Source organism: Hyperolius riggenbachi, chromosome 1, assembly GCF_040937935.1.
Source record: "Hyperolius riggenbachi isolate aHypRig1 chromosome 1, aHypRig1.pri, whole genome shotgun sequence".
In the NCBI taxonomy this organism is placed as follows: Eukaryota; Metazoa; Chordata; class Amphibia; order Anura; family Hyperoliidae; genus Hyperolius; species Hyperolius riggenbachi.
In genome coordinates, this window is record NC_090646.1 from 474,910,314 (window position 1) to 474,982,402 (window position 72,089).

Here is a 72,089-nt window from a genome sequence, read left to right on the forward strand (position 1 = left end):
CGAAAATTCATTGTATGCGGATGCTTATGCCCTTATGCGGAAAAATTTCCACAATAATCCGCATGGAAATTCAGTCTATGCGGACGTTTATACGGAAAAATGTCCGCAATAATGCACAAGAAACTTCTCTGAATGCGGACGCTAATGCCCTTATGCGGAAAATGTCCGCAATAATACGCAAGTAACGCGAAAATGACTGGTATTAGGCGAAAATGAACGCGAAAAAAATTAGATGGAAAATTTGCCTGTCTAAACGAAATGAAGTGAAAATTCGGTAACAATTTGTCGAAACAAATTTTTGCATTTTCGCTCATCACCGGCATGTAGCAGGGCGACCGCTTTGCGGTATTGGTTTACTGCCAGGTAACAGCTTGCTGCTGCCTGGTAACAGCTTGCTGCTGCCTGGTAACTGCTTACTGCTGCCTGGTAACTGCTTACTGCTGCCTGGTAACTGCTTACTGCTGCCTGGTATCTGCTCACTGCTGCCTGGTAACTGCTTACTGCTGCCTGGTAACTGCTTACTGCTGCCTGGTAACTGCTTACTGCTGCCTGGTAACTGCTTACTGCTGCCTGGTAACTGCTTACTGCTGCCTGGTATCTGCTCACTGCTGCCTGGTAACTGCTTGCTGAGCACATAGCTCAACAGTCCGTGGAAAAGAGGCCTTAAACTTGGTGTTTGAGCATGCATTAATTTTCTCATGCAAAGTACTTCTTCTTACTTGAAGGTTGAGGCACGCCCTGGGGGCAGGGCGCTACTTCTTCTTCTTGCTCGAAGGTTGAGGCACTTACTCTATTATATATATATAGATTATTTTACTCACTTCAGGTTCCCTTTAGGGATTTTGAAACGCATGCCGCAATGCATGTCGGGAGATGTAATCCGTTGTTTTAAGCACAGCGCTGTACTTGCACTCATGGACTATATCTCCCAGCATGCATTGCAGCCTGTGCGAAACACCACCAGGAGCTTCAAAATTCTCTAGATGCTGCCAGTTGGTTGGAGATGATGGAAAATCCTGTACATTCCTTGGGCCAGAGGAGCAGCACCCCATAGGTATGTAATGATGCTCACCCAACACCGCACCCCCAATAGCACACAGCATTATGAACCTCCCTTATGGGGAAATTAATTTGAAAAAAAAATGGTGCTCAGGTTGCTTTAAAGAACAAAGTATGTGATGCCAACATACTGTGTCATAGTCTGAAATCCCATATAAACTCTAGCAATTCTGTAACTACATGCTCAACATGAAGGGACAGTTTAAAGGAAACCAGAGCTCCTGCAAGTAAAAAGATTTATACATAAGCTCAGAACGCTCCCACGCCACTGTCCTCCGCTGTCTGCAGCTCCGGTACCGGGTCCCGTCACTTCAGCCAATTAGGGCCAGTCTGATGTAAGAGAATTGCGCTCTTTGCGTATCTCTCCAGCAGCTGCTGGAGAGATACGTAGAGGGCGCACTTCTCCTGTAAGTATTCAATTTCACCCCCTTACCCACTGCATCTTCACTTTATACCAGAGTTTTTCGGCTCTAACACACTTATATTTCATTTTTGTTTTAACGAAGGTCATTAATACCTACACACTTATATTTCCTTACAGTTTTAATGAAGATCATTTTACTAAAATAGCATCAAACTTGCTGGCAGACAATGGAGTCATCAGAAAAGACAAACTGCAGTGCAACTAAAGGATTCATTATATCTGGCTTTATGGTTAATCCCGAGAATCAGTTCCTGCTTTTCCTGCTCTTCTTTTTTCTATACTTGGTTACAGTAACATCTAACATTACCATTGTTGTATTGGTGTGCACTGACCCTCAACTGCATTTTCCAATGTACTTTTTCATTGGTAATTTGTCCCTTCTTGAAACTGCATATATCTCCTCCACATTGCCAAATCTAATGTTTGGAATTATAACTGGAAACAAGCGCATTTCATTTACTGCATGTATTGTTCAGCTTTATAGCTTTAGCTGCTTAGGAGCCACTGAAGTTGTTCTTCTGACTTTGATGGCTTATGATCGCTTTATGGCCATATGCTACCCTTTGAGATATGCGTTACTAATGAGTCCAACAATTTGCAAAAGACTTGCAGCTGTATCCTGGTTCACGGGAATCTTTGTGGCCATGGTTGCTATATGTTTAGTAGCATTCTCATGTTTTTGTGGTCCAGATATAATAGAACACTTTCTATGTGAATCCACACCTCTATTAAAACTTTCCTGCTCAGATGTGTCTACGGCTAAATTTGTTTTATCTATTTCTACGACTTTATTCGTTTTTTTCTCTATTTTCCTCACTATAACATCTTACAGTTGTATAGTATACACTGTTGTAAAAATACCTGCTACAAGCAGAAGAAAAAAAGCTTTTTCTACGTGTGCTTCCCACTTCATCACAGTTTTCTTTTTTTACACCTCACTCTGTATGATGTATGTTTCTCCATCTGCTTCCAGTGTGAGTAGGAACACGGCGTCTGCTATAGTGTATGGGATCATAACTCCATTGCTAAACCCCTTTATATACAGCCTCCGTAATCAAGACATGAAGAATGCTTTCCGAAAAATGATAGAGAAGTCTAGGAATAATTCATTTCTGTAGCATCTGTTAACATTTGGAAATCTACAGATCTATGTCTATGAATGTTTACAAGGACCTACCCTAGGAAAGCAGGATAAGAAATAGTGACACAAAAGCATGAGGATTAAAATCTATAGTTGTGTTCTAAATAAGCCATAGGTGAAAGATTTAGAAAAGCAGAGGGATAGGTGCATAGATTGTTATTTCTTTTCACCGATCTGCTGGTGATATCATTGCTCCCCCTTTCCTTCCTTTTTTTGAATGTCTCTTGATGTTGACTCCATGTCCCTGTTATATTCAGTTTGAAATAATTACTACATCTAGTAAATGCAAAAAGTCTTCCATGACAAATAAAGAACTGGACTTGCTGTTAAAGGTCAAAGAATAAGCATAAATTGGCATAAAAGCAGGGCCGGCTCTCTCATGAAGCAAGGTGATACATTTGCATGAGGCATAGAGATTACAGGGGCAGCATGTTTGCACTGTGTTTACACTAACAGCATTCAGTCAGAGTAGGAGGAAAAACGAGAGGAGAGAGAGGTGAATTGGTCATTGGGGAAAAGCAGCTTGTTGTGCTGTATGAGGATTCTGACAAAAGGGAGGAGGTGGCACTGCTGTCCTGACTAAGGAGGAATGGAGTGGCTGAGGGTGAGCAGTTTGTTTGTCACAGACTCACAGCCAGCCAGTGTGCTATTGTGTGGAGCTGCAGCATGTCACATGAGAACATTAAATGAAGCAGAGTAAACTATACTATATTGTGTGATGGGGAGGGGTGGGAGGGGTGGGAGGGGTGGGAGGGGGGCTCTGGGTGCCTATATTAGAGGTGGGGAGGGTGACTCTGGCTGCACTATATAGTGTGCGGGGGAGAGAGGAGAAAGGGCGCTCTGACTATATTGTGTGATAGGGAGGAGGGCTCTGGCTGCCTACACTGGGGGGGGGGGGAGGATGGGTGGGTGGATCTGGCTACACTATACAGTATGTGGGGGTGGGGAGGGAGGGGGCTCTGACTGCACTATATTGTGGGGGAGGAGGGAAGAGGGCTGTGGCTTCCTATGTTGGAGATGGAGAGGGGGGCTCTGGCTACATTATATTGTGTGTGGGAGTGGGGAAAGAGGGTGGCTCTGGCTGAACTATATTGTGTGATGGGGAGGGAGGGAGGGGGCTCTGGCTGCCCTATATTGTGTGTGGTGGGTTTGGGGAGAGAGGGGGCTCTAGCTGCACTATATTGGTATGGAAAGGGGGGGCTCTGGATGCACTGTATTGTGTGATGGAGAGGGGGGCTCTGGCTGCCTACACTGAGGGTGGGGAGGGAGGGGTGCTCTGGCTACACTATATAGTGTGTGTGGTAGGGAGGGAGGGGGGCTCTGGCTACACTATATAGTGTGTGGGGTGGGGAGGTGGGCTCTGACTAGGGATGATTGGAAAGGTTCCGTCAGAACGAAATTCCGTAGCCATTACATTCTGGCGGTATTTTGCGGAATTCCACGGAATTCTGCGTTCCGGCGGTACAATTTCAGTAATCTCATTTGAAACCTCGTTTTTGAAACATCGTAGGCCATGGGACCCAGTGGCTGTTCCACCGGTCATTTTTTTTTCTTTGGAGCAGCACGAGTTGTCGTAGGCCATGGGATCTAGAGGTGGTTCCACAGCAGTCATTACAATTTTTGTTTGGAGCAGCAAGAGTTGTCGTAGGCCATGGGACCTAGAGGTGGTTCCATGGCAGTCATTACAATTTTTGTTTGGAGCAGCAAGAGTTGTCGTAGGCCATGGGACCTAGAGGTGGTTCCACGGCAGTCATTATAATTTTTTTTTTAAGCAGCAGGAGTAGTCGTTGGCCAAAAGCAAAGGGTTAGTGATATTGCGTCGGATTGCTGCAAAAACAGAATTTTTTGAATCTTAAAATGCAAAAATATGCGATGGTAGTGATAGGCAGCAGAGTTTGAGAGGGAGAGAAAAAACAGCACATTGTAATTTAGTCTAATCATCATCTTGAATCAGTGAGAGGGGCCTTGCAATTATCACTGATCCATGACTCGTTCATTTTTATGAACGTTAGTATGTCCACATTGTCTGTGGAGAGATGGGTCCGTTGGTCGGTGACCACCCCACCTGCAGCACTAAATACTCGCTCAGAAAGAACACTGGCGACGGGGCATGCCAGAACCTCCAGTGCATACTGAGAGAGTTCAGGCCAGGTATCCAGTTGTTTTGTCCAATAGTCCATGGGGGTCATCATTACTCTCCATATTGTCTGGGGCACTGGTCGACCCCAAGTAATCATTCACCATACGGGCCAGCCACTGGCGGTGACCACTTTGTCTGCTGGTGGTTCTGCTGCTAGAAGGAGTATCTGGCATTGGCTGATAAAATTCCTTCAACATACTCAGCAGGTTCACAGATTAGCTATCGGTGCTGCTGCTGGGAGTGGGGCCACCAGACCTTTGCTGAGTATGATGAGGCTTGGTAGCTTAGGCCCGGGATACAGGTGCAGGAAATGCATCTTCTACCCAACGAAGAAGGGCATCCCAGATCTGGCTCATCCTGGCATCTGCTTGTGAGGGGGGTATGAACTGCCGCATTTTCCCCTTGCATCGGGGATCTAAGATGGTGGCCACACACATGTCGAGCCTTGATTTTAGAGTTTTAATCCGGGGGTCCTTACAGAGGCACTGGCACATATGTGCAGCCATAGGGAAAGAGATGTCTGCCATTAATCACCTCTTCCTGGTTGTCAGAACTGTCGTCATGCTCCAGCTCCACATCAGAATCTTCTTCCCACCCCCGGACAATGGGCTCTTCCGCTTCCACAAGCTCTGCCTCCTCATCCAGGACTTGAGCATGCTCACTCACTCCCCCACTTGACTGACCACTGTTCAGTAGGGCTTCCTCCCCCTGTTCGAGCAGTTTGTCAAGAGCCTTGTCCGGCATGAAGGCAAGAGGGAGCACTTCTGATATGCTGCTGTGCTCCTCACTGACCAATTTTGTTGCCTGCTCAAACTGCTCCAACACTTTGCACACCTGTCCAATCAGTTGCCACTGGTCCCCAGTAATGTAGTCCAGTGGCCATGTTCTGGAGGAAGATGTCTGAGACAGGTATAGCCTGACCACCATTCGCTGCTCCCACAACCTCTCCAGCATGTGGAGGGTGGGGTTCCACCGCGCCGGACAATCGGAAATAAGCCTGTACTGCGGCAGGCTATGGCGGCGCTGCAGCAGTTTCAAGGCCGCAGTGGCGGTTGTGGAGCGATGGATGTGGGCTGACAGTTTTTGTACTGAAGCCACAGCATCCTTCAACCCATCAAAAGTGTGTAAACATTTCTGCACTACAAGGTTGAAGACGTGGGCCAAGCAAGGTAAGTGAGTGTAGTTACCTTGCGAAATGGTGGCCAGCATGTTGGCACCATTATCAGACACCACTACACCTGTCTCCAGTTTTCGGGGGGGTCAGCCACTGCCGAATCTGATCCTGTAAGGCGGAAAGGATTACAGAAATGGTTTGCCTGTTCTCTTCCATGGATTCCAGTTTCAGCACTGCTTGGCATCGATGGTGCTGCAGATGAGTGTAGGAGCAGGACCACTTGCTGGGAGGCTCAGCAACAGCAGACTGGCCTTGGAAAGAACAGGTAGCAGAGGGAAGTAGAACATGCCTCCCCTTCAACCCACGTGGCGGCACCACCAGCTGAGATGCCCCAGATCTTGCATCCTCCTCAGAAGCACCATGGAGGGTGACCCAATGGGTGGTAAAAGTTAGATACTTTCCCTGCCCATGCCTGCTGCTCCAGCCATCCATAATGAAGTGCACCTTGCCACCGACAGCGTGATCCATCGACCGGCCGACACACTCCACAATGTGCTAGTGAAGGTCAGGGATAGCATTTCTGGCAAAATAATGGCGGCTTGGGATCCACCATTGTGGAGCAACACTGTTCATCAGTCTACGGAAGGGGGCACAGTCCACAAACTGGTAGGGCAGCAGCTGTTGGCACAACAGCCTTGCCAGTAGTGCATTGCCAGTAGTGCATTCTTTTTCACAACAAATGGATCACTTGCAGGGAGCATCCGCTACCTCTGCAACATTTCTGGCACAGAGGCCTGACGCTGGAACACTGGTGATATTTCAGAGGAAACCAACAAGGGTGATGACAAGGTGCTTGCCGAGGTCTGGAGCCCTCTTCCAGCCTGGCATGCAGAGGGATTTGAAGTATACTGGGACTGAGCAGGTTGGATAGGGACAGGATGACTAGAAAAAGAAGAGAAGGGGGCCTGTTGCTGCTGCTTTTCCTCCACCCATCTTATTGTAATATTTTACATATTTGAACTCCCGTCTGTGGTGTGGTTGCGCAGATGGCTTATCAGCCCTGAAGTGTCGAACCCGCTGCACGATTTGCCTCTGCTCACCAATTTACGGCACACAGAGCAGACTGCCCTGGATTCATCCTCTGCAGGAACAGTCAAATAACTCCATGCAGGGGACGTGCGTGCACGTCCAGCAGTGGTGTGACCTGTTCTAGCACGTCGATGCTCAGCATTGGACTGGTGGGTACTGACAGATGGGAAAGCACTTGCAGGCTGCTGGCCACGTTGGATCAGCCGCCTCATCATCCAAAACATCATCCAGTTCAACCAAAGCACTGGAACCCATAAGTGACTCTTCTGGACCCTCCACCTGGCCACCAAACACCTCTGTAGTTGACTGGTGGTGATGGTGACTGGTGATACTGGATGAAGAAAACACAGTGGCCATTTCTGTCACCACAGAACCCACCACTTCTTGGGAGCTTTGTCCCATGGTCTCCTCCAATGCCTCCTCCCAATCCTTCTCCACATCTCTCTCATCGACGTAGGTGTGCTTTAGTTCTGGAGAAGAGTACTGGGAGGAAGCAACCTCGTCAAGAGAAGCAGCTGCGGTCGGGTTCTGGTCATGAGGAACCTGGCCACTACTGGTGCTGCTGCAACTAGCTTCAAGTCCCTCAGACTGGGTAGAGGGTTCCTGATCTAAATAATCGACAACTCTCTTCGCCAGCTGCTCTGTCAAAATGTTCCTGCCTGCGAACACAGGGAAGACATCTCTGACCAGGGGGGAACGCTTCACCCCAGGGCTCAGCGGTGGGGAAATTTTTTTGTGTGTCTGCCTCAGATGAGAGCAATGCCATCTGTACTCTCTGTCACCAAAAATTGAGCCGTGGAAAGACCAAGACTCGTGTAGGAAAAACTTCCTTACGAAGGCACATGATTACAAAGCACAAACTGCAATGGGATGACCACCTGAGAAAAAGCAGCACACAAAAGCCACACACCGCAGTGGAAGATACCAGGCTGCAATTTTTTCTCAAAAAAGGCGATACCTAAACTGTACTGTGATGTTGAAAGGCAAGTGTTGACATCTCTGGTACACAGTGTTGGGTCAAGGGTCCATCTGACCACGGATGCCTGGTCTGCAAAGCACGCTCAGTCCTGCCCGAAAACTAAGTCAGTCCCCACACACAGCATCTCTGCCTTCACACTGTGTGACTGCCTGCCCCAAGACTAAGTCAGTCCCCACACAACATCTCTGCCCACAGGCCACTTGATTGCCTTCTCCGCCACCACCAACAGAGTCCAGGACTCCAGGTGGATTCCTGAATTTTTAAGGCTGCTGCTAGCAGCGGCCGCTATACTAATTTTTCTGGTGCGTGTACATGCCTGCCTAATTTTTCTGGCTGCACTGCAGCTGCAACAACAAAACAAAAGGCATGTACATGTGCCAATTCCCCTTCGTGATCATTACCTTGCCACGGTGAAGGGGCCCCAAGATAATAAGGTTGTTGCTTCATTGTGGACAGACCAAATTTGATCAGCTGGACAGTCACTGTTGTTCTATAATTGAGCTACCAGAGCCCGGCAACCATATGGGCTTGAAAACCGTCACGGCATGCACTCTCGCCATGGTGCGCACCAGTCCAGCATGTCCGTCACTACACAAACAGCTGTTTGCGGTGCGTTACACAGTGAGTTTGGTGTGTCAGTGTGAAGCAGTACTCTAATTACACATGCAAGATGTTTTAAAGCACTTTAGGCCTGCAATTTAGCATTTAATGTGATTTCTGCCCTTAAAACACTGCTTTGCGTCAAATCCAGATTTTTCCCCAGGACTTTTGGCATCTATCCCACTCCGCCATGCCCCCCCTCCAGGTGTTAGACCCCTTGAAACATCTTTCCCAACACTATTGCAGTTCGTGAAAGTTCGTGAACCGAAAATCAGAGGTTCGGGACATCTCTAGCGGTAATGTGACCCAAAGGCAAAAAGGGTATCCTAGCTAGTGTCTGGTTACCTCTGAGTTCCTGACCAAAAAGGAAGCCGACCCCAGTCGGTGGTCCTCTCAAGCTCAGTCAGCTTTCAGGACCCTAAAGGAAGCCTTCTGCTCCGCACCCGTTCTCGTGCATCCTGATATCACCCGTCCCTTCATTGTGGAGGTGGACGCCTCGGAGGTTGGGGTAGGAGCGGTCCTTTCCCAGTATTCGGGAATCCCAGAAAAGTTGCATCCCTGTGCCTACCTGTCCAAGAGGTTTTCCAATGGAAACGGAACTACGATATTGGGAACAGGGAGCTATTGGGGATAAAGTGGGCATTCGAGGAATGGAGACAATGGCTAGAGGGGGCAGCTCATCCAGTCACCGTGTACACAGATCATAAGAATCTGGAGTACATCGAGTCAGCCAAAAGGCTGACCCCCAGACAGGCTCGGTGGGCACTGTTTTTCTCCCGATTCCAGTTCACCATCACCTACAAGCCGGGGCCCAAAAACGTGAAGGCAGATGCCTTGTCACGATCGTTTAGGCCCAATCCCACCGAAATTCGGGCCCCTGAGCCAATTGTACCTCCGCGATGTGTAGTTGCTACTATGTCTACCTCAGTGCCAGACACCGACTTAATGGATATTCTTTCTTCTTGTCAAGGTGATGCTCCTCCGGGAAAACCTGCCGGGCGGATGTACGTTCCCCCTCCGTGGAGGCTCAAGGTCCTACAACATTTCCATGAAGATAAATCAGCAGGTCATCCAGGAGAAAACAAGACACGTGAACTTCTGTCTCGCTGGGCATGGTGGCCATCGCTGAACCGAGACTCCAAGGCGTTTGTGAGTGAGTGTGCCACTTGTGCCCGCAGTAAGGCGTCTCGGGCCACACCTAGTGGCCTGCTACGGTCCTTACCTATTCCATCCAAGCCCTGGACTGACATATCCATGGACTTTATTGTGGACCTTCCTGCCTCCAAGGGATATACAGTTATCTGGGTCACCGTAGACCGGTTTAGCAAAATGTCTCATTTGGTTCCGTTAAATAAACTACCTCCAGCAAAAGAATTGGCTGAGCTTTTTATTTCTCATGTGTTCAGACTCCATGGGGTGCCTGAGAGAATTGTCTCCGACCGGGGAGTCCAGTTTGTCTCTCGGTTTTGGCGTGCATTTTGCTCCCGGCTGGGGGTCACATTATCTTTTTCATCGGGCTTCCACCCCGAAACCAATGGCCAGACCGAGAGGATAAACCAGTCTGTAGAGCAGTACTTACGATGCTATGTGGCTAGTAGCCAAGAGGAATGGGCGGCGTACCTTCCTTTCGCAGAATTCGCCCGGAACAACCAGGTGTGTTCCTCTACGGGCATGTCTCCATTTCAGGTAGTTACCGGACTGAATCCAAAGTTTTCTCCATGGCAGGGGCTCCGTCGAATCTACCTTCCGTCGAGAATTGGGTAACCCGTATGTCAGAAGTGTGGAAGCAGGTTCAGGTGAATTTGAATAAGGCTGTGGACAAACAAAAATGTTTCTTTGATAAACATCGGTCACCAGAACCAGAGTACTCTCCGGGGGATCTAGTCTGGGTGTCCACCAGGAACATTCCGTTGCGGCAGCCAACACCCAAGCTGGGTCCACGGTTCATTCCCTATTATTAGGAAATTGAATGAAGTGGCATATAAGGTTAAGTTACCTGACTCCCTCAGAGTCGGGAATTCGTTTCACGTATTGTTACTGAAACCAGCTAAAGAGTCCCAGACCTCCACGTCCCCACCACCTCCCGTGTCAGTACGAGGTGAGACTGAATACGAGGTGGAGAGAATTTTGGATCCAAGAAAGGTTAGGAACTCTCTGCAATACCTAATTGATTGGAAGGGATACGGACCGGAGGAGAGATGCTGGATTCCGGCGAAACAGGTGCATGCTCAGGATCTGATTCAGGAATTCCATACCAATTTCCCTGACAAACCAGGGTTGGAGTGCCCGGAGGGCGCTCCTCAGGGGGGGGGGGGGTAGTGTAATAATACTACCTGATCCCCGTGCCTGCGACGAGCCGGACGCTTCCGGCTTGCGTTCCACGGCGTCTCCTCCAGCGGCCGCTGGTGGGGGCGTGCGTTCCAGAGGACACACGGGACGTACGCGTCAGAGTACGCGTTCGGCCAATGCGGGCAGGCGTACCGGAAGTGACGCGACGGGACGTACGCGTCAAGGTACGCGTCCAGCCTATGCGAACAGGCGGCAGGCGTACCGGAAGTGACGCGTAGAGAGTCTATAAAAGCATTTCCGGTACGCGGCTGCACGCCTGTTATAGCGTGTAGTTTGCTGCATGTAGGCTAGAGTAGTTTGCTCTTGAAACAGTGTTCCTAGCTAGTGTCTGGTTACCTCTGAGTGCAGCATAGCTGCTAGTTCATCATCAGCTCCTGGCTGCTGTGACTCAGTCCCTGAGTACCTGATACCTGTATTGATACCTGTGTTTGACCCGGCTTGCATTAGACCATTCTCCTGTCTCATCCCTCAAATCAGTACTTGATACCTGTGTTTGACCCGGCTTGCATTAGACCATTCTCCTGTCTCATCCCTCAAATTAGTACTTGATACCTGTGTTTGACCCGGCTTGCATTAGACCATTCTCCTGTCTCATCCCTATCTGTGCCTGATTACCTGTGTATGACCCGGCTCGGCTATAGACCACCCGCCTGTCCTTCCCTCACTCTGTAGGGCAGGTGTTAGTGTATTGTGACGTCGGCAGGCCGTTACAGCAAGACTCGGATTCTACAAGTTTTACCAAATTTTTTGATTGCCCTAAAATTTCCATGGTACTCTGACTCCCACATAAAAAACTCTCTGATTGGTTCAATACTACCGAGTATTTCTGAATTACTAGTTTTGTTATTGACCTCAAATCTGAATTTTTAGGTTAATCACAAGACACATAAATACTCAGTAGTACTGGACCAATCAGAGAATGTGGAGGTTTACCATGGAAATCGGAATACCATGGAAATTTTGGGCCAATCACAAGACTCTTTAAAACTTGCTAGTATTTGGCCAACCAGAGTGCTAGATAATCTATCAAGGATTTCCGCATAATAGCAGACATCCGCAAAATAAATAATAATAAATATTCTGCAAAAACAATTTTTTAATTACATTATTTATTTATAAAATTCTGATTTCCGTGGAAAACTGCAGAATCAGTAATTGGCATTTACGGTAATTGGAATTTCTGGAGAATCGGAATTCAGCACTTCTTACCATCCCTAGTTGCGCTGACCAGCAAGGATGTGCGTCCTCTATCACTGACAGCACCAGCTCTCTTGCTGACATGCAGCTTCTGCTCCCCTAACATGAGTTAACACTGCCGCACTTGGACAATGTGTGCTCAAGTGTACTCCTTCCTAGATTTATTTCTATAATGGTGCTTAGGAGTGATGCATGCCTGTTCCCTAGGCGATGTGTCAAAATATAAACATGTAGTGCTGAAGAAAAGAAAATAACTACAGTCCCTCTGTTTATGCATGCGCCCTACTACATTAGCAATGGCACCCAGATGAGCTTAAATGTGAAGGTACAGTATAATCTTGTTATAGTAAACCCTCCAAGGGACCAGGAAAAGTGTTTTACTTTATCAGAAGTTTACTATATCAGAAATTGCCCTAGAAGATGGCCCAGCATGCCCTGGTACATTCTCGGCTGCAAAGGACCAACTCTGTGCTCCCATTGGAGGTGCAGTACAAGCATTTGGTGTACTACAAGGTTAAAGTGTACCTGAGACAAAAGAAGGGACAAGTTTTATACATACCTAGGGTTTCCTCCAGCCCCCTCCATGCAGATTGTACTCTTGCAGCCATCTAAAGCCTTCTGGATCCTCTGGTAGAAGCCCCGTTATGTTAGGCCAGTTGGCGCAGGCACAGTTCACCCGCACACTCCCCCGATGCGCTCCTGCAGCTGGGAGCATTCTGCACCTGCGCAGTAAGGGCTTGATTCAGAAAGCAGTGCTAACTGTTTAGCACGAGTGTGCTAAACAGTTAGCACATGAAGTGCCATTCGCGGACTTTTGCGCGCGCAAAGTGCCGTGAATCGCGCGATCACAGACTTTTGCCCGCGCAAATTGCGGCAATTTGCTCGCGCAAAAGTCAGCGAACGGCACTTCACGTGCTAACTGTTTAGCACACCCATTAGCAAACAGTTAGCACCGCTTTGTGAATCAAGCCCTAATACTGCACAGATGCAGAATGCTCCTGGCAATGGGAGCATGGCAGGGCGGGTGCATGCAGAGGGGCCACACATGTGCAGTACACATGACAGCCTAAAAATAACTGGGCTTCTACCAGAGGATCCAGAAGGCTTTGTAGGGATGAGAGGGAGCGATCTGCATGAAGGGGGCTGGAGGAAGCCCCAGGTATAAAACGTTTCCCTCCTTTTGTATCAGGTTTATTTCTAGTATACCTTAGGGTTGCATAGCAGGGCTGGATAAATTGCTGGTACAGTATCCAGGGCTCCTTACAAATTGCAGCAGTCACTAAATAGAGGCAGCCACTCACTTCTTGTCAGTTGCTCTGATACCTCCGCAGGTGGGACTTGTAGCACATGTCCTGCAAAATGTTCTGCTCACACTTGAGCCAATCATAAAACCTCTCTTCAAAATGCAGCCAATCATGATAAGCCACTTGTGAGTGGCTCATATACCTCCATGGGTGGGACTTAGCACTCTCCTCTCCACTCTCCTTAGGTTCGCAGCAAGTAGGCCCTCTCTGATCTGTGCTATAAGTGAAAGTAGCCTGAACTGCACTTCACATGCTACCAGGTGCATTATCGATAACAAGGGAATAGATACACGGGTGTGCGTAAAATCCTGTGAGACTTTCATAGCTGTTTGTAAAGTGGAAGTGATAACGCTACATCCTCTTTTGTTTACGTTCACATTATTCCTCATTTTCCCCAGGCTGCTTATTTGCGCAATACTGTATTATATCCAGCACCGGTGCCATTCTTCTTGTCTTACAAATGTTATCAGGCATTAACTCACTCATTAACCAGCCTTAACCACTTCAGCCTGCAGGAAGCATTTTTACCCTTTCAGCGCTACACCCTATATATTGTTTATCTTTTGCCACCAATTAGGCTTTCTTTGGGGGTACATTTTGCTAAGAATTATTTTATTCTTAATGCATTTTAAGGGGAAACATAAAAAAATTGAAAAAAGTCATAATTTCTAAGTTGTATGCCATTATATTTAAAACAAAATGTTCTAATCTACTGTGCATAAAACTCAGACATTTTATTTGCCCATTTGTCCAGGTTATTGCAATGTTTAAAATATTTCCCTAGTACAATTTATGGCGACAATATTTTATTGGAAATAAAGGTGCATTTTTTCAGTTTTGAATCCATCACTAATTACAAGCCCATATAGGCAAAAAATAACAGTAATATACCTTCACAACATACACATTAAAAAAAAGTTCAGTCCCTAAGGTAACTATCTATATACAGTATATTTTTTAACTGCCATTTTGAATTTTTATTTTTATTTGCATGTGTTTATGTTTTGCAGCTACGGGGGAGGTAGGAGGTTCAATAGGATTTTAATAAATATTAAATGTATTTATTTTTATTATTTTAACATTAATATTACTTTTTAGATGGCACTGTAAACTCTTCTGGAAGTTACCAGGAAGTGTATGATCTTTTTTTTGCTACAAAATACTTTCACTTTTATGAATCAACATGCCCCATGATTTGAGGCATGTTGATTCATTCACAGGGCTTTGGTTGGCTCGGGGGATCACTCATTCTCTTCTCCAATCAATCCCCTGTAATAGTCGCAGAGAGCGAGCTGTGCACGCATATGCTTGCGCACCCACCGCAACACCGCTGGACGGATATATCCATCCAGATTGTCATTAAGCCGCTCCTGCTTAACGGATATAACTTTGCAGTAAGGCGTAAGTGGTTAAGAGAGTCGCTGACCATGGGTTTCACACTGACATATCACACATGTTCTGCTCAGTTTTTACTATATCCAGAGTCAGTTTCACATAGGGGCCAAAAAACAAGTTTACTACAACAAAAATGTTATTATATCTGGATTTACTATACCATGTGTTGCTCCAATAGACTTATAATGGAGATCGGTTGGGACCTGGAGAGGTAGTCTGCTATATCCGAATGTTTACTATACCCGAGTTTATTATAACAACTTTATATTGTATTTATAGAGGCACATATCTCTACCTATTCATTGAGGAAAGGGGATACATATAGACACACACTTTATTTTAAAACCTTTTTTTTCTGAGTTTCAATGCACTTTAATCTGAGCTTTCAATATAATTAGCAGGAGTCAACTGACACAACATCCCCTTCTACTGTAGCCTAATAGCAGCCATCATTGCCTGTATCCATGACAGCAGAATTGAAGCAAGGCATCATTTCTTTTTCTGTTGTGCAGCCGAAAGGATGGTCATGGGCACTGAGGAGCTGGGATGGCAGGAGATAAACCAGTAGACTTAAAGGATGGATACTCCAGTACAAAGAGGATCCAGAGTAGAAGCACAAATATCTTGCCTCAGGTTTGCCATACTTCCGTACAATGTAGAAATAATTTGGTTGGCTTTGCACACACTTAAAATCACTAATATCTGACAGCACAAAATTAAATTAAGCTCATGGCCAATTTCACTTAAAGAGACACTGAAGCGAAAAAAAAAAATGATATAGTGAATTGGTTGTGTACTATGAATAATTACTAGAAGATTAGCAGCAAAGAAAATATTCTCATACTTTTATTTTCAGGTATATAGTGTTTTTTTCTAACATTGCATCATTCTATAATATGTGCAGATTACACAACATTCAGCATTCAAAATGAGTCTTTCAGAGCAGTCTGTGAAGTAATGACCTCTCCTCTAGCAGAGGAAAAGTAAATAGTTCAGGAACAGTTGAGATAATAAAAGTCAGATAACAGCCCTCTCCACGACTAACTTAGTCAGAGAGCTTAATGGCTTGTTTGCATAGAGATAACAACTGGAGTTTCTCAACTCTTCCTGTACTGGAAACAATTACACTGATGTATCTGATCTTAATGTTTTATTTCTTAGCTGTGCTACACATACAAATCATAATATCATCATTTTTTTTCGCTTCAGTGTCTCTTTAAAGTGGACCTGAACTCTTGCAAAGGACAGAAGAAAAACAGAGAAATGCACCCTGTATGTATTTAGACAGTTTAGCCCGTCTAATTCTCCCTCATCTGTCACTAAGGACAAGTTGTAATTTGATCCTTCAGCTATGTCTGCTTCCGTGAAAGCAGGAAATATACACAATGCAGATTTATTGCAGGATTTGTATCAGATGTAACAAAGAAATGTTTTATCCTTAAAGGTTATTATGCTTTTGCCTATCTTTTAGAGCAGAGAGGAAGTTCTGAGTTCAGGTCTGCTTTAAACTACCATGATAATGACAAGGATACCCCATCAGTTGCAGTAAAATGGTGAATGCTTGTTCTTACATATTTTAGTTGAAATATTTCCATTTTGATTTGTTTTGTATTTCTTACTCGAGACAAATTTATGAATTCCACTTCTGTAATCAAAATTTATGATGAGGATGTTAATAAATGTTTCCTAGCCTTCTGCAGAGCTTCTTTCACAGAATCATTTCTTAGACTGTATATCAAAGGATTTAACATTGGAGTCAAAAGACTGTATAACACAGAAACAACTTTGTTCTCCTCTGAAGTGTATCTGGATGGTGGATGAATGTATGTGAATAGACTTGAGCCAAAGAATAAAGCAACCACTGTGATATGAGCTGAGCACGTAGAGAAAGTTTTCCTTCTCCCCTCTGCTGAGTGCAGCTTTCGTATCGTAGCTGAAATGTATATGTAAGAGATGACAATAAGCAGAAATGGCCCAAGACCGACCCACACGCCACCCACTGTAAACAAAATCAGCTCATTAATGAAGGAAGACTGGCAGGAGAGTTGGAGAAGTGGTGGGATGTCACAAAATAAGTGGTTTATGTCATGAGAGTTACAGAAGGAAAGAGAGAATGTAAGTATTGTGTGAATGGAGGCATTGATTCCACCGCAGATCCAGGAAACTGCTGCAAGCAAAATGCAAACTTTTGTTTTCATAACGTTTTTGTAATGTAAAGGAGAACATATAGCGATGTAGCGATCATAAGCCATGGCCATTAGTAAAAAAGCCTCACTGCCTTCCAGGGAGACATAAAAATAGAGTTGTGCGATGCATGCTGTATAGGATATAGATCTATCTTCTGTGATGAGGATGGCCAACATTTTTGGGATAGTGACAGTAGTATATGCTATATCCAAGAATGCCAAATTTCCAAGAAAAAAGTACATGGGTGTGTGGAGTTGATGGTCAAGCAGAATCACCCAGAGGATGATACAATTGCTTAATGTGGTTGTGGAATATATAAATGCCAATAGAAGCTGTACAAGGCCTTTACAACACCAGAGGTCTGAAAATCCTAAAATTAGAAACCCAGTGACATTATATGACTCCATCAGGATAGTACCTAGAGCAAAATATCTTGAATTATGTTTTGTACACGCTGCTTTCACAACAATGCAATTTCGTAATAAGCGCTTGCATGTTTTTGTTTTCTTTGTATACAACTGAATTAACTAACAATAAAAGAGCTTCATTGGCCTCAGTGGGTATCTTATCAGATTCACATTCTAAAACCTTCAAAACTAGTAACAGACCAGCAATTTATTAGCAGTTCTCTTAGTAACAGAATATTGACCTACCTGTACACCTTCCACCAAGAGGATGCATAGTTGCTATTTACACATAATTTCAATGACTGCCTCACTGTAATCATTTCGCACACATAAAAAAAACTTTAGTTTTACTGTTTTCTCTCACAACTCTCTTAAGGGGAAAAAAAATAAATTGTCATCATTTTGTTTGTCTATATATGACTCTTTTATTTTAAAAGTTCCTGTAATAGTCATACACATTTGAAAATTACATTAAAATTCTGTTTGGTCAAATATTTCCTCCAGCTCTAACATTGTACAGCAAAGTGTCATACCTCAGCGAAACATTGATGCCCCCTCCATGTCTTCTCCCACCCAGTACCTCTTATGGCCTTGGGGCCAATCTCACAAGGTTCATAAAACAAGTGTGTCCATCATGATCTAAACACCCATAACAAGTGTAGCCACAAAAAACCTGATCTGAAGTATAGTCTCCTGTATTGGAGGAAGGGAAGCTCTTGTCCCTCCTGCGATCATAGGGGCTTCTCCCCTCTCGTTCCACGCCTGCTTCTAAACTCAGCTCCAGTAGAGGGGAAAGAATGCAGCACACTCCTGCTGCCATTACAACTTTCCAAAGGAATGGAGCCTTCTTCAGCACATATGCAACAAGCAGTGCACTGTCCCGTCTGTACAGCATAAGAGTGCACTGCTACTAAGAGGAAGAGAGCTTCTGCCATAGTAATGTCATGTGCCTGACAGTCTAAATGCAACCATGCACAGTATAAGCAAGCAGGAAATGGACAAATAGATGGCATCATCACATGGGATGGCTAACATAGGACTGTACAGTGAGTTGTGACACTTGTTGCTGCTCACGCTGCACAGAGGAAGGGGATCTCTGTTTGGCCTAGGTCTAGATTCCCGACATGTAGAAGTTGCTGAAAGCTGCCTGAGACAGTCTGTAGCAGTCAGTAATCTGGTTATCTCTCCTTTTTTGTCTGCTTCATCTCTTCCAGGTTGCCTGATTCTACTATGCCTGGTCTTCTGTTTCTTCTCTTTCTCTGCCTCTCTGCTGTCTCTCTGCCTCTCGACTGTTACTCTGGGCTGTCTCTCTTTCTGCCTCTCCGCTGCCTCTTTCTGCCTCTCGGCTGTGTCTCTCTGCCTTTCAGCTGTGTCTCTTGGCTGTCTCTCTCTGCCTTTCAGCTGTCTCTCTCTCTCTCTCTCTTGGCTGTCTCTCTTTGCCTTTCAGCTGTCTCTCTCCTCCTCTCGGCCGTCTCTCTTGGCTGTCTCTCTTTGCCTCTCGGCTGTCTCTCTCTACCTCTTGGCTGTCTCTCTCTACCTCTCGGCTGTCTCTCTCTACCTCTTGGGTGTCTCTCTCTGCCTCTCAGCTGTCTCACTCGGCTGTCTCTCTCTGCCGCTCGACTGTCTCTCTTGGCTGTCTCTCTCTGCCTTTCAGCTGTCTCTCTCTACCTCTCAGCTGTCTCTGTATCTCAGCTGTCTTGGTCCCAGCTGTCTTTGCCTCAGTGTTCTCTTTCACCCATCTGTCCTTGCTTCTTAGCTGTATCTCCTAACCGCCTCTGCCTAGTGTCTTTACCTGGCAGCAAAAAATATACAACAGAATACCCAAGCTGCTCAGGGTGACCCAGAACCACTAGGAAAGTATAATGGACTAAAAGAAACTGAAAAGCCCTCCTACACTGAGCAAGAAACATAGTAAAGCTAGGTTCACAGTTGGTGCTGTGTTCCCCATAACAGCAGGAATGTAACGGATCGGGAAAGCAGCAATCAGGGCCGGGCCGAGGCATAGGCTGGAGAGGCTCCAGCCTCAGGGTGCAGTGTAGGAGGGGGCTCACAATTCATTCAGCTGTCATTCCTTATTGTGTATGAAGCAGAAAGAAATAGGAAAAGGGGATACATAGCAGTGACTGCAAGCCAGATAACTAGATATTAAGGCGTTGGGGAGGTTGTGGGCCCTGTGGCCCTCTTAGTCTAATAGCAATCAGTGTGTGACAGCTGGGGTGGGAGGGATGGAGGGGTGCACTTTGGTGTCTCAGCCTTGGGTGCTGGAGGACCTTGTCCCAGCTCTGGCAGCAATACACGTTATCTGCACATTGCATTGGATTCAGTGAAGCATACAGTCAATAAAAAGTATGATTCATTGTTAACTTACATGTTTTGCTGTAATGCCCTGCATGCAGTGGGTTACAATGCCCCATGTCATTATACCACAATGTACCCGCACTGCAAGCGTTGCATATGTGGAGCAATGCAGCATTTGGCAAGCCACATTACAATGTGGCCATTACATCTCACCGCAATGCCCCACCGTGTATGTAGCCTTAAAAAAAGTCAGTAAAAAATGTCCTTTGTCAGTAAATTTTTAGACCTTTGTCCATAAAAATTAAATCAAAATGTGTGCAACACTGCTTTAGTTACAAGTATTATTATTAACAAATATTATTATTATTTAGAATTTATTTAGCGCCAACATCTTCCACAGTGCTATTTTCACTGTATTATTTTCTCTTAACTTTCTTTCTCTTCTTTCCTCTCCTTTCTCTTTCTCCTTCCTAGAGTAAAGTATCGCTGCAAAGCGTTTTGAGTGCCATAGTCGGCAGCGGATTACCCTCTTGGTCCTTCTCCTGGGTTATTATTTCTTTTAGTATCCTATTTATGCTTTATTTCTATGCCTTGTGTTGCATTGGACCTACTGTATGTGTCTACTTTATATACTGTATGCACTATGTATCTACTGTCTACTGTATGCTAATATGTACTATATTCTGCTATTGTACCACCATTTACCCTTTTGTGCCAAAACCAATTCCGGGTACAACTCACGTTATACTTGGCGAAATAAACTTCATTCTGATTCTGATTCAAAGTATATTGTCTTGTCACTTAACTGTCCCTCAGAGGGGCTCACAGTCTAATCCCTACCATAGACATATGTCTATATATGATTCATGTAGTGTATGTATGTATGGTAGTGTATGGCAAATTTAGGTGGAAGCCAATTAATTTAGCTGTATGTTTTTTGGATGTGGGAGGAAACCAGAGTGCCCGGATGAAATTCACACAGACACAAGGAGAACATCCGAACTCTATACAGATAGTGCCCTGGCTGGGATTCAAACCAGGTACCCAGCGCTGCAAGGTGAGCATTCTAACCACTATGTTACCATGCTGCCCGGGTGGCGTAGTGGTTATCATTGCCATTGCGATTATTGCCATTGTTTCATACTTTTTTTGCCACAGTTACATGCATTGAACTTAAGATCATGTGAGTGAACCCAGGTTCTGCAATGGGGGATGTGGGGAATCCACTTACCCCTCTGGCATGCTAGATAACTTTGCTTACTAGACATGGAATTAGCACATAACAATACCATATTTTTCGGACTATAAGACGCTCCTGACCATAAGACGCACCTAGGTTTAGAGGCCAAAAACCCAGGGGAAATATATACTAGACCTGTGCATCCATGGTGAAGGGGCATCTTGTGGATTATGCCCCCTTTGTACCTCATGCCCCCTTATACCTCTTGCGTCTCCCTGTGTCCTTCTCTGCTCCCCTTGTGTCCTAATGTGTCCCCCCATGTGTCTGCCTCTGTCTTCCTTGTGTCCTCCTCTATGCCCCTTTGTGTCCCTCTTGTGTCCTCCTCTATGCCCCTTTGTGTCCCCTTGTGTCCCCTTGTGTCCTCCTCTATGCCCCTTTGTGTCCTCCGTTTGTCCCTGTGTCCTCCTCTGCGTGACATGGGCACAGTACAGGGAGTCCCCAACATTGCGGCGGGTTGGAGGTTCGTATTGGCAGGCATTCACATGTCAGGAATGACCTGCATTTGGACTATAAGACGCAGGGACTTTTTTCCCCACTTTTGGGGGAAAAAAGTGAGTCTTATAGTCCAAAAAATACAGTAATTACTATTCTTGGACACACAAGAGGAGTAAAATAATGACAGCGTTTCACATTATAGTACTATTTTCCCTCAAATGATGCCCCTGTGAGAAAAATATTACCTTCCAGACTCTTCTACAGTCATAGAAATCTCAGCTTAAAGCCAGGTTGCATGTGTCATCAACTTGCAGTGTCTCCTTACAAGAAGAACCTGTTTGTCATGAAAAATTATTTGTGTGTTCTGCTGCACTCAATGGTGGATTCTCTATAGCACAGTTCTCCAACCCTGTCCTCAAGGCCCAGCAACAGTACATGTTTTGCAGAACACCTCAAACACTCACAGGTAGAGTTGGGCCGAACCTCCGATTTTAGGTTCGCGAACCGGGTTCGCGAACTTCCGCGGAACGTTCGGTTCGCGGAAAAGTTCGCGAACCGCAATAGACTTCAATGGGGAGGCGAACTTTGGAAAAAAAAAATTCTGCTGGCCACAAAAGTGATGGAAAAGATGTTTCAAGGGGTCTAACACCTGGAGGGGGGCATGGCGGAGTGGGATACACGCCAAAAGTCCCCGGGAAAAATCTGGATTTGACGCAAAGCAGCGTTTTAAGGGCAGAAATCACATTGAATGCTAAATGACAGGCCTAAAGTGCTTTAAAACATCTTGCATGTGTATACATCAATCAGGTAGTGTAATTAGGTACTGCTTTACACTGACACACCAAACTCACCGTAAAACGCACCGCAAACAGCTGTTTGTGTAGTGACGGCCGTGCTGGACTGGTGCGCACCATGGCGAGAACAGGTATGCAGTGGTGGGTTCACTGAACACAACAGGTATGCAGTGGCGGGTTCACTGAACAGGTATACAGTGGCGGGTTCACTGAACAGAACAGGTATACAGTGGCGGGTTCACTGAACACAACAGGTATGCACTGGTGGGTTCACTGAACAGGTATGCAGTGGTGGGTTCACAGAACAGGTATGCAGTGGTGGGTTCACAGAACAGGTATGCAGTGGCAGGTTCACTGAACAGGTATGCAGTGGTGGGTTCACTGAACAGGTATGCAGTGGTGGGTTCACTGAACAGGTATGCAGTGGTGGGTTCACAGAACAGGTATACAGTGGTGGGTTCACAGAACATGTATGCAGTGGCAGGTTCACTGAACAGGTATGCAGTGGTGGGTTCACTGAACAGGTATGCAGTGGTGGGTTCACAGTACAGGTATGCAGTGGTGGGTTCACAGAACAGGTATGCAGTGGCAGGTTCACTGAACAAGTATGCAGTGGGCTCACTGAACAGAACAGGTATGGTGGGCTCACTGAACAGAACAGGTATGCAGCCAGGAACAAGCTAAGCCTAACTAATCTTTCCCTATGAGAGACAGTCTGCAGCAGCTCGCCCTACTCTCACTAATGCAGGCACACGAGTGACAGTAATGGCCGCCGCTGCCTGCCTTATATAAGGGGGGTGGGGCTCCAGGGGCTAGTGTAGCCTAATTGGCTACACTGGGCCTGCTGACTGTGATGTAGAGGGTCAAAGTTGACTCTCCATGGTGCATTATGGGACGAACCGAACTTCCGCAAACGTTCGCCTGTGGGACGCGAACCACGGAAGTTCGCATGGAACCGTTCGCAGGCGAACCGTTCGGCCCAACTCTACTCACAGGTGAGGTAATTAGTGTCTCAGCAGAGCTGATTAACTCCCTCTGTGGATTTCAGCAAAACATGCACTGTTGTTGGGCTTTGAGGACAGGGTTGGGGAACACTGCTCTATAGGAATACATGGAAAACCCACCTAGGCTAGTGCCAGTAGTACCTCACCACTCCACGACACAACAATTTCTATTTTGCTACACTATGCCAATGCCATATTATTGTTTAAAGGATACCCGAGGTGACGTGATGAGATAGACATGTGTATGTACAGTGCCTAGCACACAAATAACTATGCTGTGCTCCTTTTTTTCTTTCTCTGCCTGAAAGAGTTAAACATCAGGACTGGGTCAGACTACAGTGTGACTCTCACTGATAAGAAATTACAACTATAAAATACTTTTGTAGCAGAAAATGGCTTCTGAGAGCAAGAAAGAGATAACAAGGGTCAATAGTTCATAGATTTTAGCTCTGACATACTTCAATAAATGTGTCATTGAGCGAAAACAATAAAACAGTAAAAAATTAAAAAGCAGATTTAAATATAAATTAAAATTGTGGAATAGCTTAAAAATTCATTTTTAGGAGAAGGAGGATATATACAATTGTTTATTTCATTAGTTTATTTTCACCTCGGGTGTCCTTTAACCACTTCACAACTGAGGGGTTTTACCCCTTCAGCATCTGAGCAATTTTCTCCTTTCAGCGCTCCTTACATTTATTCGCCTATAACTTTATCATTACTTATCACAATAAAATGAACTATATCTTTTTTTTTTACCACCAATTAGGCTTTCTTTAGGTGGGACACTATGCCAAGAATTATTTTATTCTAAATGTGTTTTAATGGGAAAATAGGAAAACATTTGGAAAAAAAACATTATTTTTCAGTTTTCCGCCATTATAGTTTTTGAATAATGCATGCTACTATAATTAAAATCCATGTAACTTATATGCCCATTTGTCCCAGTTATTACACCGTATAAATTATGTCCCTATCACAATGTTTGGCGCCAATATTTTATTTGCAAATAAAGGTGCATTTGTTTCAGTTTTGCGTCTATCCCTAATTACAAGCCCATAATTTATAAAGTAACAGTGTTATACCCTCTTGATATAAATATTTAAAGAGTTCAGTCCCTAAGGTAACTATTTAAGTTTTTTTTTTATTGTCATTTTTTTAAATTTATTTTAATATTACAAAAAAAAAATATTGGTAACAATTGGGGAGTGTGGGAGTTAATGAGTTAAAATTAATAGTGATAATAATTTACTTGTATGTGAAAAATGTTTTTGGGTGTAGTGTTATTTTTTGGCCACAAGATGGCCACTTTTTTTTACAGGTGTCCTACAAGCATCGGAAGGACACTTGCAGGAAGGGAGGCTGGGAAACTGAGTTTTTTCACAATGATCGGCTGCTTCTCGTAGAAGCATGCTGATCATTGCGGGGGCAGAGATCAACAAATGGGAATGTATTTACCCCCTCATTGATCTCCGGGTGAGCGGGCAGTGGCGTGCACGATCGCGGGAGTGCGAGCAGGAGCGCGGACAGCGGCGGCAGCGGCGGGGGTTGCGTATTTCTACGCTCCGGGCAGGGAACTGAAGTCCAAAGGAGCGTAGATATACTGTACCCGGAGGGCGAAGTGGTTAACACTTGATGAAGATGATAAAAATAATAATAACAGCAACAATAAAAAAAGTTGAGGTTGAAGCTGAAATCAAGTTAAAAGATGCTTTAATAAGTCAGAGGCTTTTAGTAACTCATAAAATGAAATATCAGAAGATGGCAGGGTGAAAGCATAATGTTCAAACACAGGCACATTTTGATTAAATGATTTCATATCTGTTTTACACAGAGAGCTTTCAGCCTTCATCCTAAAAAGAAGTAGTTACAGGAACATAAAAATAAAAAAGTGTGCAGTTTTGTCGTGTTGTAGGGATGATAAATATTTTGACTATTTCATTTACAATATGTGAACTATGTATATCTCTCTGTAGACAAGCTCACATTTATAGTACAGATCAGGAGCACGACACATATGGGAATAAAATCATCTAAATGAAAATAATATTTCAAAGCGTCTCATGGGAATTCAATAAACAATAGTTAAATCTCATGTTGCAAAGCAATATTCATGTTTAACACTATAGATTCTCATATGTGTAATATAATGCAGTTGTGGAGGTATATACACCCTCAGCGATGAATTAGAAGACCTACAAGACAATATAGCAATGAGATGATCACAATATAGCAATGAGATGATCACAATATAGCAATGAAAACATGGAGAAAAAAGATAAACTCTGTGCTAATATTGTCCAGGCCCACATTTGGCAAAGCAGGGTATATTTTTAGACAAACAAAAGCAAATTTAACTTACAAAAGTAAATGTACCTTTATTAATGGTTCAATGTCATACCCTCAGCATAATGGTCCCATGCCAATATACAGTGGGATGCGAAAGTTTGGGCAACCTTGTTAATTGTCATGATTTTTCAGTATAAATCATTGGTTGTTACGACAAAAATGTCTGTTAAATATATCATATAGGAGACACACACAGTGATATGTGAGACGTGAAATGAAGTTTATTGGTATTACAGAAAGTGTGCAATAATTGTTTAAACACAATTGGGCAGATGCATTAATTTGGGCACTGTTGTCATTTTATTGATTCCAAAACCTTTACAAAAAATTATTGGAACTCAAATTGGCTTGGTAAGCTCAGTGACCCCTGACCTGCATACACATGTGAATCCACTTATGAGAAAGAGTATTTAAGGGGATCAGTTGTAAGTTTCCCTCCTCTTTTAATTTTCTCTGAAGAGTAGCAACATGAGGGTCTCAAAATAACTCTCAAATTATCTGAAGACAAAGATTGTTCACCAGCATGGTTTAGGGGAAGGATACAGAAAGATATCTGAGAGATTTCAGCTGTCTGTTTCCACAGTAAGAAACATATCGAGGAAATGGAAGACCACAGGCTCAGTTCAAGTTAAGGCTCGAAGTGGCAGACCAAGAAAAATCGCGGATAAACAGAAGCGACGAATGGTGAGAACAGTCAGAGTCAACCCACAGACCAGCACCAAAGACCTACAACATCATCTTGCTGCAGATGGAGTCACTGTGCATCGTTCAACCATTCGGCGCACTTTACACAAAGAGATGCTGTATGGGAGAGTGATGTAGAGGAAGTCTTTTCTCCGCCCACAGCACAAACAGAGCTGCTTAAAATATGCTAAGCACATTTGGACAAGCCAGCTTCATTTTGGAATAAGGTGCTTTGGACTGATTGTACTAATATTTGTTATTTGCAGTGGTACTCGGATAATTTCTGTGATCATGGATTAGTCGTGATTAGTGTTGGGTAAACACCTGGATGTTCGGGTTCGTGAACGTTCGCCGAACATGGCCGCGATGTTCGGGTGTTCGCGCCGAACTCCGAACATAATGGAAGTCAATGGGGACCCGAACTTTCGTGCTTTGTAAAGCCTCCTTACATGCTACATACCCCAAATTTACAGGGTATGTGCACCTTGGGAGTGGGTACAAGAGGAAAAATTTTTTAGCAAAAAGAGCTTATAGTTTTTGAGAAAATCGATTTTAGAGTTTCAAAGCGAAAACTGTCTTTTAAATGCGGGAAATGTCTGTTTTCTTTGCACAGGTAGCATGCATTATGCCGCCATGCAGTCATAAATGCAATCAAGATAAGAGGTTCCATAAACAGGGACTGGCAACGCTAACCCACCAGCAGCAAACGTGATGGAACAGGAGGAGGCGCAGGAGGAGAAGGCCACGCTTTGAGACACAACAACCCAGGCCTTGCATGAGGACAAGAAGCGTGCGGATAGCATGCATTTTGCCGCCACGCAGTCATAAATGTAATAAAGATAAGAGGTTCTATAAACAGGGACCGGCAACGCTAACCCAGCCAGCAGCAGCACACGTGATGGAACAGGAGGAGGCGCAGGAGGAGAAGGCCACGCTTTCAGACACAACAACCCAGGCCTTGCATGAGGACAAGAAGCGTGCGGATAGCATGCATTTTGCCGCCATGCAGTCATAAATGTAATAAAGATAAGAGGTTCCATAAACAGGGACCGGCAATGCTAACCCAGCAGCAGCACACGTGATGGAACAGGAGGAGGCGCAGGAGGAGAAGGCCACGCTTTCAGACACAACAACCCAGGCCTTGCATGAGGACAAGAAGCGTGCGGATAGCATGCATTTTGCCGCCATGCAGTCATAAATGTAATAAAGATAAGAGGTTCCATAAACAGGGACCGGCAACGCTAACCCAGCCAGCAGCAGCACACGTGATGGAACAGGAGGAGGCGCAGGAGGAGAAGGCCACGCTTTCAGACACAACAACCCAGGCCTTGCATGAGGACAAGAAGCGTGCGGATAGCATGCATTTTGCCGCCATGCAGTCATAAATGTAATAAAGATAAGAGGTTCCATAAACAGGGACCGGCAACGCTAACCCAGCAGCAGCACACGTGATGGAACAGAAGGAGGCGCAGGAGGAGAAGGCCACGCTTTCAGACACAACAACCCAGGCCTTGCATGAGGACAAGAAGCGTGCAGATAGCATGCATTTTGCCGCCATGCAGTCATAAATGTAATAAAGATAAGAGGTTCCATAAACAGGGACCGGCAACGCTAACCCAGCAGCAGCACACGTGATGGAACAGGAGGAGGCGCAGGAGAAGAAGGCCACGCTTTAAGACACAACAACCCAGGCCTTGCATGAGGACAAGAAGTGTGCGGATAGCATGCTTTTTACCGCCATGCAGTCATAAATGTAATACAGATAAGAGGTTCAATAAACAGGGACCGGAAACGCTAACCCATCACAGATGGTCATTGTTTATGTTACTTGGTTGGGGTCCAGGAGTGTTGCATAGTCGTTTCCAATCCAGGATTGATTCATTTTAGTCAGACGGTCTGCATTTTCTGTGGAGAGGCGGATACGCCGATCTGTGACGATGCCTCCGGCAGCACTGAAACAGCGTTCCAACATAACGCTGGCTGTCGGGCAAGCCAGCACCTCTATTGCGTACATTGCAATGTTTGGCCACTCGTCGCACCTTCAACAGAATATCGGCCACGCCTGGGTATGTCCTCAGGAACCGCTGAACTACTAGGTTCATCACGTGCGCCAGGCAAGGGATGTGTGTCAGCTTAGCCAACCTTAAAGCGCGAATGAGATTACTCCCATTATCACACACAACCATGCCCGGTTACAGGTCCAGCGGTGCCAGCCACAAATCCATCTGTTCCTTTATTCTCCTCCACATTTCCTCCCCTGTGTGCTGCTTATCCACAAGGCAGATCAGCTTCAGCAACGCTTTCTGACGCATGCCAACAGCTGTGCTGCACTGCTTCCACGATCCTACTGCTGCTGGGTTAGCGTTTCCGGATGAGGTACAGCTTTGAGATGCGTTGGAGGAGAAGGAGTCAGAGAGGTAGGTGCTGCTTTTGTTATCCAGTGGGAGGGACGGCAGTGCAGCTGTTTGCGGCGTGGGCAACACCCGCGCCGTAGCAGGTGAGGAATCGCTGCCAGGCTCCACAAGGTTCACCCAGTGCGTGGTAAGGGAGATGTATCGACCCTAGCCGAACGCACTCGTCCAGGTGTCAGTGGTGAGGTGAACCTTGCAGGCAACGGAATTCTTCAAGCTTCGGGTTATTTTGCTGACCACGTGCTCATGCAACTCAGGCACTGCAGAGCGCGCAAAGTGGTAGCGGCTGGGAACCACGTAACGTGGGATGGCCACTGACATCATGCCCTTGAAGATGTTTGTCTCCACCACTTGATATGGCAGATTTTCGCAGGCCAGAAGCTTGGCTATGCTGGCTGTTAGTGTCACGGCCCGGGGGTCATTTGCTGGCAATTTCCTCTTGCGCTCAAACATCTCAGAGACAGACAACTGAACCGTAGGGCTGCACACTGAAGGGCTGTTGGTTGTTGTGTTTGATGAAGACTGGGAGACCTCAAGAGCACTATTCCGGAAAGTGACAGTGTCAGCGTCGTCTGATGTTTGTGAATGTTGTTGTGAACCACGCAATGGCTGGGCTACTGCTGCTGCTGAGGAGGGTCTGGTGGTGAGTCTGGTGACCCCAAGGGAGGCAGTGTTGCTGGTACCCTGTCCTGGCGCCCACAGAGTGGGATGTTTGGATACCATGTGGCGGGTCATGCTGGTGGTGGAGAGTAGTGTTGGGCGAACAGTGTTCGCCACTGTTCGGGTTCTGCAGAACATCACCCTGTTCGGGTGATGTTCGAGTTCGGCCGAACACCTGATGATGTTCGGCCAAACTGTTCGGCCATATGGCCGAACTAAGAGCGCATGGCCGAACGTTACCCGAACATTCGGCTAGCGCTGTGATTGGCCGAACCGGTCACGTGTAGTGTTGGGCGAACATCTAGATGTTCGGGTTCGGGCCGAACATGGCCGTGATGTTCGGGTGTTCGAGCCGAACTCCGAACATAATGGAAGTCAATGGGGACCCGAACTTTCGTGCTTTGTAAAGCCTCCTTACATGCTACATACCCCAAATTTACAGGGTATGTGCACCTTGGGAGTGGGTACAAGAGGAAAATTTTTTTAGCAAAAAGAGAAAATCGATTTTAAAGTTTCAAAGGGAAAACTGTCTTTTAAATGCGGGAAATGTCTGTTTTCTTTGCACAGGTAACATGCTTTTTGTCGGCATGCAGTCATAAATGTAATACAGATAAGAGGTTCCAGGAAAAGGGACCGGTAACGCTAACCCAGCAGCAGCACACGTGATGGAACAGGAGGAGGGCGGCGCAGGAGGAGAAGGCCGCGCTTTGAGACACAACAACCCAGGCCTTGCATGAGGACAAGAAGCGTGCGGATAGCAATTTGCATTTTGTCGCCATGCAGTCATAAATGTAATACAGATGAGAGGTTCAATAAACAGGGACCGGAAACGCTAACCCATCACAGATGTTCATTGTTCATGTTACTTGGTTGGGGTCCGGGAGTGTTGCGTAGTCGTTTCCAATCCAGGATTGATTCATTTTAATTTGAGTCAGACGGTCTGCATTTTCTGTGGAGAGGCGGATACGCCGATCTGTGACGATGCCTCCGGCAGCACTGAAACAGCGTTCCGACATAACGCTGGCTGCCGGGCAAGCCAGCACCTCTATTGCGTACATTGCCAGTTCGTGCCAGGTGTCTAGCTTCGATACCCAATAGTTGAAGGGTGCAGATGGATTGTTCAACACAGCTATGCCATCTGACATGTAGTCCTTGACCATCTTCTCCAGGCGATCGGTGTTGGAGGTGGATCTGCACACTTGCTGTTCTGTGTGCTGCTGCATGGGTGTCAGAAAATTTTCCCACTCCAAGGACACTGCCGATACCATTCCCTTTTGGGCACTAGCTGCGGCTTGTGTTGTTTGCTGCCCTCCTGGTCGTCCTGGGTTTGCGGAAGTCAGTCTGTCGGCGTACAACTGGCTAGAGGAGGGGGAGGATGTCAATCTCCTCTCTAAAGTCTCCACAAGGGCCTGCTGGTATTCTTCCATTTTGACCTGTCGGACTCTTTCTTCAAGCAGTTTTGGAACATTGTGTTTGTACCGTGGATCCAGAAGGGTATAAACCCAGTAATTGGTGTTGTCCAGAATGCGCACAATGCGTGGGTCGCGTTCAATGCAGTCCTAGGCCGAAGAGGTCATAGCCTAGGGTCACAAAAACCTGTTTATTTGGGCAATTTCAATGGTAGTGATGCTGACGTACATAAATCTCAGCCATGGCCGTTAGCAACGTCTGAATTTCACGAAATGTCTCATGCAGGTAGAAGACATATTGTTAGACTTGGATTCCAAAGATGGGGTCCCTACATTTCTGCAAACCAGAGTTACAGGGGTCCAAAATTAGTAAAATCCCCCATAGGCTTTCATTGCCTCCCTATTTCACTTTTCAAAATCTCACATCTTTTCAAAGGGCAATTGCTCAGCAGTGGCAAATTTTCTAGCATTGTAGGGACCCTTAGGGGGAACATGACTGGTGAGTTTCGGGCCCCTAGGCCGAAGAGGTCATAGCCTAGGGTCACAAAAACCTGTTTATTTGGGCAATTTCAATGGTGGCGAGTCTGACGTACATAAATCGCAGCAATGGCCGTTTGCAACGTCTGAATCTCACGAAATGTCTCATGCAGGTAGAAGACATATTGTTAGACTTGGGCTCCAAAGATGGGTTCCCTACTCACCAGTCATGATCCCCCTAAGAGTCCCTACAATGCTAGAAAATTTGGTACTGCTGAGCCATTGCCCTTTGAAAAGATGTGAGATTTTGGAAAGTGAAATAGGGAGGCAATGAAAGCCTATGGGGGATTTTACCAATTTTGCACCCCTGTAACTCTGGTTTGCAGAGATGTAGGGACCCCATCTTTGGAATCCAAGTCTAACAATATGTCTTCTACCTGCATGAGACATTTCGTGAAATTCAGACGTTACTAACGGCCATGGCTGAGATTTATGTACGTCAGCATCACTACCATTGAAATTGCCCAAATAAACAGGTTTTTGTGACCCTAGGCTATGACCTCTTCGGCCTAGGGGCCCAAAACTCACCAGTCATGTTCCCCCTAAGGGTCCCTACAATGTTAGAAAATTTGCCACTGCTGAGCAATTGCCCTTTGAAAAGATGTGAGATTTTGGAAAGTGAAATAGGGAGGCAATGAAAGCCTATGGGGGATTTTACCAATTTTGGACCCCTGTAACTCTGGTTTGCAGAGATGTAGGGACCCCATCTTTGGAATCCAAGTTTAACAATATGTCTTCTACCTGCATGAGACATTTCGTGAAATTCAGACGTTGCTAACGGCCATGGCTGAGATTTATGTACGTCAGCATCACTACCATTGAAATTGCCCAAATAAACAGGTTTTTGTGACCCTAGGCTATGACCTCTTTGGCCTAGGGGCCCGAAACTCACCAGTTATGATCCCCCTAACAGTTCCTACAATGCTAGAAAATTTGCCACTGCTGAGCAATTGCCCTTTGAAAAGATGTGAGATTTTGGAACTGTAAATGGGAGGCCCAATGAAAGCCTATGGGGGATTTTACCAAATTTGGAGCCCTGTAACTCTGGTTTGCAGAGATGTAGGGAACCCATCCTTGGAGCCCAAGTCTAACAATATGTCTTCTACCTGCATGAGACATTTCGTGAGATTCAGACGTTGCTAACGGCCATTGCTGCGATTTATGTACGTCAGACTCGCCACCATTGAAATTGCCCATATAAACAGGTTTTTGTGACCCTAGGCTATGACCTCTTCGGCCTAGGGGCCCAAAACTCACCAGTCATGTTCCCCCTAATGGTCCCTACAATGCTAGAAAATTTGCCACTGCTGAGCAATTGCCCTTTGAAAAGATGTGAGATTTTGGAAAGTGAAATAGGGAGGCAATGAAAGCCTATGTGGGATTTTACCAATTTTGGACCCCTGTAACTCTGGTTTGCAGAGATGTAGGCGCCCCATCTTTGGAATCCAAGTCTAACAATATGTCTTCTACTTGCATGAGACATTTCGTGAAATTCAGACGTTGCTAACGGCCATGGCTGAGATTTATGTACGTCAGCATCACTACCATTGAAATTGCCCAAATAAACAGGTTTTTGTGACCCTAGGCTATGACCTCTTCGGCCTAGGACTGCATTGAACGCGACCCACGCATTGTGCGCATTCTGGACAACACCAATTACTGGGTTTATACCCTTCTGGATCCACGGTACAAACACAATGTTCCAAAACTGCTTGAAGAAAGAGTCAGACAGGTCAAAATGGAAGAATTCCAGCAGGCCCTTGTGGAGACTTTAGAGAGGAGATTGACATCCTCCGTCTCCTCTAGCCAGTTGTACGCCGACAGACTGACTTCCGCAAACCCAGGACGACCAGGAGGGCAGCAAACAACACAAGCCGCAGCTAGTGCCCAAAAGGGAATGGTATCGGCAGTGTCCTTGGAGTGGGAAAATTTTCTGACACCCATGCAGCAGCTAGTGTTGGGCGAACATCTAGATGTTCGGGTTCGGGCCGAACAGGCCGAACATGGCCGCGATGTTCGGGTGTTCGACCCGAACTCCGAACATAATGGAAGTCAATGGGGACCCGAACTTTTGTGGTTTGTAAAGCCTCCTTACATGCTACATACCCCAAATTTACAGGGTATGTGCACCTTGGGAGTGGGTACAAGAGGAAAAAAAAATTTAGCAAAAAGAGCTTATAGTTTTTGAGAAAATCGATTTTAAAGTTTCAAAGGGAAAACTGTCTTTTAAATGCGGGAAATGTCTGTTTTCTTTGCACAGGTAACATGCTTTTTGTCGGCATGCAGTCATAAATGTAATACATATAAGAGGTTCCAGGAAAAGGGACCGGTAATGCTAACCCAGCAGCAGCACACGTGATGGAACAGGAGGAGGGTGGCGCAGGAGGAGAAGGCCACGCTTTGAGACACAACAACCCAGGCCTTGCATGAGGACAAGAAGCGTGCGGATAGCATGCTTTGTACCACCATGCAGTCATAAATGTAATAAAGATAAGTGGTTCAATAAACAGGGACCACGCGGCAACGCTAACCCAGCAGCAGCACACGTGATGGAACAGGAGGAGGCGCAGGAGGAGAAGGCCACGCTTTGTGAGACACAACAACCCAGGCCTTGCATGAGGACAAAAAGCGTGCGGATAGCATGCTTTGTACCGCCATGTAGTCATAAATGTAATAACGATAAGAGGTTCAATAAACAGGGACCACGCGGCAACGGTAACCCAGCAGCAGCAGCAGCAGCAGCAGCAGCACACGTGATGGAACAGGAGGAGGCGCAGGAGGAGAAGGCCACGCTTTGTGAGACACAACAACCCAGGCCTTGCATGAGGACAAAAAGCGTGCGGATAGCATGCTTTGTACCGCCATGTAGTCATAAATGTAATAAAGATAAGAGGTTCCATAAACAGGGACCGGCAACGGTAACCCAGCAGCAGCAGCAGCAGCAGCAGCAGCAGCAGCACACGTGATGGAACAGGAGGAGGCGCAGGAGGAGAAGGCCACGCTTTGTGAGACACAACAACCCAGGCCTTGCATGAGGACAAAAAGCGTGCGGATATAGCAGCAATGCTTTTTGCCGCCATGCAGTCATAAATGTAATACAGATGAGAGGTTCAATAAACAGGGACCGGAAACGCTAAACCATCCCAGATGTTCATCGGTCATGTTACTTGGTTGGGGTCCAGGAGTGTTGCGTAGTCGTTTCCAATCCAGGATTGATTCATTTTAATTTGAGTCAGACGGTCTGCATTTTCTGTGGAGAGGCGGATACGCCGATCTGTGATGATGCCTCCGGCAGCACTGAAACAGCGTTCCGACATAACGCTGGCTGCCGGGCAAGCCAGCACCTCTATTGCGTACATTGCCAGTTCGTGCCAGGTGTCTAGCTTCATGCCCGGTTTCAGGTCCAGCGGTGCCAGCCACAAATCCGTCTGTTCCTTTATTCCCCTCCAAATTTCCTCCCCTGTGTGCTGCTTATCCCCAAGGCAGATCAGCTTCAGCAATGCTTGCTGACGCATGCCAACAGCTGTGCTGCACTGCTTCCACGATCCTACTGCTGCTGGTGCTGGGTTAGCATTTCCGGATGAGGTACAGCTTTGAGATGCGTTGGAGGAGAAGGAGTCAGAGAGGTAGGTGCTGCTGTTGTTATCCAGCTGTTTGCGGCGTGGGCAACACCCGCGCCGTAGCAGGTGAGGAATCGCTGCCAGGCTCCACAAGGTTCACCCAGTGCGCGGTAAGGGAGATGTATCGACCCTGGCCGAACGCACTCGTCCAGGTGTCAGTGGTGAGGTGAACCTTGCAGGCAACGGCATTCTTCAAGCTTCGGGTTATTTAGCTGACCACGTGCTCATGCAACTCAGGCACTGCAGAGCGCGCAAAGTGGTAGCGGCTGGGAACAACGTAACGTGGGATGGCCACTGACATCATGCCCTTGAAGCTGTTTGTCTCCACCACTCGATATGGCAGCATTTCGCAGGCCAGAAGCTTGGCTATGCTGGCTGGCTGTTACTGCCACGGCCCGGGGGTCATTTGCTGGCAATTTCCTCTTGTGCTCAAACATCTCAGAGACAGACAACTCAACCGTAGCGCTGCACACCGAAGGGCTGTTGGTTGTTGTGTTTGATGAACACTGGGAGACCTCAAGAGCACTAGTCCGGAAAGTGACAGTGTCAGCATCGTCTGATGTTTGTGAATGTTGTGAACCACGCAATGGCTGGGCTACTGCTGCTGCTGAGGCGGGTCTGGTGGTGAGTCTGGTGAACCCAAGGGAGGCAGTGTTGCTGGTGGTACCCTGTCCTGCCGCGTTTGCCCACAGAGTGGGATGTTTGGATAGAATGTGGCGGCTCATGCTGGTGGTGGAGAGGTTGTTAATACTTTTCCCCCTGCTCAGGCGGGTCTTGCACACCTTGCAAATCGCCATGGTAACATCCTCAGTGCAGTCTTCAAAGAAAGCCCAGACTTTAACTGGCTGAGGACTCGGACCTCGTGCGTGATGTGCTGGTGCTGCTTAACCCACTGCTGGACGCTTGAGAGGTCATCCAAGTAATTATCTGGTCCTGTTCTTTTGGATCTGTGAGGGTTGTTGTCCTGGACAACATGGGCAGTATTGAGTGGGTTTTCTTGGGTGCTCCCCTGTGGCCTGTACGTGAACCGTCAGGGGAAACACCTCTTCCCTTGCCCCTCCCTCTTTCACCGGATTTCTTCCTCATTTCACTTATCCTTAAAGTACACGCTGACTGGCAGCAGTACAGTGGCAGTACAGAAATGCTATACAGTGGTGGGTGAGCGGTGTACCACTATTGTCAGCAGTGACACAGAGCACAATGCTATACAGTGGCGGGTGAGCGGTGTACTACTGTTCCCAGCAGACACAGAGTGGAAGTAAACACAATGCTATATAGTGTGGCTGAGCCGTGTACACAGAGTGGCATTAAACACAATGCTATATAGTCTGCTATATAGTCACCCCGAACAGGGTGATGTTCTGCAGAACCCGAACAGTGGCAAACACTGTTCGCCCAACACTACTGGGAGGGAACGCAGATTTTAGTACCTAAACACACGATACAACATGTTTTCCGGGGTCGGACTCTGAGGCACATACAGATGGTCCCGATCATCATCCTCATCATACAACTCTTCTCCTGAGTCTGACCCACCCACCACCTCTGCCACCCCAACATCCCCAGACACAGACCCCTCATCGTCCTCAACATTAACTTGGGATGCTGGCCTGAGCCAGACCTCCTCCTCCACATCAGGCCCCATCATCTCCTCAATGGCAGCCCTCATTAATCGCTCTGGCGACGGACTGATGGACACAACGTTCTCCTCCGGGGAGGGCTGCTGCTGACCACTGGCTGCTGGGGTGGATGTTATAGCTTGCGTGGGGCGTTGGCTGTTGCTGTTGTTGGGAGTGCTGCTCACAGCGGAGGTCTCTGGGGAACTCATGTTGAGCTCATATAGTGGTTGACGGTGAGTGGAGTATTACTGATCCCAGCAATATACACACTGACTGGCAGAGTACGCAATGCTATATAGTGTGGCTGAGCGGTGTACACAGAGTGGCAGTAAACACAATGCTATATAGTCTGGCTGAGCGAGCGGTGTACTACTGTTCCCAGCAGAATCAGAGTGGCAGTAAACAATGGTATATAGTCTGGCTGAGCGGTGTACACAGAGTGTCAGTAAACAATGGTATATAGTCTGGCTGAGCGAGCGGTGTACTACTGTTCCCAGCAGAATCAGAGTGGCAGTAAACAATGGTATATAGTCTGGCTGAGCGGTGTACACAGAGTGTCAGTAAACAATGGTATATAGTCTGGCTGAGCGGTGTACACACAATGCTATATAGTCTGCTATATAGTGCCAGTAAACAATGGTATATAGTCTGGCTGAGCGAGCGGTGTACTACTGTTCCCAGCAGAATCAGAGTGGCAGTAAACAATGGTATATAGTCTGGCTGAGCGGTGTACACAGAGTGTCAGTAAACAATGGTATATAGTCTGGCTGAGCGAGCGGTGTACTACTGTTCCCAGCAGAATCAGAGTGGCAGTAAACAATGGTATATAGTCTGGCTGAGCGGTGTACACAGAGTGTCAGTAAACAATGGTATATAGTCTGGCTGAGCGGTGTACACACAATGCTATATAGTCTGCTATATAGTGTCAGTAAACAATGGTATATAGTCTGGCTGAGCGAGCGGTGTACTACTGTTCCCAGCAGAATCAGAGTGGCAGTAAACAATGGTATATAGTCTGGCTGAGCGGTGTACACAGAGTTTCAGTAAACAATGGTATATAGTCTGGCTGAGCGGTGTACACAGAGTGTCAGTAAACAATGGTATATAGTCTGGCTGAGCGGTGTACACAGAGTGGCAGTAAACACAATGCTATATACTCTGGCTGAGCGAGCGGTGTACTACTGTTCCCAGCAGACACAGAACAGTGAACAGAATGCTATATAGTGTGGCTGAGCGAGCGGTGTACCACTATTCCCAGCAGACACAGAACAGTGAACAGAATGCTATATAGTGTGGCTGAGCGGGCGGTGTACCACTATTCCCAGCAGACACAGAACAGTGAACAGAATGCTATATAGTGTGGATGAGCGAGCGGTGTACCACTATTCCCAGCAGACACAGAACAGTAAACAGAATGCTATATAGTGTGGCTGAGCGAGCGGTGTACCACTATTCCCAGCAGACACAGAACAGTGAACAGAATGCTATATAGTGTGGCTGAGCGAGCGGTGTACCACTATTCCCAGCAGACACAGAACAGTGCACAGAATGCTATATAGTGTGGCTGAGCGAGCGGTGTACCACTATTCCCAGCAGACACAGAACAGTAAACAGAATGCTATATAGTGTGGCTGAGCGAGCGGTGTACCACTATTCCCAGCAGACACAGAACAGTAAACAGAATGCTATATAGTGTGGCTGAGCGAGCGGTGTACCACTATTCCAAGCAGACACAGAACAGTGAACAGAATGCTATATAGTGTGGCTGAGCGAGCGGTGTACCACTATTCCCAGCAGACACAGAGTGGCAGTAAACAGAATGCTATATAGTGTGGCTGAGCGAGGTACACAGAGTGGCAGTAAACAGAATGCTATATAGTGTGGCTGAGCAAGCGGTGTACTACTATTCCCAGCAGACACAGAGTGGCAGTAAACAGAATGCTATATAGTGTGGCTGAGCGAGGTACACAGAGTGGCAGTAAACAGAATGCTATATAGTGTGGCTGAGCAAGCGGTGTACTACTGTTCCCAGCAGTGACACAATGACAGGGGGGACCCTGGCTAGCGTGGCTGGAGCGCGAACTACCCTGCCTGCCTACCCAAAGCTAAACCCACAGACAAATGGCGGAGATATGACGTGGTTCGGGTATTTATTTACCCGAACCACGTGACCGTTCGGCCAATCAGAGCGCGTTCGGGTCCGAACCACGTGACCCGTTCGGCCAATCACAGCGCTAGCCGAACGTTCGGGGAACGTTCGGCCATGCGCTCTTAGTTCGGCCATATGGCCGAACGGTTTGGCCGAGCACCGTCAGGTGTTCGGCCGAACTCGAACATCACCCGAACAGGGTGATGTTCTGCAGAACCCGAACAGTGGCGAACACTGTTCGCCCAACGCAGCACACAGAACAGCAAGTGTGCAGATCCACCTCCAACACCGATCGCCTGGAGAAGATGGTCAAGGACTACATGTCAGATGGCATAGCTGTGTTGAACAATCCATCTGCACCCTTCAACTATTGGGTATCGAAGCTAGACACCTGGCACGAACTGGCAATGTACGCAATAGAGGTGCTGGCTTGCCCGGCAGCTAGCGTTATGTCGGAACGCTGTTTCAGTGCTTCCGGAGGCATCGTCACAGATCGGCGTATCCGCCTCTCCACAGAAAATGCAGACCGTCTGACTCAAATTAAAATGAATCAATCCTGGATTGGAAACGACTACGCAACACTCCCGGACCCCAACCAAGTAACATGAACAATGAACATCTGTGATGGGTTAGCGTTTCCGGTCCCTGTTTATTGAACCTCTCATCTGTATTACATTTATGACTGCATGGCGACAAAATGCAAATTGCTATCCGCACGCTTCTTGTCCTCATGCAAGGCCTGGGTTGTTGCGTCTCAAAGCGTGGCCTTCTCCTCCTGCGCCACCCTCCTCCTGTTCCATCACGTGTGCTGCTGCTGGGTTAGCGTTACCGGTCCCTTTTCCTGGAACCTCTTATATGTATTACATTTATGACTGCATGCCGACAAAAAGCATGTTACCTGTGCAAAGAAAACAGACATTTCCCGCATTTAAAAGACAGTTTTCCCTTTGAAACTTTAAAATCGATTTTCGAATTTTCCTCTTGTACCCACTCCCAATGTGCACATACCCTGTAAATTTGGGGTATGTAGCATTACAAAGCACGAAAGTTCGGGTCCCCATTGACTTCCATTATGTTCGGAGTTCGGCTCGAACACCCGAACATCGCGGCCATGTTCGGCCTGTTCGGCCCGAACCCGAACATCTAGATATTCGCCCAACACTAGTGGAGAGGTTGTTAATATTTTCCCCCCTGCTGAGGCGGGTCTTGCACACCTTGCAAATCAAAGAACTCGTGCAGCAGTGTGTTCTTCAACAGACTCATCTGTGCTGCTGCTACGACGGCGATGTTCTCCTTCACATATAAAATCTGGGTCTCTGTCAACATTGTCCATACCCTCCTCCTCTTCCATCTCCTCAAACTCGTCATATGTGATTGTGGGCCGCCGCCGTGGAGTATAGCTCGCCAGAACAACCTCTGCGCAGCTCACTCCAACGTCGTCTTCCAGATCTTCTCGGCCGACCTCCTGCAATTGAAACCCCTCCTGCCCAACTTGCTCTGGGATTTGGGTTTCAAAGTCCTCAGACTCGCCTTGCATTTCAGTGCACGGTGCATTTCCCACACTAAATGGTTGTGAATCCGGGCACAAAATTTCTGGCTGTTCCATTGACCTTTGAAAGGTGGAAGTTTGTTGGGCTGGGAATAGCTCCTGCGAATACCCCATTGTGTCCTGAGGAAATTCTTCGGACTGGTTATTTGGCAGTTGTGTGCGTGGTGTCGCTGCCGGTTGTGTCAGCTTTGTGCCCACTGGCTCCTTGTAACTGGCTGAGGACTCGGACCTCGTGCGTGATGTGCTGGTGCTGCTTAACCCACTGCTGGAGGCTTGAGAGGTCATCCAATTAATTATCTGGTCCTGTTCTTTTGGATTTGTGAGGGTTGATTTCCTGGACAACATGGGCAGTATTGAGTGGGTTTTCTTCGGTGCTCCACTGTGGCCTGTACGTGAACCGTCAGGGGAAACACCTCTTCCCTTGCCCCTCCCTCTTTCACAGGATTTCTTCTTCATTTCACTTATCCTTAAAGTACACGCTGACTGGCAGCTGTACAGTGGCAGTACAGAAATGCTATACAGTGGCGGGTGAGCGGTGTACTACTATTCCCAGCAGCGACACAGAGCACAATGCTATACAGTGGTGGGTGAGCGGTGTACTACTATTCCCAGCAGCGACACAGAGCACAATGCTATACAGTGGTGGGTGAGCGGTGTACTACTGTTCCCAGCAGAGACACAGAGTGGCAGTAAACACAATGCTATACAGTGGTGGCTGAGCGGTGTACTACTGTTCCCAGCAGCGACACAGAGCACAATGGTATACAGTGGTGGGTGAGTGGTGTACTACTGTTCCCAGCAGCGACACAGAGCACAATGCTATACAGTGGTGGGTGAGCGGTGTACTACTGTTCCCAGCAGAGACACAGAGTGGCAGTAAACACAATGATATACAGTGGTGGCTGAGCGGTGTACTACTGTTCCCAGCAGCGACACAGAGCACAATGGTATACAGTGGTGGGTGAGTGGTGTACTACTGTTCCCAGCAGCGATACAGAGCACAATGCTATACAGTGGTGGGTGAGCGGTGAACTACTGTTCCCAGCAGAGACACAGAGTGGCAGTAAACACAATGCTATATAGTGTGGGTGAGCGGTGTACTACTGTTCCCAGCAGCGACACAGAGCACAATGCTATACAGTGGTGGGTGAGCGGTGTACTACTGTTCCCAGCAGAGACACAGAGTGGCAGTAAACACAATGCTATACAGTGGTGGCTGAGCGGTGTACTACTGTTCCCAGCAGCGACACAGAGCACAATGCTATACAGTGGTGGGTGGGTGAGCGGTGTACTACTGTTCCCAGCAGCGACACAGAGCACAATGCTATATACGGTGAGCGGTGTACTACTGTTCCCAGCAGAGACACAGAGTGGCAGTAAACACAATGCTATATAGTGTGGGTGAGCGGTGTACTACTATTCCCAGCAGCGACACAGAGCACAATGCTATACAGGGTGAGCGGTGTACTACTGTTCCCAGCGGACACACAGAGTGGCAGTAAACACAATGCTATATAGTGTGGGTGAGCGGTGTACTACTGTTCCCAGCAGCGACACAGAGCACAATGCTATACAGGGTGAGCGGTGTACTACTGTTCCCAGCAGAGAGACACAGAGTGGCAGTAAACACAATGCTATATAGTGTGGGTGAGCGGTGTACTACTATTCCCAGCAGCGACACAATGACCGGGGGACCCTGGCTAGCCTGGCTGGAGAGAGAACTACCCTGCCTGCCTACCCAAAGCTAAACCCACAGACAAATGGCGGAGAAATGACGTGGAGCGGGTATTTATTTACCCGAACCATGTGACCCGTTCGGCCAATCAGAGCGCGTTCGGGTCCGAACCACGTGACCCGTTCGGCCAATCACAGCGCTAGCCGAACGTTCAGGTAACGTTCAGCCATGCGCTCTTAGTTCGGCCATATGGCCGAACTCGAACATCACCCGAACAGGGAGATGTTCTGCAGAACCCGAACAGTGGCGAACACTGTTTGCCCAACACTAGTCGTGATTCACCAGCACTTTTTCACTATTTGACTTCTGAATCGATTCTGGATCACGGAAATTGGACACGGAAATTATGTGATTGCAAATAGAGTTGGGCCGAACGGTTCGCCTGCGAATGGTTCCATGCGAACTTCCGTGGTTCGCGTTCGCGTCCCGCAGGCGAACTTTTGCGGAAGTTCGGTTCGCCCCATAATGCACATGGAGGGTCAACTTTGACCCTCTACATCACAGTCAGCAGGCCCAGTGTAGCCAAATAGGCTACACTAGCCCCTGGAGCCCCACCCCCTTTATACAAGGCAGGCAGCGGCGGCCATTACGGTCACTCGTGTGCCTGCATTATTATTATTATTGTTATTTATTGTATTTATAAAGCGCCAACATATTACGCAGCACTGAACATTAATTTAGGTTACAGACAATATTTAGGGGTGACATACAGCAATATGACAATACAGGAATACAAGAAAACCAGATCACACACCATAGTATGAGTACAAGGTAATGCTTAGTCAGTCACTGGATGGAGCATGGAGATTAGGCAGGTTAGGTTCACTCAGATGCATAGCATGGGTGCACAGTAATGGAGGTGCAAGATCAGGTAGGACACAAAAGGAGGAGGACCATTAGTGAGAGTAGGGCGAGCTGCTGCAGACTGTCTCTCATAGGGAAAGATTAGTTAGGCTTAGCTTGTTCCTGGCTGCATACCTGTTCTGTGAACCCACCACTGCATACCTGTACTGTGAACCCACCACTGCATACCTGTTCAGTGAACCCAACACTGCATACCTGTTCTGTGAACCCACCACTGCATACCTGTACTGTGAACCCACCACTGCATACCTGTTCAGTGAACCCACCACTGCATACCTGTTCAGTGAACCCACCACTGCATACCTGTTCAGTGAACCTGCCACTGCATACCTGTTCTGTGAACCCACCACTGCATACCTGTTCTGTGAACCCACCACTGCATACCTGTTCTGTGAACCCACCACTGCATACCTGTTGTGTTCAGTGGACCCGCCACTGTATACCTGTTCAGTGAACCCGCCACTGCATACCTGTTGTGTTCAGTGAACCTGCCACTGCATACCTGTTCTGTAAACCCGCCACTGTATACCTGTTCTGTTCAGTGAACACGCCACTGTATACCTGTTCAGTGAACCCGCCACTGCATACCTGTTCTGTTCAGTGAACCTGCCACTGCATACCTGTTCAGTGAACCCACCACTGCATACCTGTTCTGTTCAGTGGACCCGCTACTGTATACCTGTTCTGTTCAGTGAACCCGCCACTGTATACCTGTACTGTTCAGTGAACCCGCCACTGCATACCTGTTCTGTTCAGTGGACCCGCTACTGTATACCTGTTCTGTTCTGTGAACCCGCCACTGCATACCTGTTGTGTTCAGTGAACTCGTCACTGCATACCTGTTCTGTTCAGTGAACCTGCCACTGCATACCTGTTCTGTGAACCCGCCACTGTATACCTGTACTGTTCAGTGAACCCGCCACTGCATACCTGTTCTGTTCAGTGGACCCGCTACTGTATACCTGTTCTGTTCAGTGAACCCGCCACTGTATACCTGTACTGTTCAGTGAACCCGCCACTGCATACCTGTTGTGTTCAGTGAACCTGCCACTGTATACCTGTTCTGTTCTGTGGACCCGCCACTGTATACCTGTTCTGTTCAGTGAACCCACCGCATCAGTGCGCATACCTGTGCAGTTAAGTGAACCCACCTACCTACGTGAGTGCACGCAGTGTGATATACCACTCCGTGCATACCCGATATGGACAAAACAGGTAGAGGAAGAGGTAGTGCCAGAGCCAGAGGAAGGCCACCCGGCAGGTCTGCGCGAGGTCGTGTAAATGTAATTTCGTGTGGACCTGGCCCACAGTACAGTGCTCAGGAGAAGGCACGTCCCATCACCTCCCAAGATTGTCAGGACGTGGTTGAGTATTTAGCGACACAGAACACCTCATCTTGCTCAGCCACCAGCGCTACTACTAGCACCACTTCCGCTGCATTTGACACTTCGCAAGAATTATTTAGTGTTGAAATCACTGATGCACAGCCATTGTTGTTACAGCCAGATGAATTTTCACCAGCTCATATGTCTGAGTTACGCGGCAACACTATGGATGTAACGTGTAAGGAGGATGAAGGACCTACTGATGGTGCATGTTTGGATTTGTCTGAGGCAAGCGAAGCTGGGCAGGATGATTACGATGATGACGATGATAGGGATCCTCTGTATGTTCCCAATAGAGGAGATGAAGAGGGGGACAGTTCAGAGGGGGAGTCAGAGAGTAGTAGGAGGAGAGAAGTTGCTGAAAGAAGCTGGGGCAGCTCTTCGTCAGAAACAGCTGGTGGCAGTGTCCGGCACCATGTATCGCCACCTATGTACAGCCAGCCAACTTGCCCTTCAGCATCAGCTGCTGAGGTCCCCATAGTGCCCACATCCCAGGGTGGCTCAGCGGTGTGGAAATTTTTTAATGTGTGTGCCTCAGATCAGAGCAAAGCCATCTGTTCGCTCTGCCAACAAAAATTGAGCCGTGGAAAGGCCAACACTCACGTAGGGACAAGTGCCTTACGAAGGCACCTGGAGAAAAGGCACAAACAGCAATGGGATGGCCACCTGAGCAAAAGCAGCAGCAGCACACAAAAGAAAAGTCACCCTCCTTCTCCTCTTCCTCCTTCAGGTGCATCATCTGCTTCTGCCGCTTTCTCCCTTCCACCTTCGAAGGCACCCTCCTCCACTCCGCCTCTGCCCTTGAGCGGTTCCTGCTCCTCTGCCCACAGCAGCAGTCAGGTGTCCGTGAAGGAAATGTTTGAGCGGAAGAAGCCAATTTCGGCCAGTCACCCCCTTGCCCGGCGTCTGACAGCTGGCGTGGCGGAACTGTTAGCTCGCCAGCTGTTACCATACCGGCTGGTGGACTCTGAGGCCTTCCGTAAATTTGTGGCCATCGGAACACCGCAGTGGAAGATGCCAGGCCGCACTTATTTTTCGAGACCCCAACTGCACTGTGAAGTTGAGAGGCAAGTGGTGTCATCTCTTGCGAAGAGCGTTGGGTCAAGGGTACACCTGACCACGGATGCCTGGTCTGCCAAGCACGGGCAGGGCTGCTACATTACGTACACAGCCCATTGGGTCAACCTGGTGGTGAACGATGGCAAGCAGGGCGCAGCGGACCAAATTGTGACACCTCCACGGCTTGCAGGCAGGCCTCCTGCCACCTCCTCTCCTCCTGCTACATGCTCTTCGCTGTCCTCCTCCTCCTTGGCTGAGTGGCAGTTCTCCTCTCCAGCTACACAGCCCCAGCTCCGCAGGGCCTATGCTGCATGCCAGGTACGACGGTGTCACGCCATCTTAGACATGTCTTGTCTCAAAGCGGAGAGTCACACTGGAGCAGCTCTCCTGGCTGCTCTTAAGAAACAGGTGGATGAGTGGCTGACCCCGCACCACCTGGAGATAGGCAACGTGGTGTGCGACAACGGCAGCAATCTGCTTGCCGCTTTGCATATGGGGAAGCTGACACACATACCCTGCATGGCACATGTCATGAATCTAGTTGTTCAAAGATTTGTGGCAAAGTACCCTGGCTTAGCGGATGTCCTGAAGCAGTCCAGGAAGTTCTGTGGGCATTTGAGGAGGTCCTACACAGCCATTGCACGCTTTGCGGAAATTCAGCGGAAAAACAACATGCCGGTGAGACGCCTCATTTGCGATAGCCCGACTCGCTGGAATTCGACCCTGCTCATGTTCTCCCGCCTGCTAGAACAGAAGAAAGCCGTCACCCACTACCTCTACAACTACAGTAGAATGAAACAGTCTGGGAAGATGGGGATGTTCTGGCCCGACAACTGGACACTGATGAAAAATGCATGCAGGCTCATGCGGCCGTTTGAGGAGGTGACCAACCTGGTGAGCCGCAGTGAGGGCACCATCAGCGACTTAATTCCCTACGCTTACTTCTTGGAGCGTGCTGTGCGTAGAGTGGCGGATGAAGCTGCGAATGAGCGTGACCAGGAACCGTTACGGCAGGAACAGGCATGGGACCAATTTTCATCAGACCCAGCTTTTTCCTCAACACCTGCGGTAGCACAGAGGGGGGAGGAGGAGGAAGAAGAGAAGTCGTGTGCAGAAGATGAGTCAGACTCAGAGGATGATGAGCAAGGTGTTTCTTTGGGGGAGGAGGAGGAGGAGGGGACGGCGGCAGGAGAACACCCGCACCAGGCGTCGCCGGGGGCTTGTGCTGCTCAACCTTCCCGTGGTATTGTTCGCGGCTGGGGGGAGGAGGTTGACTTACGTGACGTCACTGAGGAAGAGCAAGAGGAGATGGAGGGTACTGGATCTGACTTTGTGCAGATGTCGTCTTTTATGCTGTCCTGCCTGTTGAGGGACCCCCGTATAAAAAACCTCAAGGGGAATGAGCTGTACTGGGTGGCCACACTACTAGACCCTCGGTACAGGCACAAAGTGGCGGACCTGTTACCAACTCACCTGAAGGTGGAAAGGATGCAGCACATGCAGAACCAGCTGTCAACTATGCTTTACAATGCCTTTAAGGGTGATGTGACAGCACAACGCCAGCAAGGTACCACTGCCACTAATCCTCCTCCCGTGTCCACGCAGTCAAAGACAGGACGCTCCAGCGATCTCATGGTGATGTCGGACATGCGGACGTTCTTTAGTCCAACGCCTGGCTACGCCTGGAACGGCAGGTAGCCGACTACCTGGCCTTAAGTGTGGATGTAGACACTGCTGTGAACAGCGATGAGGAACCCTTGAACTACTGGGTGCGCAGGCTTGACCTGTGGCCAGAGCTGTCCCAATTTGCCATCCAACTTCTCTCCTGCCCTGCCGCAAGCGTCCTGTCAGAAAGGACCTTCAGCGCAGCTGGAGGCATTGTCACTGAGAAGAGAAGTCGCCTAAGTCACAAAAGTGTTAAGTACCTCACCTTTATCAAAATGAATGAGGCATGGATCCCGGAGGGCTGCTGTTCGCCCCAAGACTAAGTCAGTCCCCGCACACACAGCATCTCTGCCTGCACGCCGTGTGACTGGCTGCCTGGCCTGCCCCAAGAAGACTAAGTCGCTCCCAGTCCCTCCACACAGCATGTCTGCCTGCAGGCCGCTTGACTACCTTCTCCGCCACGACCAACAGGGTCCGGGACTCCAGGCGGATTGCTGAATTTTTTAGGCCGTAATAATTTTTCTGGTGCGTGTACATGACTGCCTATTTTTTCTGGCTGCACTGCGGGCAGCTGCAACAACAAAAGAAAAGGCATGTACATGCGCCCATTCCCCTTCGTGATCATTACCTTGCCGTGGTGAAGGGGCTTGCGTATCACAATGAAGCAATGACCGGAGCCTAGATGAGTGTCTCTGGGGGCACACAAAAGATAATAAGGTCGTTGCTTCATTGTGGTCAGACCAAATTTGATCAGCTGGACAGTCACTGTTCTGTCATTCAGCTACATCAGCCAGGCGACCATATGGGCTGTAAAGCCACCAAAACCTGCACTCTCGCCATGGTGCGCACCAGTCCAGCACGGCCGTCACTACACAAACAGCTGTTTGCGGTGCGTTACACGGTGAGTTTGGTGTGTCAGTGTGAAGCAGTACCTTAATTACACTACCTGATTGATGTATACACATGCAAGATGTTTTAAAGCACTTTAGGCCTGTCATTTAGCATTCAATGTGATCTCTGCCCTTAAAACGCTGCTTTGCGTCAAATCCAGATTTTTCCCGGGGACTTTTGGCGTGTATCCCACTCCGCCATGCCCCCCTCCAGGTGTTAGACCCCTTGAAACATCTTTTCCATCACTTTTGTGGCCAGCATAATTTTTTTTTTTTCAAAGTTCGCATCCCCATTGAAGTCTATTGCGGTTCGCGAACTTTAACGCGAACCGAACGTTCCGCGAAAGTTCGCGAACCCGGTTCGCGAAAGTTCGCGAACCCGGTTCGCGAACCTAAAATCGGAGGTTCGGCCCAACTCTAATTGCAAACATTTAGAAAGCAATCACTGTCATAATCGCATTGGAAATCCGTGATTAGGTTGTGATTGGGTGGAAATGGGCAGAATTGACATCCTTGGGCCAATCAGAGGCCCCCAGCCAGGGCCTAGCAACCAATCATAGGAGGGGAGGCTCTGCCCTCCCCTCCTGTATATAAAGTGGGGGCCATTAAAGGAGCTCCATCCTTGCTAGACTCTGTGGCACTGAGAGGATCATCTCCAGGCCATATTGTGTATCAGCAAGAGCGTTTTCAGTCCTTACATTGCCCTTATACTGTATCTGATACTTGTATTCAGCTAGCTGGCCAGTGAGTGATTAGTCAGTGTAGTTGTCAGTGAGAGAGTGTACTGATTGCTTTGCTTAGAGCAGGCAAGCAGGTTCAACTTCACATTGATTCTACTGCTCTATTACTGTATATTTGCTAGCTAAGCCAGCCAGCCAGTGATCAACTTCAGTTAGTTGCAGTCACTGCCACAGTTGTTCAGTCACTAAGTTTAGTCAGTGACCTTGTACTTTGCTACAAGCATGCAGGCGGTAAGTTTGCTGTGTGCATAGTGCAGGCAGACCGTGGCACTGTCCACTGATTTTCGTGTTCTATTTTACTGTATTCAGTATTTTGTTTGTTTTTATTTCATTTCTGAAAAATCAGTAAAAGCCCCCTGATATATTCCATTTGTCCCCAGGCCCACACACACGTATTGACTGTAAATAAGGACACTTTCTCCACCTTGAAATTTTGTGCATAGTACTATTCAACATGTCTAGCAGGGGTCGTGTGTGTGGCAGGAGAGGGAGTGGCATTGACTCAGAGGCATTAATGGACATGATGATGTAGTAGCATCCCATAATTACTTTGTCCCAGACCTCCGCTGTGAGCAGCACTCCCAGCAGCAGCAGCAGCCCCACGCTTGCTGTGACATCCACCCACGGATGGGGGCCACGGATGCGTGTAATTTTTTTGGGCAGCATTATCATGCTGTGGTACCACCAGTGAGGTGCCATGGTCGTTATGTGCTGCCACACTGACTGCTTTAGTCCTCATCCTGCTGCCACTGATGTTCTACTTCACCACTAAAGTCTGCGTTCCCACCGCCAGAGCCATGGACAACTCTGCTGTCATATCATTGCTATTGCTGAAAGGAAAAAAAATACAAAAACCTCTCTGGGTGTTTTTGTGGCGTTGGCCACTCATCCTCCTCCATTGGTACCACCACCGCCAGGTGCCATTGGGACTCACCTTCACCTCTGTGATTGCTTGAAGTGTATTTCCCTGTTTAAAACCACTGATTACCAATTAATAGCCACATTTAAAGGGCTGGTGCACACCAAAACCCGCTAGCAGATCCGCAAAATGCTAGCAGATTTTTAAACGCTTTTTTTTATTTTTATGAGGCGTTTTGCTAGCGTTTTGCGGATTGCTGCTGCGGTTTTCAGTATAGTAGATTTCATATATTGTTACAGTAAAGCTGTTACTGAACAGCTTCTGTAACAAAAACGCCTGCAAAACCGCTCTGAAGTGCCGTTTTTCAGAGCGGTTTGCGTTTTTCCTATACTTAACATTGAGGCAGAAACGCACCCGCAATCCAAAAAATGCCTCACCCAGGCATTTTTCGTTTCTGCAAAACGCCCCCCGCTCTGGTGTGCACCACCCCATTGAGATACATTGACCAAGCAGATCCGCAGCCGCAAGCGGATCTGAAAACGCCCAAAAAGCCGTTCGGTGTGCACCAGCCCAAAGTGTTGATTTAACTTTAAAATCCATTTTCAAAAGTTCTTTTTGGATTTTTTTGTTTAAATTGTAGTCCCTTATCACCTTTATAAGCCATGCAATTTGGGGGGTTGTAGCATGTATGGGGGCCTTGCTATTAGCTAAAACACTTTTCCATGATCACGGCAGTGAATTTCCGTGATCGCCTCATTCACTGAAAAAATCTGGGTCGAATTTGTGAGTCCGTTTGCATGTTAACTTTTTTGACTTGTTACCTATATTCTCCTTAAAGGATACCCGACGTGACATGTGACATGATGAGATAGACATGGGTATGTAAAATGCCTAGCACACAAATAACTGTGTTCCTTTTTTTATTTCTCTGCTTGAGAAAGTTAAATATCAGGTATGTAAGTGGCTGACTCTGTCCTGACTCAGACAGGAAGTGACTACAGTGTGACCCTCACTGATAAGAAATTCCAACTAGCAGAAAATGGCTCCTGAGAGCAGGAAAGAGATGAAAATGGTCAATAGTTCATAAATGTTAGCTCTGGCATACATCAATGAATGTGTCATTGAGCAAAAACAATAAAACTTAAAAAGTACATTTAAACACAAAATAAAACTGTGGAATATCTTAAAAAGTCATTTTTAGGAGAAGGAAGATAGATACAATTGTTCATTTAATTTGTTTATTTTGGCCTCGGATGTCCTTTAACGCATGTAGCAATTTTGGTGTCAATGCATGTATGGGGGCTTTGCTATTCACTGCTAAAGTCGGCACATTACGTGAAAATTTACATTAAATTACGAATTTGTCTACTAAATTACATAAATTTAAAAATCGTAATTACGTATAGGCGTAATTGCGAATATTTCATGAAATTTTGTGTAATCATAATTAGCTGATTACGAACATCACTACCCATTACATACCACTCCCTATCGATCTGGTACACTTTGAGGTTGACCAAAAGACTTCAGTCTGACTTACCTCCTCTGCTCTCGTTGTATGGTAACAATTGCTTTCCTCCAGGCATGGACTCTGTGGCCTTCATATGGTGGAAAACAGGTAGCTATTACCCACTCTCACATCTTTTAGTTGATGATAACATTTCCACTTGGGACCAATTTTGAACTCCCACTTCTTTTCCACCCTCTGAATTCTTCTGGTCTCTACAGTTATACCACTTCCTAAAATCGCTCACCCCTAAGTATTCTATAAGCCTTAATAAAACAAGCGCACTGCCCTCTGGAAGGGGGGCTAAAGTCATACTTATACTCAGTCCTGTCTCAACCGTTGGAGCCGTTTTAACTCCCTCCCTGCAATGCAAACATGGGGACATGATTTAGGGCTCCAACTTAAAATCCAATGGTGGTCCAAATGTTGTCTCACCCTCATGAAAAAAGTAGCTACTTCTTACACATTGAAACTAACTTAAAAGTCTTACACCATACATATTTGACCCCTGACAGCCTCCAAACCTTCTCCTCCACAAGGTCAAACCTCTGTTTCAGAAATTGTGGAAATGTAGGCTCAATGGCACATGTATGGTGGTATTGCCCACAGGTAAAGCAATACTGGTCTGAAGTAGCAGCTCTTATTAGTACAGTGTTGAACACCTCCCTTTCCCCGGACTCTGCGACACTCCTTTTCGAAGATAAACCACGGGGCTGGAAATTTTCTCCTCATAGATTGGCTCAACACAGGGGCGTCGCTAGCCCTATTTTAAGGGGGGGGGGGCTGTACCCCTAACATGTCCGTGGGTGCCCCCAATCTATTTATTGGGGTGCCCCGCTGTCTCCCCTGGTCGCCGCTGTTCCCCCCCGGCTGGCCGCCACTGACAGCATCAGACCTCGATCAGCCGGCGACCACTGTGCGGGCGCTAGGACCTAGCACACCACACTGATATGCGGAAGTGACATCACTGTCGCATATAGAGTGTGGTGCGTCCGTGCGCCCACTCTAACTGGTCGGGTCACCTGCTGATCGAGGTCTGAAGCTGCTTCTGCTGCTGCTGGGAGGTGAGTGAGGGGTCCCTGTCACTCAGTATCTAACCTGGGGGGCACCTGTCACTCACTATCTAACCTGGTGGTCCCTGTTACTCACTACCTAACCTGGGGGCACCTGTCACTCACTACCTAACCTGGTGGTCCCTGCCACTCACTACCTAACTGGGGGTCCCTGTCACTCACTACCTAACCTGGTGGTCCCTGTCACTCACTACCTAACCTGGTGGTCCCTGTCACTCACTATCTAACCTGGGGGGCGCCTGTCACTCACTACCTAACTGGGGGGCGCCTGTCATTCACTACCTAACTGGGGGTCTCTGTCACTCACTATCTAACCTGGGAGTCCCTGTCACTCACTATCTAACCTGGGGGTCCCTGTCACTCACTACCTAACCTGGGGGTCCCTGTCACTCACTACCTAACTGGGGGGGGGCACCTGTCACTCACTACCTAACCTGGGGGGTGCCTGTCACTCACTACCTAACCTGGGGGGCGCCTGTCACTCACTACCTAACCTGGGGGTCCCTGTCACTCACTACCTAACCTGGGGGGCCCCTGTCACTATCTAAACGGGGGGGGGGGGGGGGCTTCTGTCGCTACCTAAACTGGCGGACTCCTGGTGCTGCCTTAACTATGGGGCACTTGTCACTACCTAAACTATCCAGGCCAGCCAGCCCAGCATCACCACCAGCCAACCAGCCCAGAATCACTGTCAAAAAGGCCACAGCATCACCACCAGTCAGGCCAGCATTTACTTCAACAGCCCAGCAATACTGCCAGCCAGGTCATAGCATCACCGCCAGCCAACGCAGCCACAGCACCAGCTACAGCATCACTGCCAGGCCTTTCAGCCCACACATCATCCCCAATCCCGCCAAAAACAGTATTGCCAGGCACAGCAGCCAGTAGAGGAGAATTCAGAAGCCAGGTGAGAGGTGTCTACCATATTAAGGGGGCATTCTGCCTATTTATGTGAAATGCTGTCTATTTATGTGCCTCATGACTGCTGAATTTGTCTTGTTGGGGGCCTCATGATTTGTTGGGTGCCTCAAGATTGCTGAATTTGTCTTGTTGGGGGCCTCACGATTGCTGAATTTGTCATGTTGGGAGACTCACGATTGCTGAATTTGTCATGTTGGAGGCCTCATGATTAATTAATTTGTCTTGTTGGGAGCCTCATGATTCCTGAATTTGTCTTGATAGGGGCCTCGCGATTGCTGAATTTGTCTTGTTGGGGGCCTGTGTGCTGATCTACCTCCAGTGTGTACAGTATAAGGTGTTACTCTGCGCCTTTACTGATTGTAAACCAGCTGTATTGTATGCTGATCCCTGCTACTTTCAGTATGTACAGTATTAGCTGTAAAGCCTGGTACACACATACAATTTTGATTAGCCAATTTAGCTCTGTTCATCAAATTCATTGTCTGTTGGCCCACTTACTGCATGGGTGTGGTAAAATTGGTCAGTGATTGACCAAATAAAATTGTATGTGCGTATACATCTTTGATCTATGCCTATACTGATTGTAAATTATCTAAATAAAGGTCAGGGGGCTCTATCCAATATTTCTATGGGCAGGCCCGTTATCTGTAGCTTACACCACTGCTAGATTCATGTACATTTGGCCCCATCCATGGCCATGCCCACTCACCGCATGGCCATGCCCATTTTTTCCACGGCACGCGCTGCATATACCCCCCACCTAGTGCCCACAGGTGCCCCCGATCTCCAAGGACCTTAGGAACGCCCCTGGCTCAACCTATTACCAAGGCCATCAGGCTCCATATAGCAAGACAGTGGCAGCAAACCACTCTCTCTTTGGAACTGACAAAAAAAATATTATTATGGATATTATTATTTCAGAGACGTTACTGTCCATAGTTAATGGCACTATAGAAATATTCCCCAAAACCTGACAGCCTTGGCTTTCCTTCTCTGATAATATAGGTCTTCGGCCCTGTGTTCTTTCTATTCGATCTCATTACTGCCCTCCATCTCCTTATGTGGACTAGTAAACTCTGTTCCTGATTGTCTCCATGTGTTACTTGATTTTTATACTATGCCTGACATTTAGACACAGATGTACCTCACAGGAGCCTATAGGCAAAAATGTTCTGGCACCTTAGACTTCATCCTCCATTAACTCACAAACCCCTACCAAACAGCACTGCAAGTGTGTTGGCTGTCCCAGCTGCCACTTCTCCCTTACTTCCCTTGCCCATCATAGGTAGCTACAGGTGCCCTTTAGCATTTGGTAGCCAGAGGTACCGTCAGTATTAAGTAGCTAGAGGTGCCCCCTAGTATTAGGTAGCTAGAAGAACCTCAGTATTTAGTAGCTAGAGGTGCCCCTGACTGAAGGAAGAGTTCCTCCACGGAATGCCCAAAGCAGGGTGAGTAACCTCTCATCTTTTACACTCTCAGCATGACTCTGTAAGGAGGGAGGGAGGTGCTCTGGGAGGGGAGTGAGCCGCCTTTACATCATCAGGCCATCAGGCGCCTGTAGTCACATCCCTGATGATAAATCCAGCCCTGCTGGCATCACAATCACAGATACTTATTAGCTACTTATTGGACAAAAATAAAAGTCTTCTTACACTCCTAATCTTCATATAAATCAGTATAATCCATTAGGGTCTCTTCGTAAAGTCTTCATTGTAGTGTCCTCACTTCCAGCTGATACCACAATCACAGATACTTGTTAGCTACTTATTCCCAACAGAATTCCTTGCTGGATACCAATTTGTATCCCATCCATATGGAGCAATAAATTATACTTCTTTAAAACCAAGTTACCCCTTTGCCAGATAAGAGGTCCTAAATACCAATTCGTGTCTTATTCTTCAACCCCTCCGTGCTAAGATCATACATATTATTATTATTATTTTATACTGCTCCAACATATTCCATGGTGCTGTACAAAGTAAGAAACAAACCTTATTTTTCAAAAAGACGTTGTGTAGTTTTTGAGAACATCGATTCTAAAGGTACATTAGGAAAAACATTTTTTGTCAGGAACCATGCACAACCTTCTTCTGCCTGCTAATGGCAGCATTTGCATGGACTGTCAGGACTTTCATTGTGCTACCAGCAGAGGGCTCTGTGGACTGGGAGAAGCCCAGATTTTCTGCAATTCATCACATGCATCCTGTTATCACATGGACTATTTAAAGAACAACTGTTAGCCATCATATGCCCCCCCCCAAAAAAAAAAAATACATATGTACTTAGATAAATGCTTGCTCTACTTACATATCAGATGTAATGCATTGTCCACATTTAGGTTTCTTTTTATTTTCAATTCATATTATTTTTGCCTTCCATGGTAAAGACCCCCCCTCCGCATCCCCGTCCTCCCCGCACTGACTCTGAGCACAGTGGGGAGGATAAAGGCAGTAGGCACAGACCACAGACTCACCTAATAATGGATCCAAGCGCTGGCATTCCCATCTATTCTCTGTACTACCGCAGGCGGCAGTGCAGAGGGTATAGAAGGGAACTGCAGCACCAGGAACCATTATTCCGGGAGTCAGTGTGTGCTGCCTTTACCCTCCCCCAATATTCAGCACTGGGAAGAGGGAGAATGCGGCAGGTGGCAGAAGGGCAGAGGGGGGGCGCGGACATGCCACTGGAGGAGGGGGGCAGAGGACAGTGACAGGAGACAGCCTTTGGCCCCCTCCCTGCGCTCTAATAGTGGCTTCAACTTCAGAAATGAAGGGGAGACCAGGTGGCCAATCGCAGTGCAGAGAGGTGAGTGACAGAGGCTTCAGCCAATCAGGCTGATACAGCATACCATGTCACTTCTTTTTTGAATCTATGTTAGTTTGCGTACCATCTTAGAGCCTGGAGGCATGGGGTGAGAAGGAGCCCAGTAAGCAGAGCCGGCCTTTGGGGGTGGGCAAGTGGGGCGATCGCCCCAGGCCCCACGCTTGAATAGGCCCCGCGCACCGCCACTCAGAGCCGGCCTAATTTAATATAATGTATTCACTGTCTGCTCTGCCTGCCCTGCGGCCACCGCTGCCGATCGCTCACTGACCTGCGCTTCCTTCCTGTGTGTGACTGTGGAGCGCATCCACGGCATCATTTCCCTCCTCTGCCCGGCTGCTGCGCTCTGCGACTGACGTCACGATCGACGTCATATGCATGATGCGCAGAGTGCTCACCGCGGATGCCGGGCAGCCCGACCTGAAGAGCCGACCAGGAGGACACTGAGCGAGCCCCTGTCTGCAGGCTGCAGGAGCAGCCGCAGCCGCCGCTCCTCCGATGTAATAACGTATTGCAGAGGCCAGCCAGGGCACTGAGGGCAGCCAGTCCGGTAGGTAGGAATGGATTATTTGTGGGGGCTGCTAATGAGTAAATTTGGGCGGGGCTCTGGGCTGGGGGAGCATAGTTACTGTACTGTACACTGCTATACACTGGGCACTATGCTACCTATATACTGGACACTATGCTACCTATATACTGTTTACTATGCTACCTATATACTGGACACTATGCTACCTATATACTGGACAATATGCTACCTATATACTGGACACTATGCTACCTATATACTGGACACTATGCTACCTATATACTGGACACTATGCTACCTATATACTGGGCACTATGCTACCTATATACTGGGCACTATGCTACCTATATACTGGACACTATTCTACCTATATACTGGACACTATGCTACCTATATACTGGACACTATGCTACCTATATACTGGGCACTATGCTACCTATATACTGGGCACTATGCTAAACTATGCTACCTATATACTGGACACTATGCTAACTATATACTGGACACTATGCTACCTATATACTGGACACTATGTTACCTATATCCTGGGCACTATGCTACCTATATACTGGACACTATGCTACCTATATACTGGGCACTATGCTACCTATATACTGGACACTATTCTACCTATATACTGGACACTATGCTACCTATATACTGGACACTATGCTACCTATATACTGGGCACTATGCTACCTATATACTGGGCACTATGCTACACTATGCTACCTATATACTGGACACTATGCTAACTATATACTGGACACTATGCTACCTATATACTGGACACTATGTTACCTATATCCTGGTCACTATGCTACCTATATACTGGACACTATGCTACCTATATACTGGGCACTATGCTACCTATATACTGGGCACTATGCTACCTATATACTGGACACTATGCTACCTATATACTGGGCACTATGCTACCTATATACTGGGCACTATGCTACCTATATACTGGGCACTATGCTACTATGCTACCTATATACTGGGCACTATGCTACCTATATAATGGGCTCTATACTGGGCACTATGCTACCTATATACTGGGCACTATACTAGCTCTACTAAAGTAGAGGAAATATGGTGCGGCACTCCTATTCATGTGTCCAGTGGAAGGGTAAAATAAGCAAAATCACTCTCACCGTCTCCAGTCAGGTCCTTGCTGCTAGCCACTTGTTAGACGTGTGCTCCGCTGTGTTACAGGGATAGAGAATCAATTCATAATGGTGGAGAGAAGAAATACGTGCACCTTCCGTCTTGGATAATCCGTGTTTTATTGCAGCAGTGAAGATAAAATCACATTGGACACTGTATTGTAGTCAAAAATTAGTTAACATACCATATTGTGGAGCGATGAAGGTGAAGGAGGTGGGCGGCGGGTGTAGAGGCGGAGAGCGACGGCCGTTTCGTGTCGCGAGGACACTTGGTCACGCTGCGTTCCACCAGTGGAACGCAGCGTGACCAAGTGTCCTCGCGACACGAAACGGCCGTCGCTCTCCGCCTCTACACCCGCCGCCCACCTCCTTCACCTTCATCGCTCCACAATATGGTATGTTAACTAATTTTTGACTACAATACAGTGTCCAATGTGATTTTATCTTCACTGCTGCAATAAAACACGGATTATCCAAGACGGAAGGTGCACGTATTTCTTCTCTCCACCATTATGGACTATACTAGCTCTATACTGGGCACTATACTAGCACTATACTGGGCACTATACTAGCTCTATACTGGGCACTATGATACCTCTATACTGGGCACTATGCTACCTCTATACTGGGCACTATGCTAGCTGTATACTGGGCACTATGCTAGCTGTATACTGGGCACTATGCTAGCTGTATACTGGGCACTATGCTAGTTATATACTGGGCACTATACTACCTATGTACTGGGCACTATACTACCTATGTACTGGGCACTATGCTAGCCGTGTACCGGGCACTATGCTAGCCGTGTACCGGCACTATGCTAGACGTATACCGGGCACTATGCTAGCCGTATACCGGTTATACGGCACTATGCTAGCCGTATATACCAGGCACTATGCTAGCCGTATACCGGGCACTATACTAGCCGTATACCAGGCACTATGCTAGCCTTATACCGGGCACTATGCTAGCCGTATACCGGGCACTATATTAGTCGTATACCGGGCACTATACTAGCCGTATACCGGGCACTATACTAGCCGTATACCGGGCACTATACTAGCCGTATACCGGGCACTATACTAGCCGTATACCGGGCACTATACTAGCCGTATACCGGGCACTATACTAGCCGTATACCGGGCACTATACTAGCTGTATACTGGGAACTATACTAGGCACTATACTAGCTCTATACCACGCACTATACTAGCTATATACTGGGCACTGTACTAGCTATATACTGGGCACTATACTGGGGCACTATACTAGCTATACTGCCGCACCCCAGCTCCCCCCCCCCCAGTGACCCAGGGGAGAGATCAAATTACAACTAGTGATTAGACACAAATGAGGGGGGATTAAACAAGCTAAACTCTCTAAATACATACAGGGTGTATTTATTTGTTTTCCTTCTGTCCTGTGCAAGAGTTCAGCTCCACTTCAATGTTTCTGAACAAGTAATTCAGTTGGTTAAAGGCCACTAATATAATACTTGGTACTCACAATGAGATTTTCTGGCAGGTTTAGAACATATCCGATTTGATTTCCGATTGATTTTTCCATAGAAGTGAACGGAAAAACTATGGGAAATCAGATCAGACTTGTTGGAAGTAATCAATCTGACAGTAAATCTGCCAGAAGATATCATTGTGTGTACCTAGCATAAGAATAATTAAAATACGTAATGTAATCAAATAGCGAATGGTAGTACTATTGGCTGTTTGACTACATTACATATTTTAATTGTTTTTATATCGGTTGGCTTAGTGGCCTTTACTGAACGTAATTGTTTTCAAACAATAATAGTAAGGCGTACTGCATTAAAGGCGGACAAGCCCATGAACATGGCGATACGGTATATGGCCTACACATATGGCTCTAGGCCCCGCATGTGACACTCGCCCCAGGCCCAGCATACTCTAAGGCCGCCTCTGCCAGTAAGATTGATTTTAAAGTATGTATTTGCCTGGTTAGCATCCTCTTGACTATTGTAACAGCCTGCACTAGAAAATTAATTTTGTATTTAATGCCAAACAGTTTCTCTTCAAGGACTGCCTCTTCCTCCTGCTAATGTCCAGAACTTTGTGCTTCTAGGCCTGAGCTTCTGGACACCCTGGTTCCTGTTCCTGATTCCTGTTCCTTGCCCTGAAATCTGTATTTGCCTTTCTGTTGCCGAACTCTGTTTACTCTGTCTGACCCTGATCCTGCCGGCTCCTTTGTGCCGCGATTGGTTTTTTGCCTGAATCTGTATTATGTTCTGACCGTGATTTATGCCTGCTCCCTTTTGTACTGCAATTGGTTGTATAAATATTGATCCTGTGTATATTTCATATACTGTATATATACATATATATATATACATATATATATATATATATATATATATATATATATATATATATATATATATATATATATATATATATATATATATATATATATATATATACAGTATATAGTTAGATAGATAGGGTCCTTGGTGTTTTGCACATTGAATATCTCTGTATGGTGATTGCTCTTGTGGTGTGTATGCCTGATGGTTGCATCATATTTTCATTGTATATATTTTTCACCACTTTCTCGGGTTGTTTGTATTTATTGTGTGCTGTGCATGGGTTTGCATCATATTTGCATTCATGGTTGTATGTATGCCTTTATTATTGCTTTACAATAAAACTTTATTTTTGCACCTTATTCGCTGGTCCCAGTGTCTGTATTACTGCAAACTGTGGTAAAACCCTGTTCCTCCATTCAGGTTTGTGACAGTTTTAAATGCAGTTAAATGACTGATAATGTATTAACCTATCAATAGTGCACATTTACATATATCAACAGAAAGAGCAGTGAATTTCTTTCCGGGGTTTTCAATTTGTCAGTACACGGAGCGGGTTGACCACATTTCATGGTGATCAGAATAAAAAAAGCTTTTTTTAAAATCAATTTTCTCAAAAACTTCTAGGTCATTGTTCTCCCCACATACCCTGTACATTGGTTATTCTAGCATGTATGGGAGTTTAGCCATTAACAACTAAAGTTGGCAGTCACTGAAGCATTAAAAAAGTTTTTATGTAAAATACAAATTTTTTGGTGACTATTTTGACATTGATTCCCCTCCACCATGGGTTTTTGGACACTTTTTTCAAACAAATTGCAGCTGCAGAGATGCCTTGAAGGTTTTATGGCCCATACTCACAGGCTACAATTGTCGCCGCAACACACGGCGACAGGTCGCTCGGCGACAGGTCACCCATGAGTATGAGGCGCAACACGGGCGCGCACTCCGAACCGTCGCTCGTCGCTGCTGTCGCCAGGCGATTGGCGCGGTCAATCGCCCGGCGACAGTTGCCGCCGCAACTCGCCGCAACTGTCGCTAGTCCGCGTGAGTATGCGGACTAGCGACAGCAACATAATAGAAAATGCACGGTGCTTACAGCGAGGGGGAGGAACGTCGGCGACAGCTTCCGTCGCACAGCTGATCCCTCTTCCGCGTGTGTACGCGGAGGGACCTGATGACGAGCTGTCGCCGGCCTGTCGCGCACACGCTCACGTGTGCTGGCGACAGGCCACAAATGTTGGCCGTGAGTATGGGCCATTAGACATTTGCCTGCCATTGAAGTCAATGGCACTCGCCACAAATGATCATTTTGCAAATTACCATGGTAAAATTTGCGAACGCATTCCCAAACACAAAAATCTTGATTTTCGACCATCCCTATCAAGGGAACTTCCATCTACATGGTACCTTTCACAATAATATGCATGTACCTGAAATATGATTTATCAAGTTACATAACAAATTATATTTTGCTGAATCTCTTTGCAGTTTAGACTTTTGAGGAAAAGGAAGATGCCTTGACCTCTTTATATAGCTGAAGATTTTCTTTTTAGTAAAATTAAGTGTTTATTGTGTTTCTTAATAAAATTTAGATCTTAAATATGCGTTTTAAACTTTTCTTGATGTCATTGTTTCGGAAGGTATATATCACAGGATTGAGCATGGGGATGATAAAAGAGTACAATAAGGACAGGAGTTTGTTGGAGTCGTAGGAGTCAATGGCCTGAGGTCGGGCATACATAAATATGGTCGTCCCAAAAAATAAAATGACCACCATTAAATGAGAGGAACAAGTGGAAAAGGATTTCTTCCAACCTTGGCCAGAGGCGATTTTTGTTATTGAAATCATTATGTAGATATAGGATAATATGATAAGCACTAGAGAAACAACCAATACAAACAAAGCAGAAATGAAATCTACAAATTCTGCAGTCAAAATATCTCCACATGAAATCTGAATGACTGGTGAAACATCACAAAAGTAATGGTTAATAAGATTGAAGTGACAAAATTTCAGTTGAGCTATAAAACCAATGGCAACCGAGGAAGCAAGGAATCCTAAAAAAAGGCTGCCTCCAGTTAGGCTCCAGCATATGCCAGGAGTCATAACAACGTGGTAGTGTAATGGATTACATATTGCAACATATCGGTCATAGGCCATTGCTGCCAAAAAGAAGCATTCTGAACATCCTAAAGACATAAAAAAGTACAACTGCAACAGACAACCCCACAAAGATATTACATTGTTTCCAGTGGCAAGATCATTCAACATTTTGGGGACAGTAACAGAGACAAATAGGATTTCCAAGCATGATAACTTGCTAAGGAAGAAATACATGGGTGTGTGAAGTTTTGTATCCCATTCCACTATGACAATGATAGCAGCATTTTCCAGTATTATTAGTACATAGCCTGCAGAAAAGACTGCTGCAAGAATAGCCTTGACGTTAGGAGAGGTCTGGAAGCCGACTAAGATGAAATGTGTTAAGTCTGTTGTGGGGATGCTGTCATTAGTGGCCATTGTGCACTCTAAGTAAGATTTAATAAAAAAAATATGAAAAGTTTTTTTTAATATCTTCATAGTTATCTATAAATATAGTCAACTTGTATCAAAAGTAGAATCTTGATTTTAATGCTGTTAGTTCCTTCCTGTAACAACAGATTAAATAAATATGATTTGCCAAGGTCATTGTACCAGGAGAATGCTACAATATATCTTTAAAGAGAATCTGTACTCTAAAATTCTTACAATACAAAGCATACCATTCTATTCATTATGTTCTCCTGGGCCCCTCTGTGCTGTTTCTGCCACTCCCTGTTGCAATCCTGGCTTGTAAGTGCCATTTTATGCAATGTTTACAAACAAAAGACATAGCTGTTAACAGCATGTTCAGTGTGTGAGTCATACAGAGACTGCAGGGGGCCTGGAGAGGGTGTGTATAGCTTATATCCAATCACAAGCAGCACAGCACATTCCAGCCTGACTGCCTGAAACTGACAGAGCCGACAGAGGAAAGAAGATTAGATCATATAACAAAGATAACACAGCCACTGTGCAACTAGAAAAGGCTGCAGTTAGAGAACATAAGACCAGGTATAGGAACTTATAGGATAGAAGAAATAAGGCTCAAAATTTTATTACAGAGTCTCTTTAAGTTTAACAACATGCATGTTGAGTGCACCAAGACCAGGATGCCACTACTGGTATCTCAGGACCCAAAGCTGCTGCCAGGAACCAAAGTCGTTGCCAGGAACCTAGTTTTCTGATTAGCTGCATATTGCACAATGCAGTGATTGTAAACAATGCCTTGTCACTATGCAGTTTTCTTCCTCTGCTCATTTTGGAAGAAAAATAAATTACCATAAAACATAGAATATTGCAAAAATACACCTATAACAATACACAAAACCAACACAAGTTATTGAAATTGATTAATAAAATATATTCGAACAATTTACGGGGCTTTAACTACAATTGCAAAAACCATGATGCTTATCCTTAGAAATCAACATTTGCATGCATGTTTATTCTCAAAATAAGTAAAAAGCACAAACTGTGAGCTTGTATGTTTTTGGTAGTTTACATTTAATTACATCTAACTTGTAAACATAACAAATGTGATCCCACATCCAAAACCTTGCAAAGACCTGCAACTTCCACCTCCGCAATTATCTGCAAGATCTGCCCTTCCTGACCTCTGTCACCTCTAAACTTCTTATCCATTCCTTCATTATTTCCCGCCTTTACTACTGCAATGCCCTTCTGTCTGGTGTCCCTATGAGCTGAATTGACCCGCTGCAGTCCGTCATGAATGCGTCAGCCAGAATTATCCACTGCTCCCATCGCTCCACCACTGCGGCTCCCCTCTGTGGATCCCTACATTGGCTTCCTATCCAGTCCAGAATCAGATTCATTATACTGTGTCTGGCCTACAAATCTGTCCACAAAACCTGCTCAACCTACATTTATGATCTTACTCAGAGGTACACACCTAGCCACTCACTAAACTCCTCCAATGAACTTCGCCTGACTGCCCCTGCATCACCCAATCCCATGCACACCTCCAGGACTTCTGAAGAGATGCTCCAACACTATGGAACTCCCTACCTCCCCCATAAGGTTTCCCCCCTCCTTTAACATCTTCAAGAAGGCCCTCAAAACGCACCTTTTCACTCTGGCCTACATCCCCCCCCCTCACTGGTGCACTAAACCCGTGGCTGAACTCTGGTCCCTTACCTTTCGTGTCCCTACCTCCTTCTAGATTTTACGCCTTCGGCAGGGTCCTTCTCCTTGTGTCTCCTACATTTTCACGCACCTCCATTACCGTAGATCCATCCTATGGATCTGAGTGAACTCTTGAATGAACTCGATTGGCCTAATCTCCATGCTCCCATCCAGTGACTGACTAAGCATTACCTTGTACTCCTACTGTGCTGCGTGATCTGGTTTGCATGTATTCCTGTACTGTCGTATTGCTGTATGTCACCCCTAAATGTTGTTTGCAACCCTAACTAATGTCCAGCGCTATTGAATATTTTGGCAATCTAAATATAAGTGATGGTCCCAGTTAGACAGCCCACAAAGCGCTGCAGCAAGACTGTACCATGGGGATAAAGTATACAGCGGATCTCAGAGTCACTTACCCAGGGGTCAGCCAAGACACACTCCACGCACCCACCATTGCGCCTGCTCTTGCATATCGCACTGTGCCTCTTCAGAGTATTGGGGGTTCCTATAAGTATCCCACTGAGCAGCCGTGCGTGATGGCAGAATGTGATTGTGATTTGTCGCATTTGCAAGCCTACTGTCGCTCCTAATGTTTTAAATGTTTTAGATGGGATATGTCCCTAAATAAAGCATTTTGTACATGATAACTGATTATCCTTGCCTAATAGTGCTTTTCTTTATGAATTTTGGTAGTCATGGATGTCTGGTTTATTTAACCACTTTACCCCCGCCCGTACGAATTTCTCCGTCCCTTTTTCCATCCTTTCACCTCCAGGGACGGAGAAATCTGTACTTTCCGCGCTCCCGCCGCTGCCCGCACTCCTGCTCGCTCTAGCGCGCACTCCCGCTCGTAAACACGCCGCCGGCCACTCGCCCGGAGATCAATGAACGGGAAAATCCATTCCTGTTCATTGATCTAAGCCACGCAAAGAGCCGCTGCTTCTCCGCTAAGCAGCGCGATCATTGTGAAAAAAACGTTCCCAGCCTCCTAGTACTTCCTCCAAGCGTCCGGAAGGACGCTTGGAGGTTGGGATGCTCGGAAAATTCCGCGGAATTATAAATTCCGTGATTCCGGCCGGAATTAGGTCAATTCCGATTCCGGTAGTCAAATCGGAATTCCTATCCCTCTCAAACGGAATTCCGCGGAAATTTTTTAATTAATTTAATTTTTTAATTAACTCTCTCTCTCTCTCTCTCTCTCTCTCTCTCTCTCTCTCTCTCTCTCTCTCTCTCTCTCTCTCTCTCTCTCTCTCTCTCTCTCTCTCTCTCTCCATCCGGGAATTGCAGATTTTCAAAACAGCTTATATACCATAGCTGGGATTTGAACCCAGAACCTAGTGTGTAGTAGGTATCTGTCTTACCCTCTAGACCATGACCCACACTACATGCTAAAGCTGCCGGTAGCATAAACCATACTTCCATTATGATCAATTCGATAGAAAAAGTAGCATGATTAAGGATTTGTACTTTTTGAAAAGCATGCTTATTTATATACCATAGCTGGGATTTGAACCCAGAACCTAGTGTGTAGTAGGTATCTGTCTTACCCTCTAGACCATGACCCACACTACATGCGAAAGCTGCCGGTAGCATAAACCATACTTCCATTATGATCAATTCGATAGAAAAAGTAGCATGATTAAGGATTTGTACTTTTTGAAAAGCATGCTTATTTATATACCATAGCTGGGATTTGAACCCAGAACCTAGTGTGTAGTAGGTATCTGTCTTACCCTCTAGACCATGACCCACACTACATGCTAAAGCTGCCGGTAGCATAAACCATACTTCCATTATGATCAATTCGATAGAAAAAGTAGCATGATTAAGGATTTGTACTTTTTGAAAAGCATGCTTATTTATATACCATAGCTGGGATTTGAACCCAGAACCTAGTGTGTAGTAGGTATCTGTCTTACCCTCTAGACCATGACCCACACTACATGCTAAAGCTGCCGGTAGCATAAACCATACTTCCATTATGATCAATTCGATAGAAAAAGTAGCATGATTAAGGATTTGTACTTTTTGAAAAGCATGCTTATTTATATACCATAGCTGGGATTTGAACCCAGAACCTAGTGTGTAGTAGGTATCTGTCTTACCCTCTAGACCATGACCCACACTACATGCTAAAGCTGCCGGTAGCATAAACCATACTTCCATTATGATCAATTCGGTAGAAAAAGTAGCATGATTAAGGATTTGTACTTTTTGAAAAGCATGCTTATTTATATACCATAGCTGGGATTTGAACCCAGAACCTAGTGTGTAGTAGGTATCTGTCTTACCCTCTAGACCATGACCCACACTACATGCTAAAGCTGCCGGTAGCATAAACCATACTTCCATTATGATCAATTCGATAGAAAAAGTAGCATGATTAAGGATTTGTACTTTTTGAAAAGCATGCTTATTTATATACCATAGCTGGGATTTGAACCCAGAACCTAGTGTGTAGTAGGTATCTGTCTTACCCTCAAGACCATGACCCACACTACATGCTAAAGCTGCCGGTAGCATAAACCATACTTCCATTATGATCAATTCGATAGAAAAAGTAGCATGATTAAGGATTTGTACTTTTTGAAAAGCATGCTTATTTATATACCATAGCTGGGATTTGAACCCAGAACCTAGTGTGTAGTAGGTATCTGTCTTACCCTCTAGACCATGACCCACACTACATGCTAAAGCTGCCGGTAGCATAAACCATACTTCCATTATGATCAATTCGATAGAAAAAGTAGCATGATTAAGGATTTGTACTTTTTGAAAAGCATGCTTATTTATATACCATAGCTGGGATTTGAACCCAGAACCTAGTGTGTAGTAGGTATCTGTCTTACCCTCTAGACCATGACCCACACTACATGCTAAAGCTGCCGGTAGCATAAACCATACTTCCATTATGATCAATTCGATAGAAAAAGTAGCATGATTAAGGATTTGTACTTTTTGAAAAGCATGCTTATTTATATACCATAGCTGGGATTTGAACCCAGAACCTAGTGTGTAGTAGGTATCTGTCTTACCCTCTAGACCATGACCCACACTACATGCTAAAGCTGCCGGTAGCATAAACCATACTTCCATTATGATCAATTCGATAGAAAAAGTAGCATGATTAAGGATTTGTACTTTTTGAAAAGCATGCTTATTTATATACCATAGCTGGGATTTGAACCCAGAACCTAGTGTGTAGTAGGTATCTGTCTTACCCTCTAGACCATGACCCACACTACATGCTAAAGCTGCCGGTAGCATAAACCATACTTCCATTATGATCAATTCGATAGAAAAAGTAGCATGATTAAGGATTTGTACTTTTTGAAAAGCATGCTTATTTATATACCATAGCTGGGATTTGAACCCAGAACCTAGTGTGTAGTAGGTATCTGTCTTACCCTCTAGACCATGACCCACACTACATGCTAAAGCTGCCGGTAGCATAAACCATACTTCCATTATGATCAATTCGATAGAAAAAGTAGCATGATTAAGGATTTGTACTTTTTGAAAAGCATGCTTATTTATATACCATAGCTGGGATTTGAACCCAGAACCTAGTGTGTAGTAGGTATCTGTCTTACCCTCTAGACCATGACCCACACTACATGCTAAAGCTGCCGGTAGCATAAACCATACTTCCATTATGATCAATTCGGTAGAAAAAGTAGCATGATTAAGGATTTGTACTTTTTGAAAAGCATGCTTATTTATATACCATAGCTGGGATTTGAACCCAGAACCTAGTGTGTAGTAGGTATCTGTCTTACCCTCTAGACCATGACCCACACTACATGCTAACGCTGCCGGTAGCATAAACCATACTTCCATTATGATCAATTCGATAGAAAAAGTAGCATGATTAAGGATTTGTACTTTTTGAAAAGCATGCTTATTTATATACCATAGCTGGGATTTGAACCCAGAACCTAGTGTGTAGTAGGTATCTGTCTTACCCTCTAGACCATGACCCACACTACATGCTAAAGCTGCCGGTAGCATAAACCATACTTCCATTATGATCAATTCGATAGAAAAAGTAGCATGATTAAGGATTTGTACTTTTTGAAAAGCATGCTTATTTATATACCATAGCTGGGATTTGAACCCAGAACCTAGTGTGTAGTAGGTATCTGTCTTACCCTCTAGACCATGACCCACACTACATGCTAAAGCTGCCGGTAGCATAAACCATACTTCCATTATGATCAATTCGATAGAAAAAGTAGCATGATTAAGGATTTGTACTTTTTGAAAAGCATGCTTATTTATATACCATAGCTGGGATTTGAACCCAGAACCTAGTGTGTAGTAGGTATCTGTCTTACCCTCTAGACCATGACCCACACTACATGCTAAAGCTGCCGGTAGCATAAACCATACTTCCATTATGATCAATTCGATAGAAAAAGTAGCATGATTAAGGATTTGTACTTTTTGAAAAGCATGCTTATTTATATACCATAGCTGGGATTTGAACCCAGAACCTAGTGTGCAGTAGGTATCTGTCTTACCCTCTAGACCATGACCCACACTACATGCTAAAGCTGCCGGTAGCATAAACCATACTTCCATTATGATCAATTCGATAGAAAAAGTAGCATGATTAAGGATTTGTACTTTTTGAAAAGCATGCTTATTTATATACCATAGCTGGGATTTGAACCCAGAACCTAGTGTGTAGTAGGTATCTGTCTTACCCTCTAGACCATGACCCACACTACATGCTAAAGCTGCCGGTAGCATAAACCATACTTCCATTATGATCAATTCGATAGAAAAAGTAGCATGATTAAGGATTTGTACTTTTTGAAAAGCATGCTTATTTATATACCATAGCTGGGATTTGAACCCAGAACCTAGTGTGCAGTAGGTATCTGTCTTACCCTCTAGACCATGACCCACACTACATGCTAAAGCTGCCGGTAGCATAAACCATACTTCCATTATGATCAATTCGATAGAAAAAGTAGCATGACTAAGGATTTGTACTTTTTGAAAAGCATGCTTATTTATATACCATAGCTGGGATTTGAACCCAGAACCTAGTGTGTAGTAGGTATCTGTCTTACCCTCTAGACCATGACCCACACTACATGCTAAAGCTGCCGGTAGCATAAACCATACTTCCATTATGATCAATTCGATAGAAAAAGTAGCATGATTAAGGATTTGTACTTTTTGAAAAGCATGCTTATTTATATACCATAGCTGGGATTTGAACCCAGAACCTAGTGTGTAGTAGGTATCTGTCTTACCCTCTAGACCATGACCCACACTACATGCTAAAGCTGCCGGTAGCATAAACCATACTTCCATTATGATCAATTCGATAGAAAAAGTAGCATGATTAAGGATTTGTACTTTTTGAAAAGCATGCTTATTTATATACCATAGCTGGGATTTGAACCCACAACCTAGTGTGTAGTAGGTATCTGTCTTACCCTCTAGACCATGACCCACACTACATGCTAAAGCTGCCGGTAGCATAAACCATACTTCCATTATGATCAATTCGATAGAAAAAGTAGCATGATTAAGGATTTGTACTTTTTGAAAAGCATGCTTATTTATATACCATAGCTGGGATTTGAACCCAGAACCTAGTGTGTAGTAGGTATCTGTCTTACCCTCTAGACCATGACCCACACTACATGCTAAAGCTGCCGGTAGCATAAACCATACTTCCATTATGATCAATTCGATAGAAAAAGTAGCATGATTAAGGATTTGTACTTTTTGAAAAGCATGCTTATTTATATACCATAGCTGGGATTTGAACCCAGAACCTAGTGTGTAGTAGGTATCTGTCTTACCCTCTAGACCATGACCCACACTACATGCTAAAGCTGCCGGTAGCATAAACCATACTTCCATTATGATCAATTCGATAGAAAAAGTAGCATGATTAAGGATTTGTACTTTTTGAAAAGCATGCTTATTTATATACCATAGCTGGGATTTGAACCCAGAACCTAGTGTGTAGTAGGTATCTGTCTTACCCTCTAGACCATGACCCACACTACATGCTAAAGCTGCCGGTAGCATAAACCATACTTCCATTATGATCAATTCGATAGAAAAAGTAGCATGATTAAGGATTTGTACTTTTTGAAAAGCATGCTTATTTATATACCATAGCTGGGATTTGAACCCAGAACCTAGTGTGTAGTAGGTATCTGTCTTACCCTCTAGACCATGACCCACACTACATGCTAAAGCTGCCGGTAGCATAAACCATACTTCCATTATGATCAATTCGATAGAAAAAGTAGCATGATTAAGGATTTGTACTTTTTGAAAAGCATGCTTATTTATATACCATAGCTGGGATTTGAACCCAGAACCTAGTGTGTAGTAGGTATCTGTCTTACCCTCTAGACCATGACCCACACTACATGCTAAAGCTGCCGGTAGCATAAACCATACTTCCATTATGATCAATTCGATAGAAAAAGTAGCATGATTAAGGATTTGTACTTTTTGAAAAGCATGCTTATTTATAAACCATAGCTGGGATTTGAACCCAGAACCTAGTGTGTAGTAGGTATCTGTCTTACCCTCTAGACCATGACCCACACTACATGCTAAAGCTGCCGGTAGCATAAACCATACTTCCATTATGATCAATTCGATAGAAAAAGTAGCATGATTAAGGATTTGTACTTTTTGAAAAGCATGCTTATTTGTATACCATAGCTGGGATTTGAACCCAGAACCTAGTGTGCAGTAGGTATCTGTCTTACCCTCTAGACCATGACCCACACTACATGCTAAAGCTGCCGGTAGCATAAACCATACTTCCATTATGATCAATTCGATAGAAAAAGTAGCATGATTAAGGATTTGTACTTTTTGAAAAGCATGCTTATTTATATACCATAGCTGGGATTTGAACCCAGAACCTAGTGTGTAGTAGGTATCTGTCTTACCCTCTAGACCATGACCCACACTACATGCTAAAGCTGCCGGTAGCATAAACCATACTTCCATTATGATCAATTCGATAGAAAAAGTAGCATGATTAAGGATTTGTACTTTTTGAAAAGCATGCTTATTTATATACCATAGCTGGGATTTGAACCCAGAACCTAGTGTGTAGTAGGTATCTGTCTTACCCTCTAGACCATGACCCACACTACATGCTAAAGCTGCCGGTAGCATAAACCATACTTCCATTATGATCAATTCGATAGAAAAAGTAGCATGATTAAGGATTTGTACTTTTTGAAAAGCATGCTTATTTATATACCATAGCTGGGATTTGAACCCAGAACCTAGTGTGTAGTAGGTATCTGTCTTACCCTCTAGACCATGACCCACACTACATGCTAGAGCTGCCGGTAGCATAAACCATACTTCCATTATGATCAATTCGATAGAAAAAGTAGCATGATTAAGGATTTGTACTTTTTGAAAAGCATGCTTATTTATATACCATAGCTGGGATTTGAACCCAGAACCTAGTGTGCAGTAGGTATCTGTCTTACCCTCTAGACCATGACCCACACTACATGCTAAAGCTGCCGGTAGCATAAACCATACTTCCATTATGATCAATTCGATAGAAAAAGTAGCATGATTAAGGATTTGTACTTTTTGAAAAGCATGCTTATTTATATACCATAGCTGGGATTTGAACCCAGAACCTAGTGTGTAGTAGGTATCTGTCTTACCCTCTAGACCATGACCCACACTACATGCTAAAGCTGCCGGTAGCATAAACCATACTTCCATTATGATCAATTTGATAGAAAAAGTAGCATGATTAAGGATTTGTACTTTTTGAAAAGCATGCTTATTTATATACCATAGCTGGGATTTGAACCCAGAACCTAGTGTGTAGTAGGTATCTGTCTTACCCTCTAGACCATGACCCACACTACATGCTAAAGCTGCCGGTAGCATAAACCATACTTCCATTATGATCAATTCGATAGAAAAAGTAGCATGATTAAGGATTTGTACTTTTTGAAAAGCATGCTTATTTATATACCATAGCTGGGATTTGAACCCAGAACCTAGTGTGTAGTAGGTATCTGTCTTACCCTCTAGACCATGACCCACACTACATGCTAAAGCTGCCGGTAGCATAAACCATACTTCCATTATGATCAATTCGATAGAAAAAGTAGCATGATTAAGGATTTGTACT

The 72,089-nt window shown here is 46.0% G+C and overlaps 2 protein-coding genes across 2 annotated transcripts; both read right to left on the reverse strand.

Moving 5' to 3' along the window:
- Positions 1–16,449: 16,449 nt before the first annotated feature.
- Positions 16,450–50,944, reverse strand: LOC137527736 (olfactory receptor 5V1-like). The gene is made up of 2 exons (XM_068248615.1): positions 50,881–50,944; positions 16,450–17,396 (listed from the first exon to the last, which is right to left on the reverse strand). Exons 1-2 carry the CDS (start codon positions 50,942–50,944, stop codon positions 16,450–16,452), a joined length of 1,011 nt encoding a protein of 336 aa, XP_068104716.1.
- A 10,341-nt stretch (positions 50,945–61,285) lies between these two features.
- LOC137527791 (olfactory receptor 6B3-like) lies at positions 61,286–62,218 on the reverse strand. Its single transcript, XM_068248741.1, has one exon. The coding sequence runs from the start codon at positions 62,216–62,218 to the stop codon at positions 61,286–61,288; it is 933 nt and encodes a 310-aa protein (XP_068104842.1).
- Positions 62,219–72,089: the final 9,871 nt, after the last annotated feature.

Bases quoted from the DNA above. Each gene is read 5' to 3' on its own strand.
- LOC137527791 (XM_068248741.1), bottom strand. From the start codon at position 62,218: ATGGCCACTAATGACAGCATCCCCACAACAGACTTAACACATTTCATC.
- LOC137527736 (XM_068248615.1), bottom strand. From the start codon at position 50,944: ATGAAGGCCACAGAGTCCATGCCTGGAGGAAAGCAATTGTTACCATAC. The intron at 17,397-50,880 runs GTAAGTCAGACT...ATTTTGCTCTAG, and splicing joins ATACAACGAGAGCAGAGGAG to GTACTATCCTGATGGAGTCA.